Source organism: Globicephala melas, chromosome 8 (assembly GCF_963455315.2).
Source record: "Globicephala melas chromosome 8, mGloMel1.2, whole genome shotgun sequence".
In the NCBI taxonomy this organism is placed as follows: Eukaryota; Metazoa; Chordata; class Mammalia; order Artiodactyla; family Delphinidae; genus Globicephala; species Globicephala melas.
Genome location: NC_083321.1, coordinates 89,525,565 through 89,588,897, shown reverse-complemented (window position 1 = coordinate 89,588,897; position 63,333 = coordinate 89,525,565). Strand labels below are relative to the sequence as shown.

The 63,333-nt window shown below is 46.1% G+C and overlaps 1 protein-coding gene across 3 annotated transcripts; it reads left to right on the top strand.

Annotated features, from left to right (window-relative positions):
- Positions 1-19,278: 19,278 nt before the first annotated feature.
- Positions 19,279-32,790, top strand: TMPRSS5 (transmembrane serine protease 5). 3 transcript variants are annotated; one of them, XM_060304488.1, is made up of 14 exons: positions 19,279-19,420; positions 21,696-21,819; positions 22,205-22,303; positions 22,794-22,916; positions 24,031-24,166; positions 24,496-24,609; positions 26,117-26,160; positions 26,842-27,004; positions 27,958-28,136; positions 29,736-29,834; positions 30,299-30,441; positions 30,708-30,860; positions 31,694-31,815; positions 32,133-32,790. In XM_060304488.1, the coding sequence occupies exons 1-14, from the start codon at positions 19,418-19,420 to the stop codon at positions 32,209-32,211; spliced, it is 1,581 nt and encodes a 526-aa protein (XP_060160471.1). In that variant the 5' UTR covers positions 19,279-19,417; the 3' UTR covers positions 32,212-32,790. The 3 variants fall into 3 exon arrangements, with proteins under 3 accessions (XP_060160471.1, XP_060160470.1, XP_060160469.1); XM_060304487.1 differs by lacking the exon at positions 26,842-27,004 and having other exon boundaries at positions 31,774-31,815; XM_060304486.1 differs by lacking the exon at positions 26,842-27,004.
- Positions 32,791-63,333: the final 30,543 nt, after the last annotated feature.

Genomic DNA, 63,333 nt, shown 5'->3' with positions numbered 1-63,333 from the left:
TTGTGGCGTGAGCTGGAGTGTCCTTGTAAGGAGCCCATGAGATCTCTAACATTGGAAATGTTTGATTTTGGTCCCAGGAGAGCTTCTTCCCTTGGCTGTGCGTGGATATTTGTATTTTTGTACATGTATAAAAGCCTGTTTGCTTAGAATTTATACCACCTGGAGATACAGTTCTTGTTATCAGGACTCTTCAGCACTAACTGAAGGCCTGACAGTGTCCCTAAAACACTGCCAAATTCTGCAAGGCTTCTGAAACAGGAAAGAGCCAACCATCCCAGTGCACTTGGAATTTAGCATATTTGATTTACATTCTAATTCTCTGGAAGTTGGTCTTCAGCTGTGACAGGATAACTTTTATTTTTTTATTATTTTTTAAATTTAATTTTATTTATTTTTTTATACAGCAGGTTCTTATTAGTCATCAATTTTATACACATCAGTGTATACATGTCAATCCCAATCACCCAATTCATCACACACACACCCACCCCCCGCCGCTTTCCCCGCTTGGTGTCCACACGTTTGTTCTCTACATCTGTGTCTCTATTTCTGCCCTGCAAACTGGTTAATGTGTACCACTTTTCTACGTTCCACATATATGCATTAATATACGATATTTGTTTTTCTCTTTCTGACTTACTTCACTCTGTATGACAGACTCTAGATCCAACCACGTCTCAACAAATGACCCATTTTCTTTCCTTTTTATGGCTGGGTAATATTCCACTGTATATGTGTACCACATCTCCTTTATCCATTCGTCTCTCGACGGGCATTTAGGTTGTTTCCATGACCTGGCTATTGCAAATAGTGCTGCAATGAACATTGGGGTGCATGTGTCTTTTTGAATTATGATTTTCTCTGGGTATATGCCCAGTAGTGGAATTGCTGGGTCGTATGGTAGTTCTATTTTTAGTTTTTTAAGGAACCTCCATACTGTTCTCCATAGTGGCTGTATCAATTTACATTCCCACCAACAGTGCAAGAGGGTTCCCTTTTCTCCACACCCTCTCCAGCATTTGTTGTTTGTAGATTTTCTGATGATGCCCATTCTAACTGGTGTGAGGTGATACCTCATTGTAGTTTTGATTTGCATTTCTCTAATAATTAGTGATGTTGAGAAGCTTTTCATGTGCTTCTTGGTCATCTGTATGTCTTCTTTGGAGAAACATCTATTGAGGTGTTCTGCCCATGTTTTGATTAGGTTGTTTGTTTTTTTAATATTGAGCTGCATGAGTTGCTTATATATTTTGGATATTAATCCTTTGTCTGTTAATTCGTTTGCAAATATTTTCTCCCATTCTGAGGGCTGTCTTTTTGTCTTGTTTATGGTTTCCTTTGCTGTGCAAAAGCTTTGAAGTTTCATTAAGTCCCATTTGTTTATTTTTGTTTTTATTTTCATTACTCTCGGAGGTGGATCAAAAAAGATCTTTCTGTGATTTATGTCAAAGAGTGATCTTCCTATGTTTTCCTCTAATGGTTTTTTAGTGTCTGGTCTTACATTTAGGTCTCGAATCCATTTTGAGTTTATTTTTGTGTATTGTGCTAGGGAGTGTTCTAATTTCATTCTTTTACATGTAGCTGTCCAGTTTTCCCAGCACCACTTATTGAAGAGACTGTCTTTTCTCCATTGTATATGCTTGCCTCCTTTGTCATTGATTAGTTGACCATAGGTGTGTGGGTTTATCTCTGGGCTTTCTATCTTGTTCCATTGATCTATGTTTCTGTTTTTGTGCCAGTACCATATTGTCTTGACTACTGTAGCTTTGTAGTATAGTCTGAAGTCAGGGAGTCTGATTCCTCCAGCTCCATTTTCTTTCCTCAAGACTGCTTTGGCTATTCGGGGTCTTTTGTGTCTCCATACAAATTTTAAGATTTTTGGTTCTAGCTCCACAAAAAATGCCATTGGTAATTTGATAGGGATTGCATTGAATCTGTAGATTGCTTTGGGTAGTATAGTCATTTTCACAATATTGATTCTTCCAATCCAAGTACATGGTATATCTCTCCATCTGTTGGTATCATCTTTAATTTCTTTCATCAGTGTCATAGTTTTCTGCATACAGGTCTTTTGTCTCCCTAGGTAGGTTTATTCCTAGGTATTTTATTCATTTTGTTGCAATGGTAAATGGGAGTGTTTCCATAATTTATCTTTCAGATTTTTCATCATTAGTGTATAGGAATGCAAGAGATTTCTGTGCATTAATTTTGTATCCTGCAACTTTACCGAATTCATTGATTAGCTCTAGTAGTTTTCTGGTAGCATCTTTAGGATTCTCTATGTAGAGTATCATGTCATCTGCAAACAGTGACAGTTTTACTTTTTCTTTTCCAATTTGTATTCCTTGTATTTCTTTTTCTTCTCTGATTGCTGTGGCTAAAACTTCCAGAACTATGTTGAATAATAGTGGTGAGAGTGGACATCCTGTCTTCTTCCTGATCTTAGAGGAAATGCTTTCACTTTTTCACCATTGAGAATGATGTTTTCTGTGGGTTTGTTGTATATGGCCTTTATTATTTTGAGGTAGGTTCCCTCTATGCCCACTTTCTGGAGAGTTTTTTCATAAATGGGTGTTGAATTTTGTCAAAAGCTTTCTCTGTATCTATTGAGATGATCATATGGTTTTTATTCTTCAATTTGTTAATATGGTGTATCACATTGATTGATTTGTGTATATTGAAGAATCCTTGCATCCCTGGGATAAATCCCACTTGATCATGGTGTATGATCCTTTTAATGTGTTGTTGGATTCTGTTTGCTAGTATTTTGTTGAGGATTTTTGCATTTATATTCATCAGTGATACTGGTCTGTAATTTTCTTTTTTTGTAGTATCTTTGTCTTATTTTGGTATCAGGGTGATGGTGGCCTCATAAATAAGTTTGGGAGTGTTCCTTCCTCCACAATTTTTTGGAAGAGTTTGAGAAGGATGGGTGTTAGCTCTTCTCTAAATGTTTGATAGAATTCACCTGTGAAGCCATCTGGTCCTGGACTTTTGTTTGTTGGAAGATTTTTAATCACAGTTTCAATTTCATTCCTTGTGATTGGTCTGTTCATATTTTCTATTTCTTCCTGGTTCAGTATTGGAAGGTTATACCTTTCTAAGAATTTGTCCATTTCTTCCAGCTTGTCCATTTTATTGGCATAGAGTTTTTTGTAGTAGTCTCTTAGGATGCTTTGTATTTCTGCGGTGTCTGTTGTAACTTCTCCTTTTTCACTTCTAATTTTATTGATTTGTGTCCTCTCCCTCTTTTTCTTGATGAGTCTGGCTAATGGTTTGTCAATTTTGTTTATTTTCTCAAAGAACCAGCTTTTAGTTTTTATTAATCTTTGCTATTGTTTTCTTTGTTTCTATTTCATTTATTTCTGCTCTGATCTTTATGATTTCTTTTCTTCTGCTAACTTTGGGTTTTGTTTGTTTTTCTTTCTCTAGTTCCTTCAGGTGTAAGGTTGGATTGGTTATTTGAGATTTTTCTTGTTTCTTGAGGTAGGCTTGTATAGCTATAAACGTCCCTCTTAGAACTGCTTTTGCTGCATCCCATAGGTTTTGGATCATCATGTTTTCATTGTCATTTTTCTCTAGGTATTTTTTGATTTCCTCTTTGATTTCTTCAGTGATCTCTTGGTTATTTAGTAACGTATTGTTTAGCCTCGATGTGTTTGTGTTTTTACGTTTTTTTCCCTGCAATTGATTTCTAATTTCCTAGCATTGTGGTCAGAAAAGATGCTTGATATGATTTCAATTTTCTTGACTTTACTGAGGCTTGATTTGTGACCCAAGATGTGATCTATCCTGGAGAATGTTCCATGCGCACTTGAGAAGAAAGTGTAATCTGCTATTTTTGCATGGAATGTCCTATAAATATCAATTAAATCTATCTGGTCTATTGTGTCATTTAAAGCTTCTGTTTCCTTATTTATTTTCATTTTGGATGATCTGTTCATTGGTGTAAGTGAGGTGTTAAATTCCCCACTATTATTGTGTTACTGTCGATTTCCTCTTTTATAGCTGTTAGCAGTTGCCTTATGTATTGAGGTGCTCCTATGTTGAGTGCATATATATTTATAATTGTTATATTTTCTTCTTGGATTGATCCCCTGATCATTATGTACTGTCCTTCCTTGTCTCCTGTAACATTCTTTATTTTAAAGTCTATTTTATCTGATATGAGTATTGCTACTCCAGCTTTCTTTTGATTTCCCTTTGCATGGAATATCTTTCCATCCCCTCACTTTCAGTCTGAATGTGTCCCTAGGTCTGAAGTGGGTCTCTTGTAGACAGCATATATATGGGTCTTGTTTTTGTATACATTCAGCAAGCCTGTGTCTTTTGGGTGGAGCATTTAATCCATTTACATTTAAGGTAATTATCAATATGTATGTTCCTATGACTATTTTCTTAATTGTTTTGGGTTTGTTTTTGTTGGTCCTTTTCTTCTCTTGTGTTTCCCACTTAGAGAAGTTTCTTTAGCATTTGTTGTAGAGCTGGTTTGGTGGTGCTGAATTCTCTTAGCTTTTGCTTGTCTGTAAAGCTTTTGATTTCTCCATCAAATCTGAATGAGATCCTTGGCGGGTAGAGTAATCTTGGTTGTAGGTTCTTCCCTTTCATCACTTTAAGTATATCATGCCACTCCTTCTGGCTTGTAGAGTTTCTGCTGAGCAATCAGCTGTTAACCTTATGGGAGTTCCCTTGTATGTTATTTGTTGTTTTTCCCTTGCTGCTTTTAATAATTTTTCTTTGTCTTTAATTTTTGCCAATTTGATTACTATGTGTCTTGGCATGTTTCTCCTTGGGTTTATCCTGTATGGGACTCTCTGTGCTTCCTGGACTTGGGTGGCTATTTCCTTTCCCATGTTAGGGAAGTTTTTGACTATAATCTCTTCAAATATTTTCTCTGGTCCTTTCTCTCTCTTCTCCTTCTGGGACCCCTATAATGCGAATGTTGTTGTGTTTAATGTTGTCCCAGAGGTCTCTTAGGCTGTCTACATTTCTTTTCATTCTTTTTTCTTTATTCTGTTCAGCAGGAGTGAATTCCACCATTCTGTCTTCCAGGTCACTTATCCGTTCTTTTGCCTCAGTTATTCTGCTATTGATTCCTTCTAGTGTAATTTTCATTTCAGTTATTGTATTGTTTATCTCTGTTTGTTTGTTCTTTAATTCTTCTAGGTCTTTGTTAAACATTTCTTGCATCTTCTCGATCTTTGCCTCCATTCTTTTTCCGAGGTCCTGGATCATCTTCACTATCATTATTCTGAATTCTTTTTCTGGAAGGTTGCCTATCTCCACTTCATTTAGTTGTTTTTTGAGGGTTTATCTTGTCCCTTCATCTGGTACATAGCCCTCTGCCTTTTCATCTTGTCTATCTTTCTGTGAATGTGGTTTTTATTCCACAGGCTGCAGGATTGTAGTTCTTCTTGTTTCTGCTGTCTGCCCTCTCCAGGATAACTTTTAAATAGAATGGGCAGTTAACCAAAACAGCCAATCTCCCAAGAAATCTGGACAAATAGGGCTTTACTAATATATGACCTTATTGTTACTGGAAGTTGTTTTCCATTTGATTTTGTTATGATGATTATTATTTTGGGGTGGAGGTGGAAGGGTTTAAGTAACAAGCTTTTTATTTTTTCTAAAACCAGGCAACCGAAAAGGCAAATCAAAATGCATTCTTTTTCTCAAAATCTATTGGCTGTCTGCAGGAGTGAGCTCAAGAGTGAAGTGGTGAGAGGCAGGCCCTGGGGGCTGCTGAATGAACTCTCCTCTGGCCCAAGTCTGGCAGGAGAAGAGAAGGAGAGGGACTTCTGAGCATAAATCTGAAGTCTCCAGTCAGAGAGTGAGGGAGAAAGAGCAAGTGTGTGATAAATATAGTGGGGCAGAAAAAACAGAGAAGGGAAGCATTCATCATAATGTTCACAGAATCCCATAGAGGGTGTGGTGATATCAGGCTCTTGTCCACTTTGTAGTTATTTTATACAAGTGACTCACGTCCATTATCATCTTTGTTGTTAGCTGGTCAGAATTTATGCTGGTGACTGCACCTAGTTGCTGAGGGGCCATGTGCGACCTAGATCTGTAGAGGCCAAAGACTACATTTTCACATTTAATCCTAAGAACACTCCTTTGAGAAAGATACTACTGTCCTGATTTTACAGATGAGGAATCAAGGCACAGAGAGGTTAAGTGTCATGCCCAAGGACACACAGTGGGTAATACAAAGTCAGGGTTCCAACACGAGTTTGTTTGATTCCAGAGCTGATGCTCTTTTCATTGTTCTCATGCAACTTCCTTCTCACCCAGTGGTCTTTCTGGCTCTCATATGTCCCCAGATATATTAGTTGGTGAGGGCTGCTATAACAAAGCACCAGAAATTTGGTGGCTTAAATAACAGAAATGTATCATCTCATAGTTCTGGAGGCAAGAAATCTAAAATCAAGGTGTTGGCAGCATTGCTACCTTCTGAGGGCTTTGAGGGAAAGATCTGTTCCAGGTCTCTCTCCTTGGCCATCTTCTCTCCATGTCTCTCATATTGTCTTCCCTCTGTCCAAGATTCCCCCACTTTTACGGACACCAGTCATATTGGATCAGGGCCCATCCTAATGACCTTATTTTAACTTGGTTACCTGTATAAAGACACTGTCTCCAAATAAGGTCACGGTCTGAGGCACTGGGGTTAGGATTTCAACATTTGAAGTATTTTTATTTGCGGGGGTGGGGGGTGTACAATTCAACCCATAACATCAGATAAATCACCTCCAGGTCACACTATAGCTGCTGCATTTTAGATGCTTTGTTTACAGTGAGGTGACTTTTCCCATCACTCTTTATTGTCTGTGACCATTCTATTTAATCTGTTAACCAACAGCCATGAACATCGTCACCTTCCAAGTGGGCCTGCTCACTGGAGTGAGCTTGAGGTCAATAAAGCATTCAGCAGGCTCTAATTTAATTAGCCAAGTTAGTGGGACAGCTGCTTCATAACTCTGGCTCATGAACTGGCAGAGATCAGAGATGAGACTGGCAGAGCTCGTTGTTGATCCCAGGCATCCCTGATGCAGCTCCAAGCCCTAAGAACTTAGCTCCTGTTCTGGCAGGAAAAGAGAGGGAAGATGAACTGGCATTTGGAATTTCCTACCCTGGATGTATCTTTTAAAAGTATACGGGAACCACAGTCGAAGTCAAGGTCCTGCATTTTCATCTGCCTCTTTCCTCATCTTGCCACATAGCAAGTCCGTTCTCTTCCATAATTTAAAAGGTTTCTGAAAATCCCCTTCAACTGGATTTGTCAGGTGCTTCCACCCTGCCTGTCCAAGCTGGCCAAGTTCTTCAAGCCTCTTCCTGTCTCCCCCACCTAAACCCCAGCCCTAGACCTGCTTCTTACTCCAAGGGCACTGATGTTGTCAGTCTCTCTGTGGTCTTTCCAGGTCTGTGGGAGGCAGCCCTGGAGATGGGGGAGAGAGCTCTGGATCTAAAGTCATAAGATTCTGGCTTACCTGTTGCCCCGTCACTTGGCCCACCAGCGTGACCTTGAAATGGTCAGAATGGCCATAATCAAAAAAATCTACAAACAATAAATGCTGGAGAGGGTGTGGAGAAAAGGGAACCCTCTTGCACTGTTGGTGGGAATGTAAATTGATGCATATACTATGGAGAACAGTATGGAGGTTCCTTAAAAAACTAAAAATAGAATTACCATATGACCCAGCAATCCCACTACTGGGCATATACCCTGAGAAAATCATAATTCAAAAAGAGTCATGTACCACAATGTTCACTGCAGCACTATTTACAATAGCCAGGACATGGAAGCAACATAAGTGTCCATCGACAGATGAATGTCTAAAGAAGATCTGTCACATATATACAATGGAATATTACTCAGCCATAAAAAGGAACGAAATTGGGTCATTTGTAGAGACGTGGATGGACCTAGAGACTGTCATACAGAGTGAAGTAAGTCAGAAAAAGAAAAACAAATATCGTATATTAACGCATATATGAGGAATCTAGAAAAATGGTATAGATGATCTTATTAGCAAAGCAGAAATAGAGACACAGACATAGAGAACAAAGATATGGATACCAAGGGGGAACGTAGGGGAGATGAATTGGGAGATTGGGATTGACATATATACATTATTGACACTATGTATAAAATAGATAACTAATGAGGACATACTGTATAGTGCAGGGAACTCTACTCGATGCTCTGCGTTGACCTAAACGGGAAGGAAAACCAAAGAAGGGGGGGATATGTGTATACAGATAGCTGATTCACTTTGCTGTATAGTAGAAACTAACACAACGTTGTAAATCAACTATACTCCAATAAAAATTACTTAAAAATATAACAACAAAAAAAAATGGAGATAGAAGTCCCTTCTTAGCTTACCTCCCAGGGTGGTCATGTAAACAAAATAAACTTCAAAGGAGCTGTCTCCACACACGATGATGTAAAAACAAAGAAAAATCTGATTTTGCAGATGTACAATATGACATATTACTGGGGCCATTTTGTTGACTCTGTTCTGCATGTGCGTGTCTGCGTTGGACTGTGAATTCCAAGAGAGCAGAGAACTTTGCTCAGCGCCCCACCCCCATTGCATGCAGTCAGCCATTGATGGGCTTTGGATAATTGATGAAAGCCAGTCTTGGAGAAGAAAAGACCAGTGGGTGCCAAAGTGGGTATCAAAGAAAGTTGCACATGGAGAGAGTGACTTATTTTCTCTGCACGAGATTTTACAGTCATGTCAGTCATTAAACATTGACTTAAAGTGTTAGTTATTGCTGACCTGGAGCAGATGTTTAGGAAAGTACTTTTAATCAACCACATAATTGATATTTTTTGCTACTCCTTTGTGTCTTAATTAAAGCAGATGAAAAATGTCCTTTGTGTCCAATAGTGACAGCACTGACTCACCATGTGGGGAATTCTCCTCACAGTCCATATTCAGCTGAGCATTTAGGTTTAGTTTAGGTCTTCAGATATAAATTTGAACAGCTCCCAAAGTAAATGACTTTTAAACAAAGTGAAAAAGAAGTCTTTGCTAAACAAAATGAGCAATTTGGGGGTGTCACTTTTATTTATAGTGTGTAAATTACAAACTTGGTATTTTATTTCTGAGCTTGAGAAATCGTTCAGAAACAATGGATGGTTCTTTGTAGACTTCGAAATCATTTCCTAGAATATGGGTTGGGTCATTTTTTTTTGTCTGAAGATTTGAACAAGGGTGGCTTTGTTTCTCTTTCCTCCTAGGAATGCAGGATCCCACATGGGGAGAGAGAGCTGCTTTCCTGTCCTTCCCACTCTTCAGGACTGCCTTAGTGGCTGATGAGGGAGAGTGCAGAGCAGGGACAGAATGGGACTGTGATGTGTTGGTTACTGGGCCTGGTGCTAGGAATAACTCTATTTATACAAAAAAGAAGCCATTCATTTTGGATTTGGGGGATGAGAGGAGAAGCTTTGTGATAGGTTAGCAGTTGAGCTATATCTTAAAGCACCAGCAGTTTTCCAATTATGAAAACATGAGGGAAGCACAGCCCAAGCAGAGACATGGGGGTGGGAGTGGAGGTCTGCTTAAGGAGTATTCTAGGATTTTGATTGTAGTTGGAATATAGGGTCCAGGGAAGGAAGGATGCAATGAAACATGAGGCCCGAAAGATTAGTTTGAGATTAGATCATGAAGTGCATTGAATAGTTAGCCTAAAGAATTTGAATTTGATCCTGCAGGCAATGGGGAGTCAGTGAAGGCTTATGCAAGGAGCAGAGTGGTCTGGTCTGACCTTTGTTTAGGAAGGAAACCTGGTAGCCACTTGGAGGATGGATTGTGAGGGGGAAAGAAGGGAGGCGGGGAGATTGCTTAGGAGGCGAGGGATCATAGGAGTCTGAACTAAGGCAGTCGGGTAGAACCTTCCTGGCTGGGCAGGACGGTGGAGGGGAGGAAATAAAATTGGCAACTACACATGTTGATTGGTTGATTGCCGCAACAAGTCTTTACTGAGTACTTACCATGTGCTAGAGACGTGTGCGGCTGTGAGGACAAAGATGAGGAGGACAGGGTCCCTGATGTTGAGGACTTGCCACTGAGTAACCCTCACATGTCACATGTGCGCGTGGTGCATGGGCTGCTAGAGGGGCGATCCAGGGTGGGGACTGTCTGGGGTGTTGGGAAGGTAGAGGGACATCTGACTTGGGTCTTAAAGGATGGTGGCAAGCTGATCATGTCCCTGGGCTGCTTTTTAAAAATGATTGCCATTGCTCTGGGGATAAGGACCGATCTTTACCTTGGCTCTAAAGGCTCTGCCTAATCTGGCCTACCCACCGCTCCAGCCTCTGCTCATCTCTTCTCTTCACTCACCCACTCTGGCTTCTTTCAGTCCCTTGAGGGCACCTCACTCTCTCCTGCCACAGGGAATTTGCCTGTTGCCTTTGCTTGGAGCCCTCTCGCCACCCCCAGATCCCAGCCCAATCGCCCCTTCCTTGGAGAAGTCTTTGCTGAGTCTTCAGACTCAGTCATACGTCTATTACATGCTCTCATTAGCACCTTGTACCTCTCATAGCACTTCTTCAGAGCTGTAACTGTGCACTTTCTGTGGTCCTTTGATTCATGTGGGTCTCCTCCCACTAACCGGCAAACTCCAACCAGGCAGGGATCGTGTCTGGTTTTGCTCAGCATTGCATCTTTGGTGTTTGCACAGTGCCTGGCACATAGTACATTCTCAATAAATATACATTGGCTGACTGATGGACTAAAATAATTAATTAGTAAAAGGGGGAAGGGTATTTCAGGAATAGGGGACCGCATGAACACAGGTGCTGTGGTTTAGTCTAAGAAGGACTAGTGACTGGCTTAAGGGGAGGAAAAAGATGAGGCTAGAAAAGCATGTTGGGTAAACTTGGAAAGAACCCTCAGTGCCATGCTAAGGACACCCTGGGTGCAAGTTAGGTGCTCCCACCACACCCTGTTCTTCCCCATCAGAGACTGCACTCTAATTGTTGGCTTGACAGAGCTAGACTATAAATTCCTTGAGGGCAGGGGCTCTGCCTGACTCATTCATTAATGTAACTCCAGAATCTAGAACAGTGCCTGGCACTTGGTAGGACCAACAAACACTTGCTGAATTAATGAATGAGTAAATGAATGAATGCTTTTATCATGGGAGCTTGGGGAGCCATGGAAGGTTTTTCATCTATTTAGACTTGCTCTAGGAAATGTTACTTTGGCAGCACGGTAGAAAAAAGAAGGGTCCATTTTCATTTAGTTTATCCTTCCATATTGATACTTGAGCATCTGGATTGGCTGAAAAGAAGTAAAGGTACAGACTGATTAGAATGGAATAGACTGGAGGCAGGAGATCAACTGGGTGGCTGTTACAGTCATTCTGGGGAAGATCCTGGAGGCTGGTCATGTAGGGGGCTGTGGGTCTGGGAGAGGGGTAGATTTGAGAGATGACCAGTTTGAATGACTGATGGAAGGTGAGGAGTTGGGAGCAGGCAAAGATGAGCCCAAGATATTCCAGATTTCTACTTGCCAAGAAAAATTCAAACTTCTTGCCAGTGGGGTCTTGCTGGAGAGGGAAGGGGGCAGTGAGGGGAGAAGACTGAGTAGGTGTCACCTCCAGGCCCTTTAGGACCCTTCTGAGGGGCTGCCCTCCACACTTCCTTGGGCATCCCCATTCTAGACTTCAGTCAGAATAACAAGACAGAAGAGAGTGCTCAGAGACAGCATGCTAATGAGTAAGCAGCTGATTACCATATGAGACCACAGAGATTTCTTTTCCTTCTAAATACACTTTTATCCATTTCTTTGTATCCAAAGCAAGCAATATGGCAACAGACACTTGGGGTTTCTTCACTGCTTATCGATATGCAGTAATGGTCTGGAATAAGGTAACTGGATCTAGCGTTTTCCCAATTTTCACTCATTAAAGCTTCCCTCTTATTAGACTTAGGAGTCATTCATTTCTTCATTGAGAAAACCACTCTCCAGAGGGCTGGATGGAAAGGGTATGTGCCTGGGCCTCATTAGGCTGTGGGATGGCAGTAGAGGGTCTGTTGCTTGAACTAACCTCAGTGGGATGACCCAAACTGAACTTGAAGGAGGTGGCGGCTGTTTGAGGGGATCCAGGGGTACTGTGCATACATGCTACAGATAGACTGGATGAAGATGGGGGATGTATTGTTGGTAAACAAAGCCAAAGAAGGGAGTAGGATGGCACTGAGGGGGATGTACAGAGTGTTCCAGAATCTCTAGACTGCATCTTACATCATGCATGCTTTCCACCTGGAGCACTAACATTTCCCTCTCCAGAGGATAAAGAGAGAGTGATTATGGAGGCTGTTTAAGCAAGTCTGAAAACCGTATGGGAGGCAGTCAGAGAAGATCACGGGCAGGCTTAAATCCACAAACAAGGATTGAAGCTGTCATTCACTTGCAGACACGAAGGGGAGATCATGATCACGATGGAACTCCATAGGCACTGGCCAGAGCTGTGGTCCACAGGCGGAATTTCTTCTCTCTAAGCCTGCCTGCTTAGTGAAAAAGTGGCTTGTGGGGCATGTATGGGAGTGCGGAAGACCCTGGACCAGGTGTCAGGAGACTTGGGCTTGGATGGCCTCCAATATGCTGTGGCTTCTTCACCTTTCAGAGCATCAGTTTTCTCCTCTGATAGGAGAGATGGTAGATTCAGTGGTCTCTTTAAAAGAACTTTATAGAGTCATTTTCACAATGTTGATTCTTCCAATCCAAGAACATGGTATATCTCTCCATCTGTTTGTATCATCTTTAATTTCTTTCATCAGTGTCATAATTTTCTGCATACAGGTCTTTTGTCTCCTTAGGTAGGTTTATTCCTAGATATTTTATTCTTTTTGTTGCAATGGTAAATGGGAGTGTTTTCTTAATTTCACTTTCAGATTTTTCATCATTAGTGTATAGGAATGCCAGAGATTTCTGTGCATTAATTTTGTATCCTGCTACTTTACCAGATTCATTGATTAGCTCTAGTAGTTTTCTGATAGCATCTTTAGGATTCTCTATGTAGAGTATCACGTCATCTGCAAACAGTTACAGCTTTACTTCTTCTTTTCCGATTTGGATTCCTTTTATTTCTTTTTCTTCTCTGATTGCTGTGGCTAAAACTTCCAAAACTATGTTGAATAATAGTGGTGAGAGTGGGCAATGCAACCCCTATCAAACTACCACTGGCATTTTTCACAGAACTAGAACAAAAAATTTCACAATTTGTATAGAAACACAAAAGACCCCAAATAGCCAAAGCAATCTTGCGAACGAAAAATGGAGGTGGAGGAATCAGGCACCCTGACTTCAGAGTATACTACAAAGCTACAGTAATCAAGACAGTATAGTACTGGCACAAAAACAGAAAGATAGATCAATGGAACAGGCTAGAAAGCCCAGAGATAAACCCATACACATAGGGTCACCTTATCTTTGATAAAGGAGGCAAGAATATACAGTGGAGAAAAGACAGCCTCTTCAATAAGTGGTGCTGGGAAAACTGGACAGCTACATGTAAAAGTGTGAAATTAGAACACTCCCTAACACCATACACAAAAATAAACTCAAAATGGATTAAAGACCTAAATTAAGGCCAGACACTATAAAACTCTTAGAGGAAAACATAGGCAGAACACTCTATGACATTAATCACAGCAAGATCCTTTTTGACCCACCTCCTAGAGAAATGGAAATAAAACCAAAAATAAACAAATGGGACTTACTGAAACTTAAAAGCTTTTGCACAGCAAAGGAAACCATAAACAAGACCAAAAGACAACCTTCAGAATGGGAGAAAATATTTTCAAATGAAGCAACTGACAAAGGATTAATCTCCAAGATTTACAAGCAGCTCATGCAGCTCAATAACAAAGAAACAGACAACCCAATCCAAAAATGGGCAGAAGACCTAAATAGACATTTCTCCAAAGAAGATATACAGATTGACAAGAAACACATGAAAGAATACTCAGCATCATTAATCATTAGAGAAATGCAGATCAAAACTACAATAAGGTATCACCTCACACCAGTCAGAATGGCCATCATCAAAAAATCTAGAAACAATAAATGCTGTAGAGCGTGTAGAGAAAAGGGAACCCTGTTGCACTGTTGGTGGGAATGTAAATTGATACAGCCACTATGGAGAACAGTATGGAGGTTCCTTAAAAACCTAAAAATAGAACTACCATACGACCCAGCAATCCCACTACTGGGCATATACCTTGAGAAAACCATAATTCAAAAAGTGTCATGTACCAAAATGTTCATTGCAGCTGTATTTACAATAGCCAGGACATGGAAGCAACATAAGTGTCCGTCAACAGATGAATGGATAAAGAAAATGTGGAACATATATACAATGGAATATTACTCAGCCATAAAAAGAAACGAAATTCAGATATTTGTAGTGAGGTGGATGGACCTAGAGTCTGTCATACAGAGTGAAGTAAGTCAGAAAGAGAAAAACAAATACCGTGTAGTAACACATATATATGGAATCTAAGAAAAAAAAAAAAGGTCATGAAGAACCTAGGGGTAAGACGGGAGTAAAGACACAGAACTACTAGAGAAGAGACTTGAGGATATGGGGAGGGGAAAGGATAAGCTGTGACAAAGTGAGAGAGTGGCATGGACATATATACACTACCAAATGTAAAACAGATAGCTAGTGGGAAGCAGCCACATAGCACAGGGAGATCAGCTCGGTGCTTTGTGACCACCTAGAGGGGTGGGATAGGGAGGGTGGGAGGGAGGGAGATGCAAGAGGGAAGAGATATGGGAACATATGTATATGTATAACTGATTCACTTTGTTATAAAGCAGAAACTAACACACCATTGTAAAGCAATTATACTCCAATAAAGATGTTAAAGAAAAAGAGAATTTTATAGGTCTGAGAATTCTGTATAACTTGCACGTGGGTCTTTCCATTTGGGTGGAGGAGAAAGATCACAGTGTTATCTGTCTGGAGGTGTCAGAGCACAGCTGAAGGGCAGTTGCAAATGGCCCTTGTTGTTTTTGAGAGTAGTGGCTGAAGAAGGAGAGAAAGCAAGTGTGTCAAGGCTCAGGAGTCGAGGCTCATCCGTAGACAGTATGGGGAGTCACGGAGTATCAGTGGGGAGGAGGCCAGGGAGCAGGGACAGGACTAATGTGAGACTGCATCTGAATTACCAGGGGAAGAACACAGAGGGGTTCTGCTTCAGCTCATTTCCGATAAGGCACACTAGGGCACATGATTTAAGAAGGCATCACTCTTAAGGTAATTAAGGGCTGACAGTCCATTTGCTAGTGAGTGCCTCCTTAAATTTCAAACCCTAGGCTCCTGCTACCTCACTCTAGAGGTGAATATTCTGTCCAAACCGGGGAAATGGCCAGGGCAACACAGAATGGCTCATCTTGGATGGAAGGAGTATCAGAGAGATAAAGAAGAGAGACTTCTTGGACAGCCAGGCAGAGACAACAGCCAGGAAGAGGCTAACCTCAGTTTAATCTAGAATCACTCTTTTGAAAAATGTCTTATTAAGGTACAATTGTCCAATAAAATTGTAAGATATTTAAAGTGTACCTCATGATTTGCTATCTGTATCTTCCATCTAGTTCATTAATACATCTATCACCTCATATATTTACCTTTTCATTTTTGGTGAGAACATTTAAGTTCTATTGTCTCAGCCAATTTCAGTTATATATTACATCGTTATAAGCTATAGTCATCCATGTTATAACTTACATTAATTATAAGAGGAATAAGATGCTCAGACCTTATTCATCATATAACAGAAATTTTGTACACTTTTACTAAACTCTCCCTATTTCTCCCACCCCCAGACTGGAATCACTTTTCTACTCTGTTTCTGTGAGTTTGACTTTTTATTTAGCTCCTACATGTAAGCGATACCATGCAGTGTTTGTCTTTCTCTGTCTGGCTTATGTCGCTTAGCGTAATGCCCTCAAGTTCCATTCCTGTTGTTGCAAATGTCAGGATTTCCTTCTTTCTCATGGCTGAGTAATATTCCATTGTATATATAGACCACATCTTCAGTATCCATTCATCCATTGATGGACACAGGTTTCTCCACATCTTGGCTACTGTGACTAATGCTGCAATGAACATGGGAGTGCAGACATGTCTTCCATATCCTGTTTCCATTTTCTTTGGGTATATAACCAAAAGCAGGACTGCTGGATCATACGGTAGTTCTATTTTCAATTTTTTGAGAAACCTCCATACCGTTTTCCATAGTGGCTACACCAATTTGCATTTCTACCAACAGTGCAAAAGTGTTCCATTTTCTCCACATCCTCGCCAACACTTGTTATCTCTTGTCTTTTTGTTGCCTGCCATTCTAACAGGTGTGAGGTAATATCTTATTGTGGTTTTGATTTGTATTTCCCTGATGATTAGTGATGTGGAACACATTTTCATCTACCTGTTGGCCATCTATATGTCTTCTTTGGAAAAATGCCTATTCAGATCCTCTTCCCACTTTAAAATTGGGTTTTTTTTTCTTGGCCATTGAGTTGTATGAGTTCTTGTATATTTTGCACATTAACCTCCTATTAAATATATGATTTTTAAATTTTTTTCCCATTCTACATGTTGCTTTTTCATTTTATTGATGGTTTCTTTTGCTGTGCAGAGCCTTCTAATTTTCTGTAGTCCCACTTGTTTATTTTTGCTTTTGTTGCCTTTACTTTTGGTGTCAAATCCAAAAAATCATTGCCAAGACCAGTGTCAAGGAGCTCACTCCCTGTGTTTTCTTCTAGGAGTTTTACAGTATCATGTCTTAAATATAAGTCTATAATAAATTTTGAGTTGATTTTCCTGTATGGTGTAAGATAAAGGTCTGGTTTCATTCTTTTACATGTAGCTGTTCAGTTTTCCCAACACTATTTATTGAAGAGACTACCCTTCCTCATTTTATATTCTTGCCTCCTTTGTCACAAATGAATCGACCATGGGTTTATTGCTGGGCTCTCTATTCCATTCCACTGATCTATGTGTCTGTTTTTATGCCAGTGCTATACTGTTTTGATTACTATAGCTTTGTAATATAGTTTGAAATCCAGTTTCGTTCTTCTTTCTGAAGATTGCTTTGATTATTTGAGAGTCTTTTGTAGTTCTGTACAAATTTTAGGATTGTTTGCTCTATTTCTGTGAAAAATACCATTGGAATTTTGATAGGGATTGTGTTGACTCTGTAGATTGCTTTGGGTAGTATGGACATTTTAACAATGTTAATTCTTCCTATCCATGAGCACAAAATATCTTTCCATTTATTTGTGTCTTCTACAATTTCTTGTATCAATGTCTTATGGTTTTCAGTGTACAGGTCTTTCACCTCCTTGGTTAAATTTATTCCTAGGCATTTTATTCTTTTTGATGCAACTGTAAATGGGATCATTTTCCTAATTTCTCTTTCTGATAGCTATTAGTCTGTGGAAACACAACAGATTTTTGTTTATTGATTTTGTATCCTGAAACTTCACTGAATTCATTTATTTTAACAGCTTTTTGATGGAATCTTTAGAGCTTTCTAGATATAATATCATGTCATCCTCAAATAATGACAGTTTTTACTTCTTCCTTTCCAAGTTGGATGCCTTTAATTTTTTTTTTTGCTTGCCCAGTTTGACTTGACTTGACTTCCAATATTATGTTGAATAAAAGTGGCAATAGTGGGCATCCTTGCCTTGTTCCTTATCTTCAAGGAAAAGTTTATAGCTTTACACCATTGAGTATGATGTTAGCTGTGGTCTGTCATTTTTCTCTAATAAACTCTTCCCATATTGTTATAAGCCTTTGGTTAATTTCCAGAGTTCTAAAAAAGTTAATTCTGACAAATTTTTTGCAGTTTTCTCATTGCTATGGAGGAGACAATTTGGGGGGAACTTTGCCCATTTTCACTGACATCTCTGCACTATATTTGAAATGCCCTTCTATGTGATTGCCTTCTCATTTCTCAAAACTGAGCTCAAATGTCTCCTCCATTGTGAAGGCTTCTCTGGGTCCTCTGAGCAAAGGAGTCAGCTATTCCTTTATTCTCCTATACCTCTGTGTTCAAGCTTCTGTTATTTCACTTTTTACAGAACAAAAAACAAGAAACAACAGTTCTTTATATCTGTTCCTGTCTCTCCTCCCAGCCTGCAAGCTCCTAGCCTGTGACTTATTCATTCCCCATGCCCAGGCTAGTTCATGACACACCGTAAGCATACAGATTTGTAGGCTGAAGAGTATCGTCCTAGGAGACCTCAGCATTTAGCCAAGAGCTTCTCAGCTCCAGCCACCATGTTCTCCTCCTACTTCTATGACTCATAGCTGACCTCTGTCCCTTCATTGTGAGTGAGGTTCAACAGTAATCGTTAATAATAATAGCAGCTAATATTTACTGAATAGAGTCTGTGCTAGATACTAGCTATAAAGCTAAGAATTTTATATTCAATAGCTCATTTAATTCTAGCATGAACCCTATGAGGTAGGTAATATCATAACTTTACAGGTAAGGCTGAGTAAGGCAAGTGGCAGAACTGGGGTTGGATGAAGGCCTGACTCTAAAGCCCCTGTTCTTAACTGTCTCATCTGAGGGATCTATGAGAGGCATTTGGAGGAAGGGGAGCCACACCAGTCTTTCCCTTCCTTGGGACCTCTTCTTCCTCCTTGACTAAAGAGATATGGCTCCCAGGTGTGTCCAGCCCATCCTGGGCTCAGCTGGGCCACCTTGTGCTTTGAAGCAACATAGCACTGAGGTCTCCTATAGGAACTGGTCCCCAGGGCAGTGGGGTGGAGAGGCCCCATTTCCCTGGCATTGGAGTGAGCGGTGCAGCCCTGAGGAGACCGGTCACAAAGATCCCTCATCAACATCCCAGTTTCAACATGGTGATAGCCCCAGACTGCTGGAAAAGCCAACCCACACAGAACTGAGTTATCGTCCAGAGGACTCAAACATTTGAACAAATGCTAATATCAGTCTCTTGAATACAGCCCTGTCAGCAGGAAGTGGGGGGATTGTGCCAGCATGTATGGGGCACACTTTTTGGCACAAGGGATCTTGTTGCTAAGCAACAGTAGCTGGCTTCCCCTCCTCCTCCTAACCTTTTTCTCGGCTTCTAAGCTTCCAGTTAGCTGATGGGAGGGGCTGGGGCTGCCCAGCCCAGGCTAGCCCTTGACTCCCTTTCCTGCGACAAGGGATCTATTCATGGTTTCTGAGCAGAGTTCATTGTCTCTCTGGTGTGTGTGTGTGTGTGTGGGGAGGACGGTGAAGGGAGAAGCCATGTGTGAGCTAGGGAGCCCTCATCTTCTAACCAAGCTGGCCGGGCTATTTAATCAATGCTGATCCAAGAACAGGAGCAGAACGTTACCTAGCAGACCTTGAGGTTTTGCATTGGTGCCACGGACCCATATGGTAAGGCCATACCCTGCTCTGCCCTCTCTTTCTTTCTACTCCCACCCCTGACCCCACCCTTGGAATTCTAGGCTCTTGGAAGGAATCTCCTCTGGCAGCTCTGGTGCAGAGGAGAGGGGGCTCTAGAGGGGACCCATGTGGTCAACCTCCTGGTTTGATTTTCCCCACGTGTGGCTTTTATTTCCCACTCTTGTCCCCCATATGCCTAGCCAGGTACTTTGCCTGTAGGCAGCACTTAGCGAATCATTATTACATGAACTCCTCCTCACAAAAAGGACGAAGAAGTCCTGTACCATTAAAGACCATTTTTGCAGGCTACCACATGGCCTTGGACAGGTGAGTGTTGAAGTGGGGCAGCTCCCAAGGTGAGGCCAGTTTGTTCAGAGGCTGAACTTCAAGCCAGGCTCCGTTGATACTGAGACAGGAAGAAAGGCTGAGCACGCTCTGGAATTCTCTCTAGACCAGGCTGTGTTGACAGGGGAAGGTGGTCTGCAGGGGAGACGGGACTTACTTCAACTTTAAGGGACTCTTTCTACTTTACTGGATTATAAGTTCATTAAAGAAAGGACCCATAGTTTATATGTATTTCTTATTAATATATTATTTATTATACTTAATATTTGTGTTGTACTTTATAAAACCCTTGCAGCCACAAAATCTGTTCTCTTCCTCCCTCCCTCCCTCCCTCCCTCCCCTCCTTCTTTCCTTCCTTTCTTCCTTCCTTCCTTCCTTCCTTCTTTCCTTCCTTCCTTCCTTCCTTCCTTCCTTCCTTCCTTCCTTTTATTCAGTGTGCATTAACTGAATTCCCACTTTGTTCTAGGCCTTGAGCTAGACTCTGGGATGCCTAGACCAGAGAGGAAGGAGAGAGAGAGAAGTAAATGAGCATAATAGAGGGTCACAATAGGTGCTACCTGGGTTGAAGAAAGCTTCCTGGAAAAATGACACTTAAGCTGAATCTTGCAAGGTCATAGGAGACAGTCTGCGGGGAAGGGGACAGCAGGTGCCACGCCTCCGTGGTGAGAGTGTGAGGATGCTGAGGACAGGCATGTGTGTTAGTATCACCCTGAGTTACGCCGTGGAGGAGTTAGTGCTGCCAGGTGAGGATGGAGAGGCGAGGAGGGGCGAGATCACAGAGGATGCTGTGAGCTATGCAAGGGAGATTTGGATTTGCCCTGAAGGCTACAAAGATCATTAGATACTCTAAAGACAGTGTTAACTTGCTAATGTTTGCATTTTAGAAAGATTGCTCTGGCATGGAGAAGGAATGGAGGCAAAGCTAGATGGGGGAGACTCCTCAATGGGCAGCAGGGGTTATCAGTCTTATTTCATAAAGGAGAAAGTTGACATTTGGAGGGCTGATGAGTTACCAAGTTCATATAGTAGGCTGTAGACTTAGCTTTGAACTGCTGGTCGTGTTTTTGCTGAGATCTTACTTTCCATTACTCTTCTTCATGGCACATGAATTTTAGGCAAATGTCTGACCTACCCCACTCTATGCTTTCTTACTCCCATTCCTTTGCCTCCTCAACACCTTTTTCCTGGAACACCCAATGACCATATATGTCAGTTCAAACCCTATTCATCTATGAGGGCCTGTCTCAGAGGCTGCCTCTTCCAGGAAGCCTTTCTTGATCTCCCCAACAAGAAGTAAGCTCTCCTTTGGAATTCCAATGTTAGTTAAACTGAACTCCTCTTCTGTCACTGAACCTGTGCTGCTTTGTTTACATGACTTATCTTCAGGACTCACAGGTAGCTTCTTTGAGGCGGTGGTTGTGGAGGTCCATGTTAATTTACCTTGGACTTACAGTATCCCCACCGTGGACTGTCCACTTGGGCTGAACACTATTTACTGGGTGAATGAATGCATGGTTCGTAGGGGAGGGGCAGTTTTTCCTCCAAAATAGGAGGGCATGAGGAAGGATGGGATCTTAGGATCTGAGGAGGGATGTTCAGGGATTCAGTGGATGTCTTCCATGCCACCATGTCACCACTTCCAAGGGGGTGGTGAAGAGTGCGGGCGTTGGAGTTGGCCCGATCTGGGCTCAGGTCTCTGCTCTGACACTTACTGGCTGTGTGAGAGAAAGGTGGGTGGGGCTAGGGGCTCCAGGAGAGCAGGGAGGCCCTAGGGGCATCTATGGGAACACACATGGAGTCCCCAAGATGAAAAAAGGCTCACAAGTGGCAACGAGGGCCCGGCTGGAGTTAGAGAGTGGGGACTTCTTGTGGTCGGTGGTGATCTCTCTCCTTGGTGAGTGACTGACAGCTATTTCCCCAGAGCCTGCTGCTGGATGGCCAAGCCCCCATGGAGGCTCAGTATGCAGAGGAGAGTCCAGGATCCTGGATCTTCAGAGCAGAGCCAGGAGACCCACTGCGGAGGCCCGAGGCCCAGCAGCAACCCAGTAGGCCAGACTGGGCCATCGGGGAATGACGGGGTGGGGGCAGTGAAGGGACAATCTTCCTACATCCTCCAGATGCTTTTTCCCCAGATCTTCCCAGGTCAGCCTTAAATGACTGATGGGGAGAGGCTATCTCACTATTTATCCCAGACCTGCTTTTGCTGTTTCCCATTTGGGGGCTTGAGTGGGCTCCGAGGCGCCCGTGATCAGACCTCTGCCCCCTACCCGCCCCAGGATCATGGGGCCGGGGGAGGCGGGCAGGTGCAGTGGGGCAGACTACCGCTGCGAGTCGGCGGCTGCCTGGTCCCGGGGTGGTGCCTCGGGGTGAAGTGCGGCTGGCAGGCGGAGGCAGGGTCCCCAGATGCTCCTCTGCCCTCCTCCCCCACAGTCTCTTGGGCAGGGCGCTGGTGCACAGGGCGGCGCGGCTGGGCGGCGTTCGGAGCCCTGGCGTTGCTGGCTGGTGCAAGCATTGGCTCCTGGCTTCTAGGTCAGTGCTGGGACCTTCAGTGGCAGGGGAGGGGCAACGAACAGGATCTGGGGGATGCTGGGAGAGTGGAGCAGATGCTGAGCAGGTGTTCGAGGCAGGTGGGATGAGCGTCTTTTCCATCTAGTCTGAGTAGACAGCACGTAGAAACGGGGTGAAGGGCCAGCAGGAGGGACTCGGGCTCTCCGTAAAGAACATTTCAGCCCTACAGTGAGAAGTGTGCTCGAGTGGATGATCCAGGGACGCCCTTGTCAAACTTCTCCAAGAGATCTTTCCCAGTCAGAGGGAGAGACAGGGACAGAGACAGAGACATTGAGAGCGCAATGGCTCTCTTCTGCACGTTGCGGGGGGCCTGCCTCGGGCAGGGCGGTGAGGAGCCCCCCCGAGGCTGCCTTTGCCTCCCTCTGCTTCAGGTCCCTTGCTCTGCTCCTTGGCCCCCTCCTAGGGGAGTCCCTTCCTTCCCCCAGCCTCTCCTTGTCTTTGTCCTCTGAAGCGCTGTATCTGTGGCCGGCTGCCCCTCAGCCTGTTCCCGGGACCCTGCAGGATGAGGATATGAGCTTAAACTGCTCGGAGGCCAGCGGTGAGGAAGCCCTGCTCCCCTCGCTTCCCAGAGCAGGTGGGCCGCGCCCCAAGGTCGCAGGACTCCTACCTGGGCCCCGGGCCCCTGCACAGCTGTGGGATCCTCCCTTCTGGCTTGGGTCAAGAGGACCAAACTGAAGGGCCACGAGTTCGCTGCCACCCACCTGTGTTTCCCGTACTGTGAGGGTGGAGCCACGGCCCAGCCTTGTAGAGCTGATCCCTGATGTAGGGCTTTCAGCACTCCTGGGGGACGGTCTTGATCTCTAGCGGGGGCACGGGCAAGAGCCCAGGCTGCCAGGAGAGATGGCGACTCGCCCTTTGGGCAGCGTGAGGCTGCAGTGTGGGGAAGAGAAGCCAGACGTGGGGGGCGGGGGCCAGCGCGGGGCCGGCAAGGGTCTGGGTCCAGGGCAAAGAACACACAGAGGGCTGGGAACGTCTCGCCGCGTTGTCTCCGCATCCCGCACCCAAACCTTGTCCCCTCGCCTCCAGGTAAGAGTTGAGGGTCAGCAGATACGGTGCTGCTAAGGCTGCGGGTAGAATCAGTTACAGAGGTTAGTTAGGGTCAGGTTGGAGCCTGCTTTTGCTAGCTGTGTGTGCCTTTGGTTCCATTACTGCTTTGAGCTTCCGTTTCCTTCTCCATGAAGTGGAGATGAAAATAGTTACCGCCTGAAGTTGGAAGCATAATAAGAGCATAAAATAAAAGGGCTTAGCACAGAGCGTGGAAAAAGCAGATGCTCAACGAACAGGAACCATCCCTAGTATTGTCATGAGATTTGAAATCAGAAGACCTGGATCCATCGCTTGCAGATCCTGTGACCTAGGATGGGTCGCTTAACCTCCGTGCCTTACTTCCCTCTGCAGAATGTGGAGGATGGGAATTCTCACCCCACAGGGTTGCTGTGACACTTAGTGATGGAGCACGTTTAAAAGCACTTGGTTAAAACACAAACCTAAAAGGCTGCGCAAAGAGGGGTTATTTTGCTCTCGGAACCGGCTGGCTCCCTGGGGAACAGGGAGCTCGATATGGGGTGACCCAGATGCTATCGTGAAGGCCTCTTTAGGTCCCGTGGTGGCCAGGTCCGGCTCTCCCTGCCCATGCCGCCCCTCCATCCCGCAGCAGGTGGGATGTGGCTTTCATGCTGTGGTTTCAGTGTCTTTCAGAATAAACACCGAGGACTTCTTGCTGGAAGTGCAGGTGAGGGCCGGGCCAGACTGGCTCCTGGTCTGCCATGAGGGCTGGAGCTCTGCCCTGGGGGTACGGATCTGCCGGAGCCTTGGGCATCTCAGGTAGCTGGGGCCAGAAGTGGGGCCTGGGGAGGGTGGAGAGCTGGTGGGTGGGGGATGAGCATTGAAGACCTCTATCTGTCTGTCACCATCGAAGTACTCAGGAGGTCATTTTGGTCATCTCCTGGCCTCTGGGCATGATGGTGCCCCAGTCTGTTTCTCTCCTTTGAACATCCTTGATTTTTAACAAATATAAATCCCAGAAGAGGTCATTGTCAAAGTCTTGTTCACTGGTATAGTATCACATTCCGGTTATACTTAACCCCCATCTCTCGCACTGATCGTCAGTTTAAAGCTGATTTCCTCCCGTTTTATCCCCTTCTCCTGCCAAGACTCACAGACCACAAGGCAGTGAACCTGTCTGACATCAGGCTCAACAGCTCCAGGCAGTTTGCTCAGCTCTCTCCTAGACTGGGAGGCCTCCCGGAGGAGGTGTGGCAGCCCAGGTAGGGCTTCTCAGGGGGCTGAGTGATGCCCCTCACTTCCCGGTGAACAATGCAGCAAAAATATTCCTATCATGAGAGCCTGGTGGCGAGGACACTGGAGGTGTAAGACAGGACAACAAAGAGGACTATTTCCCAATTAGAAATTGCTGACTCAGCTCACAGGAGCCCCGCCCACCAAAGTTTCACATACATCATCTTATTTGCCCCTCGCAAGAACGGCAGGATTGGGTGTTATTGTCAGAGGATTTGAAATGGTACTGCTATTCCCATTTTACAGGTGGGGAAACTGAGACTCAATGAAGTAAAGGTCCTTGTGCAAGGTCACAGAACTGATAAGCGGCCAAACCAAGTCTTGAAACGAGGTTCCTGTCTCTAAACTAGTCCCTCTCCCCACTGCCGCACTTTATTTGGATAATTCTGCTATCTCAGGAGAGAGATGGCTAACTGTCTGGACCCTAGAGACCCTCCAGAGAAGAGAGGGCTCTGGGATGGCCCCTTCCCCAAATCCTGGGGGTGGGTGCAAGCGGAGCGGGTTTTCACCCTGCCTCGGTGTCCTCCAGCTTTCCAGCAGCCTCCTCCTGTCCCTGCTCTTAAGCCTTCTCACCCCTTCACCACTGTTCCCGTCTGAATCTCAGAACCCTCCTGTCCAGCTGCTGTCCCCTGTGGGCCGATCAGGGGAACGTGGGGTCCCTGTCTTAGATACCTTGATGGGCAAAGGGAAGTAGGGGTGGGACTGACTCTGCCAGGAGAGCCGGGGGGCCGTGAATTTTGGAAACTAGTAGAATCCAGGCATTAGGATGCTGGGGGCAAGAGAGAAGTCAAGAAAGAGGGCTTTACTCCAAAAGGAGTTGATTTTTTTCCTTTTTAACAGTGTGTTTTTAAATGTATTTATTTATATTAGGCCGCACTATTGGCTTGTGGGATCTTAGCTCCCCAACCAGGGGCTGAACCTGGGCCCTCAGCAGTGAAAGCATCTAGTCCTAACCCCTGGACCGCCAGGGAACTCCCAGGAGTTGAGGTTTATGCTAAGTAAGAGGAGGGGAAAGAGGAGAGCAGGCATATGAGTACACAGGGCCGGGCGAAGGGCTTGGGAGAGAGTGGAGTCATCTGAGGCCGCAGCACGGGGCGAAGAACTGAGTCCATTCACTCACTCTCTTACCCACTCATCCGCTGAGTACACATTACTCATGGGCCTTAGTGGGAACAGCCGGATTTTCACATTCACGAACGCTCCATTTGTAACTTTGGGTCCTGCCCAAATCCAACTGGAGGACCACGAAGTCCTGTGTGCCCGGGACGACTGGGCAGAGCACAGCTGCTGTCCCAGAGACCTGCTACAAGCAGGGGCCTGGGGGCTTGGGTGGGGTCAGGAAGCAGGTGGCTGTGGCTACAGAGAGGCCCCCACTGCTTCCCCCAACAACGACCCCCTCCCCCAGGTCCTCGGGTGGGTGTGCAGCCTGGGGTGGGCCCCGCCCAGCTTCCTGCTGGCACTGCCTCTGTTTTGCAGGGGCAGCTGTACTTCTGGTCAAATTGTTTCCCTCAGATGCTCTGGTGAGTCCTGTCCTGGGTCCGGGAAGGAGGCGGTGGGAGGAGGGCATCTCCCCCGTGCCCTCAGGGTGGGACATCCCCACTGGGAAGCTCAGCTGGGTCTGGGGTAGGGGTCCTTGCCCACCTGCCTGCAGGGCCCCTTCTTGCAGACAGAGTTCTGCCCAAACAGAGCCCCATCTACACCTCTGTCCCATTCGCCACCAGCCACTGGTTTGGGTGGATGACCTCCTTGCCTCACTCCCCGCCCTGGCCTCCGACGTTCCCTGGCCTCTGGGGAAAGGGGAAACAGCAGCTTCTGGAGACTAAGGATGGTGGGGAAGAGGGGCCAAGTGAGAGACAGTTTGCAGAGTGCCTTTCACCCGCCTTCCCGGTTGTCTAGCCATCTCTTCATCTGTCCTTGCACGCGTCTGTCCACATGCCACCATTTGACCCCTCCTGTGGGACAGGCGTTTTCTTAGATCCTGGGGCTCCATAGATGGTGCAGGCATCACCCCTGCTCTCAGCGAGCGCACCGCCTGGTGGGGCAGGTGGATGTAAGCAACCTTTCCAGCTTCCCGCCCCATGCTTAGGGCCAGGAATGATAAATGGGAGCCGTCCACGCTGCACCACAGGCCTCGACAGTCAGCACAGTGCTGACACCCACCCCGCGTTCTTTCCATCTCACCCGTGCTTGTCTGTTTGCAGAGTGTGGGACCAGGCCCCTGGCTTCCCAGATAGTGGGCGGGCAGGCGGTGGCTCCCGGGCGCTGGCCCTGGCAGGCCAGCGTGGCCCTGGGTGCCCGGCACACATGCGGGGGCTCCGTGCTGGCCCCGCACTGGGTGGTGACCGCGGCGCACTGTGTGCACAGGCAAGGCTGGGGGCTGCCGGGGGGGAGGGTTCCCCCTGGCATTTTCTCTTTGGCCGTTGGTGTGTCCTGTATACAATGTCCAACTGTCCACCTCCCACGTCTGCTGAGAGTGGGCCCGGGCGGTGTTTGTGAAATTCTCCCTGTTCAGTGCCAAGAACAGCTCTGCCTAAATAGCAGTCATAATACAATTGTTGGTTCTTTAGTTTTGTTCAGTCTTTACGTTTTTAAAATGCTTTCGCACTCACAGCCCTCCATGCTTCTTAACGTTTATCACCACTGTAATTAAATCAATTTCCATGTAATTATTTGTTTAATGTCTTTCTTCCCCTCTACACTGGAAGCTCCATGGGGGCAGGGAAGACTCTTGTTTACCACTGAATCCCTTTGTTGATTTTTCCCTTGCCTTGTCCCCGTGGCCTGGAATATAGTAGGTGCTTAATAAATGCTGGTTGGAAGGAATGAATGAGCTCTTCGGCCCTCTTCTCGTGATGGCGGGCAAGGCAGGTGATGTAATCCTCATCTTATAGTGAGGAAACCGAGGCTGGGAGAGCCGAAGTGCCTCCCCAGCCATCACACTTGGGAAGTGGGGAGACAGCACTGAGGAAAGCTTTGCTGACTGGGCTTAGAGCTATGATAATCACACAAGGCCCTTCCATGTTTGCTGTAAAACTTGAAGGGGGTTATGCCGGAGAGTGCAGGGGTGGTGGCCAATGATCATAGTGTCTCACTTCTCTCTCCATCGGTGCCTGAGCATTTATTAAGCACCTACTGCATGCCCAGTGTCTTGCCAGCTGCTGGGGGATTCTAAGAGGCCTGGGTTCTGGGAGCTTGCAGCCTGGTGATGGGGCCCCCACTAACAGCCGTGCTTGTTGGCTCCCTCCCCCCACCAACTCATTTATGTCAACGTCTCCGGCCCCTTCCTCCCCCAGGCTCAGCTCAGCTCCCTTGTGCAGTTTCAGGCTGTCCCGCCGGTCCAGCTGGCGGGTCCATGCGGGGCTGGTCAGCCACAGCACGGTCAGGCCGCACCAGGGGGCTGTGGTGGAGCGGATCATCGCCCACCCTCTGTACAGTGCCCAGAGCCACGACTACGACGTGGCCCTCCTGCAGCTCCGGACCCCGCTCCACTTCTCAGGTGAGGCTGTGGTGAGAGGGGTGGCACAGGGAGTGCGAGAGCCCCGTGGGTTCCTAAGACCCCCTTGTGCTGTGAAGCCAACGTTCACTTCATTTGGTGACCGTCGTGGACTCTGGCATCACCTGGACCTGGGGTGGCGCCAACGCTTCTACACACTCTTTTGGGGACAAAGGTTCTGGCCCTTTTCCCATCTGGGCTGCAGGCGGGATTTGCCTCGAGGTCCCAAGAAGAGCTTCTCAGTGGCTCCATCTCCCAACAGGCTGCTGGTGCCAGGTCCCAGCTGGGCTATAGTGAATAATAGTTAACTATGTATTGACAGTTAATAGGATAACAGTTAATAACTAGCACCATGTTACGGTTAATAAGATTTACCTTACCAAATATTCTTTCACCCCATCCTCAGAACAAACCTGACGGGGAGCTGAGGCTGGTGTATGTAGATAAGGATGTTGACCTTTAGAGAGCGAATTGACTCTCTTCAAGTTCACGAGGCAAACAATTCCCGGGGCAGAGCATCTCCTCCACAGCATCTGCCCTTGAAGGGCAGCTCTTCCACACGCACATGCCAAGTGCACTCACCTACAGACACACATGCTCACACATACACACACACACGTGTGCATGCCCTCACACGCTCACACACTCATGCAAGGCTCACATAAGTATGCACACCTACTCCTGTGCACACCTACTCTCACACCACACACACACACACACACACACACACTCAGCACTCCTTCCTCCCATTGCTACCTGGAGCCTTGGGTTTCCCCAGCAACAGTGGTTGCTCTATGCCGTTCACAAATTCTACCGTATATGGGTGCTCTCTGCACCGTTGTTCAACAGTTAATGCTTCTAAATTGACATGAATATATTTAAAGGGAAATGTTAGGGTACTACCGAATTGGAGAATCCATATGACTTATATTAAATAGATAATAACCACAAAAATGCACAGAGTGAAAACAAAACAGTGCTCAGGTCCCAGCTAGGCGCTGTGCTCTGCGGAACTGCCGCGTCAGGCCGCTCTCTCTGTGCTTGGAAGGAGTGGGCAGGCGTGAAGAGAGGCACAGAGTAGCACCAGACAGACGCTTTCTCCTTGGTGCAGAAGAGGGGCTGAAAGAGAACCGAAGAGGAAATACTTTCTCCCAGCGAAGTGGCATTTATCTAACGGCAGGTCTATGCATTACGTAAAATCAGGTTCAGGCTCTGCCCACAGGACAGGTCGCACACTTTTGGAAACCATGTCCCAAGAGGGTCCACACACCCTGGGGAAAATCCAAAATGGGTCCTCATTAGGAGAAGTTAGGTACAAACACCCAGAAGGAGTTTCCATCCCCCCTCAGCCCTAGGTGGGGATGCACCATGTGTATACCGCCCGGCCTAGGGCACCAGGCACACTGCAGTTTCCACACTGTCCTCTGCGTGAATGGTGGCTCCCGGGGGGGCAGTACCTGACCCGCAAGGCTGTATGGGAGTCCGGAGCCAGGACTGTTTGAGAAGGGGGCGTGGAGGACGCGCCCGCCCTGGTCCTTTTCCCAGGCTCGCGGGCAGGGAGGCCGAGCCGGAGTGGGACCCGGGACCCCTGCCTCTCCACAGACACCGTGGGCGCCGTGTGCCTGCCGGCTGAAGAGCAGGATTTTCCAAGGGGCTCGCAGTGCTGGGTATCTGGCTGGGGCCACACTGACCCCAGCCACAGTGAGTCAGCTCCCAGGGCCCGGGGTGCACAGGGGTGTGGGTGTCGGGGAGGCATCCTTTCCCAAGGTGAGGCACCTCCTCCTTCCCTGGCCACAGGGCAGCAGCAGCCCCCTTCTCCTCTGGCATCACCCTTGGCCACACCCAGGGGCCCCAGTCTCCCCTGCCTGGGTCTTTCTGGGAGAACAACCTGGTGTTTTCCCCTAAACCCAGGCCCCTTCCTCCCCCTCCCCTTCTCCCAGGAGGGCCACGGCCTCAGCATCAGGGTGTATGTGTGGGGTCAACTCCTCTTTGCTCCCAGCCCCCAAGTCTGACGGACCCCTGCCTCCTCGCCCAGAGTCCACAGCTCCCATCCTGGGCTCCCCTCTTTGGGCCTCCGCACCTCCGGGGCCTCTAAGGCCCTCTTGCTGCCCTGCTTTCCCGGGCCTTGCTCTGCGCCCCTCCATCTCCGCATCTGCCTCCCGCAGCCCACAGGTCGGACACGCTCCGGGACACGGTGGTGCCCCTGCTCAGCACCCAGCTCTGCAACAGCTCTTGCGTGTACAGCGGGGCCCTCACGCCCCGCATGCTGTGTGCCGGCTACCTGGACCAGAGGGCCGACGCGTGCCAGGTGCGGGCGGGCGGGGGCCCGGTGTGGGGTGGGCGGGGCCTGCGGCCGGGCGCCCGGCTGACACCCTCTCCGCGAGCGGGGCGCCCAGGCAAGTGGGCAGCGCGCTGCGGGTTGAAGGGGGGCGCGAGGCAAGACGGGATCGTCCTGGAAGCAGGACCGCCTGTGTTCCCAGACCCGGGGTCGGCGGTTGGGGAGTGGTCTGCCGCCACTCCACCAGGAAGGACTAACTGCCTGTTACTCTGTGTCCCGGTGCCTGGATGCCGCAGGGGGACAGCGGGGGTCCCCTGGTGTGCCTGGACAAGGGCACGTGGCGCCTGGTGGGGGTGGTCAGCTGGGGCCGCGGCTGCGCAGAGCCCAACCACCCCGGCGTCTACGCCAAGGTTGCCGAATTCCTGGACTGGATCCAGGACACGGCGCAGGTGAGTCGGGGGGCAGGTGGGGCAGACCTGTTTGTGAAGGACCAGTAACCCTTGGAAACCGTGACCCTCATCCCTCGGGCCTGGGCCCTGCTGGGAGCTGGGGAATATTCCCAGACTGGGAGAAGGAAGAAGTGATGCTTATAACGTTGAATCCATTCTACCAATTTAAGCATTCACTAAGGAAGAGTTAACCTGAATTTGTAGCCCAGATCTTCCATTTCCTGTGTGGCCTGTGGCAAATTCCTAACTTTGGTAAACCTCAGTGTCCTGGTAGTAACCATCGTGGCTACCGTATATGCCGTCATATGTGACGATGACATGAGTTAAGGCCTGCCCAGCGCTAGGCTTAGAGTGAGTGATCCAGGTGTTATTACGTACTTACTTATGACCATTACTCATCCCTGGTCGTGCCTGCTCTCCCTGCCCTAGGGAGAGAGCTCAGCATTTAGCAGTTTGAGTTCAGCAACTGTGTGATCCTGGGCTGGCCACTCCACTTCATCCGTTCAGGGGAAGAGCCAAGTGAGAGAATGTGTATAAAAGCACGTGATCTGTATAAAGTACTTTACAAATGCAGGGTGTGATCGTGGGAAGCATCCTTCTGCAAGGTTGGGCTCAGGGCAGGTGGTAGATAATAAACTGTAGAGTTTACAGGTGACCTAGGCATCCACCTTCTCATTCAAACCTTACAAAAAACCTAGAGAAGCAGATGTTTTAGCCCCATTGGATAGAAGTGGAAATGAAGGTTCTGAGTGGTTAAGTGATTTATTAAAATGCTAGTTACGCGGCTAACCGAGGGTGGAGCCACTCTGTAGATCAGCTCCTTTCTCTTTCAGCCCAGGACTCCCTCCCCTGTTCCTGTTGTTTCCTCAGTCTCATTGCATACCAGCCTCATGTTTCCTGGGGTCTCTGGCAGGTCCACTAGATGGAGGAGAAGCAGCAGCCCCAGATGCAGAAGGTGTGGATCTCTTATCACTGCACAAGAGACAGTCACCACCCACCGGCCAGCCCCCAGGCCACAGGGCCTCTCCCCTCCAGCCCTGATTTCCAGCCCCTCTATCTCACCAGAGAGCCTCAATGACAGGAGAGAAGCTGGGGTTGTGTTGGGAAGGTCGGGGAGCCGGGAGGTGGGGAGGGAGCAGCTGGAGAGGAAGAGGGTGCTGGCGGCAGTCGGGAGCCTGCCCTTCTGCCCCCACCCCCACCCCAGCCCCTGTGCGCATCTTTTGGGAGGATGCTCAGGGATGCCCTGGGTCTGCCTTCTCCCTGTGCTCTCAGGTGGGGGAAGTGCCTCCCTACAGACCCAGGCTGGGAAGCTCCTGGGCAGATGGGGTCAAGGCTGGACCAGCCCAGGTGAAGCCCATGGAGTCAGGATCCGCCCCACTCTTCTGTCGATCTCACCTACTTCCTGCTCTCACTTGGCTCTGACTGGCCCTGCTGGGGCGGGGGCACTGTAAGAACCCTCTGCTTGGTGTTGGAACAGGGTGTAGGTTTTAAATGACAGTTCTGTGAACTGGTCCAGGTCTTCTGGTATTAAAGTGAAATGATGTATGGCCTTGGTCCCGTCCTCCCCCCACCCCCTTCTCTCTCTTTCTCTCACACCCACATTAAGGGGTAGTAGAATTACAATTTTCCTCCCATACATGTATGTTTCTTAAAGCTCTGGAACTGACTCCTGCTCATATAATTCTGTACACTTGTTAAATCTACATGTCATGATTGACAACAGAAAGCCCCAGCCTTCCAGGTGCTCTGATGCTGCAAGTCTGAGTGCCACTGAGTCAGTGCTCCCTCCGGGAGGGTCTGGCTTCCCCACGAGACCCATCTCTCCTCAGCTCTTGTTTCAGGACTGGGCCTTCTGGCTCGGGAGACGTCTTTCTGAGTTTCTGCCCAGTTAGCATTTTCCTGGTTAAGCTTCTCCCCCACTCTCTCCTCTCCAGCGATTAAAATGCAATTGGTATCTTATTTCTAAAAGCTGTAATGAATTTTTTATGGTGCTTACCCAAGGAAATGCAATTAGCGTTTAGCAATAACACAACTTTTTCGGGAGTTTATCAGCATTTTTTTGAGGGGTAGTACAAATGAATATTCATTCCTGGAGGGTCTGCTTCCTTTGCAAAGAAGTGCATTAGAAAAAAAAGGGCCACAATTTAATGTCGTTTAAAAACAGCTGGGGAAGTGGCTGCTGGGAGTCTGCTGCCCAACTGCAGAAGCAACGTGGGTGAGGCCCTGGCAGGTGGTGGGTAGTCTGACCCTGTGTTCTGAGAGCCCCGAGACCTCCAGCCTCCATCCCGAGATCAGCATTTACTACCTGACTCTGGTGGGTCCCCACTTCAAGAGGCGGTTTCAGGGCTGCCTATCTCCCTGGGCAGGGAAGAGTTACCAGCAAATCCATCAGCGATGATCTTTTTTGTGTTTCTGTTGTTGCCCATAGGCGTTTGCTTATTTAAAGGGAGCTTTTTATTTACCACAGTCATTATGATCTGTTAATAACCAGTAACACTTGGATACTATTTTATGGTTTATCAATCCTGCTCACACGTGGTATCCCATTTAGATCTCACACCATCTATGTGGTGAAGATATTATTATCATGCCCATTTCACAGGTGAGAAAATTCATTCAGAAAGCTGAAGTGACTTCCCCAGGACCAGCCCGCTAATAAGCGCCAAAGCCAGGATGGGAGCTTCGAGTCTTTTCACGCCAAATCCACATCATTGTTTTGCACACGGATGAACGAGATGGTCCAATATTGCACAGAAGTATAGAATGGGAAGGTTGGTTTAGTCACCTGCCCACAGTAAGGCATTGCCATCCCTCTTTTTTATAGGTGAGGTAACCAAAACCTGGGAAGAGGCTCCTGCCAGAGACCCTTCCTGGGCAACGTTCTTACAGATTTCCAGTTCTGCATGGTCTGACTTAAAATGTTACAAATGAGTATTTTCCACAGGAGGACGATAAAGAGAATCTTAATTAGAGAATTTGCTAATAACGATTCCCTGTTTACCTATGGAAGGTCCTGGTATCTTTCACCAGGCCACGAGTCAGATCTACAGACTCAGAGGCTCTCACCTGCCCTTCCTGTATTGGCAGCTACCAATCCAGCCCTTAGGAAAGTGAGGAAAAGTGGGTTCCCTGGGCCGGCTGCTGGAGGGCAGGGCTGGAGATGGGAGCAAAGAAGGGTGACAAGATGCAGGTCCGGAAGGATTTTAATGAGGACCAGCTGGGTGCCCAGCTGTGTGACGCTCTGCAGGGAATTCAGAGGCAGAGAAGCGGCTGCCTTATTGGAGCCATGAGACGTATTTGCAATAAATTATTAGCGGCCAGCCAGGCACGAGGCTGAGTGGTGCGGCAGTAATTGCTAAGGGAGCTCCAAGGGCCTCTTGTTGACTAAGTCAGGGCATTTCTGTGTGCAGGAGACCTGTCTCTCTTCCCAGGGATTCAGCATCCCACCTGCCTGGGCAGAGCTTGCCAGCCTCCTGAGACTTCCCAGGAAGGTGGCTCCTGGCTGCCAGGCCCAGGGTAGAGCCCTTCTCTTATCTACTCCTTCTCTGTGCTTTGGGGGTCTGGAGGGTACAGCGGGGTGCAGGCTCTCTCTCCTTGTTAGACTTTCCGTGGAGTCCTGCTTCTCCTAGGAGAGTTGCTGTGAACGAGGGGGCAGCCCTGTCATTCCTCGGAAACATTTCTCGGGCTGTTTCCTGCATTTTATTTTTGGAAGTGTTGGGTTCACCCACAATAGGACGAAACTGGAAATGCTGTAAATGCTAGAGGGCGGTACAGTAGCTGTCAGGAGATGGTTTTCCTGAGTCTCCCCACTGCTTTTCTCTCTTCTTCCTTCTCTGCCCTCTCCTGGCCATGTACTTAGGACCCTCCTGGTTGCTCAGAAGAGAACCCACCTACACCTGCTCCCACTCTTGCGCCTCCCTCGTCATCCTGGGTCTGGATCCCTCCCCACCTCCCTACTAGACACACCAGAATGTATCTTTGTGTTTGCGTCACTGGGGCTCTGCTTCCTGCTAAACTCATTGCAGCCCAGAATGCTTAATGGCCCTTTAAACCGTGTCTTAAATACCTCCACCTCCAGGAAGGCTCCTTATCGTAGGTAGGGAGCAGCTTCCTACTGAGAGGTGAAGCTGGTCTTTCTTACACATTCTGAGGCCAGGAAAGGGAGAGGCAGAGCCTGCAGGCACCCTCTGCAGATTTCCTGTGCCCCGGAGCCCCAGGGCCGAGCAGTGCAGGGAAATCTGCTGGTGGGTTTTCTCCTGGGCTTGGTGCTGGGCTGGACCACGCTGGGGACTCAACAGAATGGAGAGAGGAGTCCTGGCTCCAGAAGGCGTGATCTGTCACTAATGTGACAGGAAGGCGGGGGCCTTCACAGGCCTGGGCTTATCTTCTGTGCATCCTCCCTTCCAAGGAATCTCTGGCTGTGGCATCTGATGGTGGACAGTCCCGTCTAGGTCTTTAACCACTGGAGAGTGTGCTGCCCTAAGCTAGTGACTCAGCCTTCTTGGAGTTTGGTCTCCCATCTATCAAATAAGGGGTCTGGGTGAGGGCGTCTCCGTGGGATCTGCCTTATCAGGCCGCCTTTAACACAAACCTCTGCTGCCTCTGGAGACATCTCTCTGCAACCCCCAACATCCAGTCGGGACACCCATGGAGAAGAGCTTGTTCCCTGGGACAGATCTAAAGGAACAAGCTTGCTCTGCTGTGTCAGGCCCTCTCCAGGACAGCACTCTGACTGCCCTCTGGGTCCTGGGAGGATGAGGCAACAGGCAGAAGATTTTAAAGCCATCTTTCCCCATGTCCCATGTACACTGGTGAAGGGTTCAAGGACAGGTTTTCTCAGGGGCTCCCCAGCTCACTTCCCAGCACCCCAGGCTTTGGGTGGGGCCCCATGGGTGCCAGCTCCCTAGAGACAGTGAGGGAATTTCCTCCCTGCCCTGAAGTCCGCAGACACTTTTCTTCTGCCTACTTTCCCTTGACAGCTCCTGAGCTGCCCACAGGACCCCCTGCTCTCCAGCCTTTCCTCCTGCACGTGGCCCAGTAGTGAAGAAAGTTTTCTGCCCGCAGAACCATTACCAGGCAGCTTGGGTCCAAGCTGTCCTCTGTCCCGAGCCATATGTCAGGCTCACAGAGGGTGGAGCCTTTCCCATGGCCCCTCAGTTAGGGGAACCCCACCTTCCCAGATTGCCCAGGACTGTCCCAGTTGTAACACCAAAAGTCCCGTGTCCCCAGAAACCCTGCAGTCCTGGGCAAACAAGACAGTGGGTCATGCTAAGTCCATCGCCTCTCTTCTGTATAAAAGGCAAAATCCAGCTCCCCTTGGCCCCCTCCAGTCCCCCTTTGGTCTGATTGAGCTTAAAAGCAGCTTTCCCTGGTGGCCCAGAGTTGCAGGAGGAGAGGCTCCCAGGAATTCTCAAGATCTGGACTCTTTTGCAGAGATGCTGCCTTGGTCCAGAGGCTGTTGGAGCGAGAGTCCCTCCTTCCACAGGGGCCGCAGCTGACCTGGCTCCCCATCCTTCCCCTCGGTGGCTCCTCAGACGGCACCCAGGGCAGCCGCAACTCATCTTGCCAAATGTTTTGAGCAAGCTTCTCCTGGAAGCCAGGAATACTGACCGCCCAGTTTCCCCAGGTCTCACTGATTTCCGCTCCCCAGAGCGTGGTACAGGGCTCAGCATGTGACAGGTGCTCGCTGAGCTCCCTCAGGAGGAGGGGATGGCGGCGGGGGGCGGGGGGAGCTGCCATCCGCATCAGAGCTGGGTCGGTCTCTTCTCCTGGCCTCTGCCTCCTGGAGGGGATCAGAGAGGAGCAAAGAAGAGGCTGCCAGACTGCTGGAGTCCGTGGGGATTTGGTGGGGTTTGTTTTTCCTCGGCACTGTCTGCAGACGCGAGGGCATGAATAAAAGAGTGAGGAAGATTTACTGTTCCCACAGCTTGGCAGTAGCCCTGTATTTGTACAGTGGATCCGGGGGAGGAGAGGCGGGAGCAGGTGGGGATGCTGCTGGGGCTCGGAGAAAGTCAGACCCTTGTCAGTCTTTTTGCAAAGGCTGTGGGGTGCAAGTGAAGGTGAGGCTGGGAGGGGTCTGCTTAGGCCAACTCTCCAACTACCAGGGGCCAGAGTGCCCCTCCCCCCACTCTCCAGCCTTCCCCCTGCAGGAACCAACGGCAGGCAGCTTGGGTCCTTGAATCTCTAACCCCAGGGGCACATACGTGCTGGGCCTGACAGGCAGTGCTGCCAGTGGGGACCCCGAAAGAAAGGGCCCCAGGGTGGGCTCGGCTGTCACTCGTGGCCCTGGTAATGGACACAGTCAGCAAATGACTTTTACCACAGCCTAGCCTGGCCTGGGGCTGGGATCCAGAACCTTTTAGCTGAAAGTAGCTGTGGACAGGATCCAGTGTCGCCTCTGCACGTGTGTCCAAGGCTACACCACCCAGCTCTCTCTTGATGACATCGTACTTCTCTTGGGGCCACCAAAAATGGGCCACTTTTTGTACAAAGTCAGTTTTAATGGGTCTGGTGGTGGGAGAGAGAAGAGAGGAATGTCTGAGAGACGGGGGGTGGCCCCTGGGAGGGGATGTCATCCGTACTGTGTGTGTATGGATGCCTGTGTGCCTGTGCGTTTCTGTGTCTGTGTGTGTCTGGGTATACGTCTGTGTATTTGTATGTGTCTGTGTGTGTATCTGGGTGTATTTTTGTGTGAGTGCCTGTGTATTTGTGTGTGTGTGTGTGTGTGTGTGTGTGTGTGTTTTGTGGGAAACCTGAGGGGAGAGGAGGGAGGAGGAGAAATGTGAGGAGTCTGGGGAAGGCTCTGCAGAATTTGTCCCCTAACCCTCAAGACTCTGGCCAGTTTCCACATACAGGGCCCCTACCACCTTTACTGCCCCCTCCATGGTCAATGTCAGGGGAGTTCTCACGCAGACTACCATGCTTCTTTCTCACCAAAAAGTCCTCATCCTTCAGGGTGACCATGCTAACCCCACACCCCTCAACACGCTAACCTGGCAGACCTAGTCATAAATTACCAGAAAGAATCAACCACAGTGGTCATACAGCAGAAATACAGACTTGTAGTAGTGTGTGTGTGAGTGCATGTGTGGGGGGGGGAGGGAGGGGTGCGGTCATTTCCCCACAGGGGCTTCTGAATCTTTTTGTTTTTTTAATAAATTCATTTATTTTATTTATTTATTTTTGGCTGCATTGGGTCTTCGTTGCTACGCGCGGGCTTTCTCTAGTTGAGGTGAGTGGGGCCTACTCTTCATTGCAGTGCACGGGCTTCTCATTGCGGTGGCCTCTCTTGCTGCGGAGCACGGACTCTAGGCACGCGGGCTCAGTAGTTGTGGCTCGCGGGCTTAGCTGCTCCGTGGCATGTGGGATCTTCCCAGACCAGGGATCGAACCCATGTGCCCTGCATGGCAGGCGGATTCTTAACCACTGCGCCACCAGGGAAATCCAAGGGGCTTCTGAATCTTGTCACCCTCTCCAGACTGCTTCCCTCGGGCCCACTTTACCATTTGTGTGGGTAGAAGGCCAAACACCATATAGCTAAATAGTTAAAAGTGACATCAAACTAAAAAATTGTTAAATTAAAAATGTTCTCTCCTAGAAATTCCCTGGCGGTGCAGTGGTTAGGACTCCGTGCTGTCACTGCCGAGGGCCCAGGTTCAACCCCTGGTCGGGAAACTAAGATCCCACAAGCCATGGGATACGGCCAAAATAAAAAAAGGAAAGAAAGTTCTCTCCTCTTGCCATGACAAATATACTTTCTTAAGGATGTGAAAGGCCAGATGTGAATTTAGAATCCTTGCGTCTTTGGATTCTGTCCCGGAGCATGGTGGCGTCGGGAGAGCTGGTCCTACCCAGGGTCTTGTGGGAGCCACGTGAGGCACTAATCCTGCTTTGAGGGGGGCGCCCACCAGTGGGGTCTGCCGTCAGGGACAGAGGCCTGTGCAATCTCAGGGCCACTTGAATCCCAGGGTCTAGAAGGGGGCACATGGGCTCTGGGTGGGCATATTAGCTCAGTCCTGTGAGCTTCTCCCCTCAGGGAGAGTCTGGTCAAAAAGGGCCAGGACAGGATGAGGCAAGTGAGGCATGGCTCTCAGCATCCCATAGGGCCAGCTGGCTCCTGCATCACCCTGGTCTTGGCCCTACAGGACACAGTCCTATAAAGTAAGCATCACAGAGCAGGGAGGGCTTCTCTTGTCTGGTCTCCATGGGAGTTGAAATTTATTCTGGTCCATCAAGTGAGACAGAGGTAAGATGCCAGAAGGAGATGGTCTCTTCTGAGCACCCTCTCTCCTCTGAAGGACTGGCCACATTTCAGGGAGCCCCACTTCCATCAGCCCTGCCCCCGTGATGGTCCCTGGGCTCATACCCAGTGGAAAAATGCCCAGAGTGATTCTTTATGATTCCCATTCACGAGGTCTCTCAGAAATTAATTCAGATAGGTGGGCGGAGTCAAGATGGCTACTAGGACGCGGAATTCGCGTCTCCTCACAACTAGGGCATCTACCAGGCACCAGTGGGGGACCACGCACACCTAAGGGTATGGGAGGAACTCCCAGTGACCAGGTAGAACGTGGGGCATGGGGGGAGTGAAGGGGGGAGAAGTGGAGGCGGGCCGGGACTGGCGCCCCTGAGGGGCGGCTGGGGGAGGGGAAGGGATCCCACGCCCGAAGGGGGAAATTGGGGAACCCCTGGGAGGGCAGAGGATCAAAAGGGAGCGTGGCCAGGTTTCCCCTGCCCACTTGGGCCTCTAGGAGAACCTGCTGAGGTTCTGGGTCTGATCCTCTGCCCACCGAGGCCCCCTCCAGCTATGTGGGTCCTGAGGGAGGGGGAGGGAGGGAAGGGGGAGCAAAAGTAAAGGCAGGACCTCTGGGACCGGCACCCCTGAGGGGCGGCTGGGGGAGGGGAGGAGTTCCTACACCCAGCGGGACCCACCCATGGTTAGGGGTCCAGCGTCAACAGGGGGGAGGGGCGCGAAGGAACGGAAGGGAATGCTGCCAGTGCTTTCCCCGTCCACTTAGGCATCAGGAAGCCTGTTGGGCCCCTGGGCCTGATCCTCTGTCCTCGGAGCCTCCCTCCTGTCGTGCAGAGCCCAAGCCCCGCCCCTACACCCCCACCCGGGGCCCCACCTCTACACTCGGACACCCCTTCTGAGACCCCCTCCAACGCGCTGGGCATAAACCCCACACACACACCCTCACCCAGGGCCCTACCTCCAAATTCCAGAACGCCACACTCCAGACGCCCTCCTTTCCACGAGCCGCCTCTCCCCTTCCCCTGCAGGTCCTAATCAGAGACACTGCCACACGCTTGAACGTCACCCCCCACCCACCTAGGTCCCGCCCGACCCTAAACCCCACCCCTGCCTAAGTTGCACCCCCCGCCTAAACTCTGCCCCCATCGCCAAGGGTTTTTGATTTTTCTTTTTTCCTCTTTTAGATTGGGGTTCTGTTTTACCTTGTTGATTCATTGTTGTGGATTCTTTTATATTTTTATTTTTCCTAATAAATCTTTTATTTTATTCTTTATACTTTATTACTGTTCTCTCCTTTTGGCTTGTTCTCCCCCCTCCCCTTTTTTCTTTTTTCTATTGTGGTTTTTTTTTTACCTTGTCTCAGTTGTTTCAATTATAGTTTTATTTTTCCTAATATCTTTTTTATCTTTCTAATTTTATTTTGTTTTTTATTCTTTGATATTGTACTCCTCCTTTTTTTTCTTTCTTTCTTCCTTTTCTTTATTTTACTTTTACCGTGCCACGAAGCTTGCTGGATCTTGGTTCCCAGGCTGGAGGTCCAGCCAAGCTCCTGTGGTGGGAGCTCTGAGTCCAAACCACTGGACTAACAGAGAACCTCAGACCCCAGGGAATGTCAGTTGGAGTGAGGCCTCCCAGAGGTCCTCATCTCAGCACCAAGACCCAGCTGTATCCAACTGCCTGCAAACTCCAGTGCTGGACGCCTCAGGCCAAACAACCAGTAAGACAGCACCACCCACCAAAAAAAAAAAAAAAAAAATGAAACGACAAACAAATATGTTACAGATGAAGGAGCAAGGTAAGACGAAATATGTAACAGATGAAGGAGCAATGAAGACGAAATAAGCAACCTACCTGAAAAAGAATTCAGAGTAATGATAGTAAAGATGATCCAAAATCTCAGAAACAGAATGGAGAAAATACAAGAAACATTTAACAAGGATCTAGAAGAAATAAAGAGCAAACAAACAGTGATGAACAACCCAATTACTGAAATTAAAAATACTCTAGAAGGAATCAATAACAGAATGAGTCAGAAGAACGGATAAGTGAGCTGGAAGATAAAATGGTGGAAATAACTGCCAGGGAGCAGAATAAAGAAAAAAGAATGAAAAGAATGGAGGACAGTCTCAGAGACCTCTGGGACAACATTAAATGCATCAACATTTGAATTAGAGGGGTCTCAGAAGAAGGAGAGAAAAAGAAAGTGTTTAAGAAAGTATTTGAAGAGATTATAGTCAAAAGCTTCCCTAACATGGGAAAGGAAATAGTTAATCAAGTCCAGGAAACACAGAGAGTCCCATACAGGATAAATCCAAAGAGAAACATGCTGAGACACATATTAATGAAACTATCAAGAATTAAATACAGAGAAAAAATATTAAAAGCAACAAGGCAAAAGCAACAAATAACATACAATGGAATCCCCATAAGGTTAACAGCTGATTTTTCAGCAGAAACTCTGCAAGCCAGAAGGGAGTGGCAGGTCATATTTAAAGTGATGAAGGGAAAAACCTACAGCCAAGATTATTCTACCCAGCAAGGGTCTCATTCAGATTCGACAGAGAAATTAAAACCTTTACAGATAAGCAAGTGTTAAGAAAATTCAGCACAACCAAACCAGCTTTACAACAAATGCTAAAGGAACTTCTCTAGGCAGGAAACACAAGAGTAGGAAAAGACCTACAAAAACAAACACAAAACCATTAAGAAAATGGTAATAGGAACATACATATCGATAATTACCTTAAATGTAAAAGGATTAAATGCTCCAACCAAAAGACATAGATTGGCTGAATGGATACAAAAACAAGACCCATATATATGCTTTCTACAAGAAGCCCACTTCGGACCTAGGGACACATACAGACTGAAAGTGAGGGGATAGAAAAAGATATTTCATGCAAATGGAAATCAAAAGAAAGCTGGAGCAGCAATTCTCATATCAGACAAAATAGACTGTGAAATAAAGACTATTACAAGAGACAAAGAAGGACACTACATAATGATCAAGGGATCAATCCAAGAAGAAGATATAACAATTGTAAATATTTATGCACCCAACATAGGAACACCTCAATACATAAGGCAAATGCTAACAGCCATAAAAGGGGAAGTCAACAGTAACACAATCATAGTAGGAGACTTTAACACCCCACTTTCACCAATGGACAGATCATCCAAAATGAAAATAAATAAGGAAACACAAGCTTTAAATGATACATTAAACAAGATTGACTTAACTGATAATTATAGGACATCCCATCCAAAAACAACAGAATACACTTTCTTCTCAAGTGCCCATGGAACATTCTCCAGGATAGATCATATCTTGTGTCACAAATCAAGCCTCGGTAAATTTAAGAAAACTGAAATTGTATCAAGTGTCTTCTCTGACCACAATGCTATAAGACTAGATATCAATTACAGGAAAAAAAACTGTAAAAAATACAAACACATGGAAGCTAAACAATATGCTATTAAATAACCAAAGATCACTGAAGAAATCAAAGAGGAAATCAAAAAATACCTAGAAACAAATGACAATGAAAACACGATGACCCAAAACCTATGGGATGTGGCAAAAGCAGTTCTAAGAGGGAAGTGTATAGCAATACAATCCTATCTCAAGAAACAAGAAAAATCTCAAATAAACAACCTACCCTTAAACCTAAAGCAATTAGAGAAAGAAGAACAAAAAACCCCCCAAAGTTAGCAGAAGGAAAGAAATCATAAAGATCAGATCAGAAATAAATGAAAAAGAAATGAAGGAAACAAGAGCAAAGATCAATAAAATGAAAACCTGGTTCTTTGAGAAGATAAACAAAATTGATAAACCATTAGCCAGACTCATCAAGAAAAAATGGGAGAAGACTCAAATTAATAAAATTAGAAATGAAAAAGGAGAATAACAACTGACACTGCAGAAATACAAAGGATCATGAGATATTACTACAAAAAACTATATGCCAATAAAATGGAAAACGTGGAAGAAATGGACAAATGCTTAGATGAGCACAACCTTCTGAGACTGAAGCAGGAAGAAATAGAAAATATAAACAGACCAATCACAAGCACTGAAATTGAAACTGTGATTAAAAATCTTCCAACAAACAAAAGCCCAGGACCAGATCGCTTCACAGGTGAATTCTATCAAACATTTAGAGAAGAGTTAACACCTATCCTTCTCAGACTCTTCCAAAATACAGCAGATGGAGGAACACTCCCAACCTCATTCTACGAGGCCACCATTACCCTGATACCAAAATCAGACAAAGAGGTCACACAAAAAGAAAACTATAAGCCAATATCTCTGATGAACATAGATGCAAAAATCCTCAACAAAATACTAGCAAACAGAATCCAACAGCACATTAAAAGGACCATACACCATGATCAAGTGGGGTTTATCCCGGGAATGCAAGGATTCTTCAATATATACACAAATCAGTCAGTGGGATACACCATATTAACAAATATGATAATCTCAAGAGATGCAGAAAAAGCTTTTGACAAAATTCAACACCCATTTATGATAAAAACTCTCCAGTAAGTAGGCATAGAGGGAACCTACCTCAACATAATAAAAGCCATATATGACAAACCCACAGCGAACATCGTTCTCAATGGTGAAAAACTGAAACCATTTTCTCTAAGATCCAGAACAAGACAAGGTTCTCCACTCTCGCCACTGTTATTCAACATAGTTTTGGAAGTTTTAGCCACAGCAGTCAGAGAAGAAAAAGAAATAAAAGGAATCCAAATTGGAAAAGAAGAAATAAAACTGTCACTGTTTGCAGATGACATGATACTATACATAGAGAATCCTAAAGATCCTAAAAGAAAACTACTAGAGCTAATCAATGAATTTGGTAAAGTTGCAGGATACAAAATTAATGCACAGAAATCTCTTGCATTTCTATACACTAATGATGCAATATCTGAAAGAGAAATTAAGGAAACACTCCCATTTACCATTGCAACAAAAAGAATAAAATACCTAGGAATAAACCTACCTAGGGAGACAAAAGACCTGTATGCAGAAAACTATAAGACACTGATGAAAGAAATTAAAGATCATACAAACAGATGGAGAGAGATACCATGTTCTTGGATTGGAAGAATCAAAATTGTGAAAATGACTCTACTACCCAATGCAATCTACAGATTCAATGCAATCTGTATCAAACTACCAATGGCATTTTTCACAAAATGAAAAATTTCAAATTTGTATGGAAACACAAAAGACCCCGAATAGCTAAACCAATCTTGAGAAAGAAAAACAGAGCTAGAGGATTCAGGGTCCCTGAGTTCAGACTATACTACAAAGCTACAGTAATCAAGACAGTATGGTACTGGCACAAAAACAGAAAGATAGATCAATGGAACAGGATAGAAAGCCCAGAGATAAACCCACACACATAGGGTCGCCTTATCTTTGATAAAGGAGGCAAGAGTATACAGTGGAGAAAAGACAGCCTCTTCAATAAGTGGTGCTGGGAAAACTGGATGGCTACATGTAAAAGAATGAAATTAGAACACTTCCTAATGCCATACACAAAATTAACTGAAAATGGATTAAAGACCTCAATGTAAGGCCAGATACTATAAAACTCTTAGAGGAAAATATAGGCAGAACACTCTATGACATAAATCACAGTAAGATCCTTTTTGACCCACCTCCTAGAGAAATGGAAATAAAACAAAAATAAACAAATGGGACTTAATGAAACATAAAAGCTTTTGCACAGCAAAGGAAACCATAAACAAGACAAAAAGACAACCCTCAGAATGGGAGAAAATATTTTCAAATGAAGCAACTGAGAAAGGATTAATCTCCAAAATATACAAGCAGCTCATGCAGCTCAATATCAAAAAAACAAACAACCCAATCCAAAAATGGGTAGAAGACCTAAATAGACATTTCTCCAAAGAAGATACACAGATTGCCAACAAACACATGAAAAGATGCTCAACATCACTAATCATTAGAGATTTGCAAATCAAAACTACAATGAGGTAGCACCTCACACCAGACAGAATGGCCATCATCAAAAAATCTACAAACAATAAATGCTGTAGAGCGTGTGGAGAAAAAGGAACCCTCTTGTACTGTTGGTGGGAATGTAAATTGATACAGCCACTATGAAGAACAGTATGGAGGTTCCTTAAAAAAATAAAAATAGAACTACCATTTGACTCAGAAACCCCACTACTGGGCATATACCCTGAGAAAACCACAATGCAAAAAGAGTCATGTACCACAGTGTTCATTGCAGCACTATTTACAATAGCCAGGACATGGAAGCAACCTAAGTATCCATCAACAGTTGAATGGATAAAGAAGATGTGGCACATATATACAATGGAATATTACTCAGCCGTAAAAAGAAATGAAATTGAGATATTTGTAGTGAGGTGAATGGACCTAGAGACTGTCATACAGAGTGAAGTAAGTCAGAAAGAGAAAAACAAATACTGTATGCTAATACATATATATGGAATCTAAAATTTAAAAAATGGTCCTGGTGAACTTGGCGGCAGGGCAGAAATAATGACACAGACAGAGAGAATGGTCTTGAGGACACGGGGAGGGAGAAGGGTAAGCTGGGATGAAGTGAGAGAGGGACATAGACATATATACACTACCAAAAGTAAAACAGATAGGTAGTGGGAAGCAGCTGCATAGCACAGGGAGATCAACTCGGTGCTTTATGACCACCTAGAGGGGTGGGATAGGGAAGGTGGGAGGGAGATGCAAGAGGGAGGAGATATGTGGATATATGTATGCATATAGCTGATTCACTTTGTTATACATCAGAAACTAACACAACACTGTTAAGCAATTATACTCCAATAAAGATGTTAAAAAAAAGAAATTAATTCAGATAAACATGGAGAAAAATGCTAGTGTAGAAATAGATTGTACCTCCAAAGCCTCTCACAGAATTCAGTAAAAACTAAGGAGAGTCAAAGCTAATTAGGGAAAAGGATGTATAGGTTTGTGTATAATAGATGTATATTGTGTCTTCCCCCACCCCTGCCCCGTCCCCACTTCCCTGCTCCCAATGCATGTGTTGAAGTCCTGACCCTCAATGCGACTGTATTTGGAGTAGGGCCTTTAGGGAGGTAATTTAGGTTCAATGAGGTCTTAAGGGTGCAGCCCTAATCCCATAGGAATGCTGTCCTTATAAGAAGAGGAACAGACACCAGAGCTCTCTCTCCTTCCTCATTCACATGGAGAAGAGGCCATGTAAGGACACGGTGAGAAGGTGGCCATCTGGCAGCGGGGAGGGTAGTTCTCACCAGAAACCCATTGTGATGGCACCTTGATCTTGGACTTCCAGGCTCCAGAACTGTGAGAAATAGATTTGTTCTTTAAGCCACCCAGTCTGTGGTTTTCTGTTACAGCACCCCTAGCATTTTAATAGAAAACTAAACCACTGTAAAATACACTCATAAAACAGTAGAATCAACACAAGAGCAGCCCAGGGTGTTCCAGTCTCATATGGAGCCTGTGGCCCAGTTATTCTTTTTACCACGTGTGGGACGCATTTAGAGGAGGCTGGGTGGGAGGAGAGAAGAGTGCTGGCCCCAGAGCCCTGAAGTCTGGGTCCTAATCTGTCTTCTATCGCTTGTTAACCGAGCCCAGCTGTCACTGGACTTTGCTGAGTTTCTATTTTCTCCTCTATGTAATGGGACTAATAATATATGTCCTGTGCAACTCACAGAGCAGATGGGAATACCAGTAAAATTAAGTAATGAGAAGGCTTTTCAGATTGCATAGAGCTAGGCAAATGTGAAAGGTTATTGTTTCCAACCTGTAGGGGCAAATCTGCCAGATGTCATATCTATTCAGTCAAACCCCATTTATTGAATGTCTTCTTGGTACCACGACCCTTCTAAGGCTTCAGCACCCAGAACTGAATAAAATAGCACTACCTTCGAAGGGTTTATGATCTAGTTGGAGACAGACACTAAGAATGGGTTATATTTATTATTTGCTAAACAGCACAAATATGGAATATTTTGAAAGAGTTTGCTACAAATACTTTACTACCATTTACAGATAGATGCTTGCTGCCAAGAAAGAATTGATGTGGTAAATGTAGAAATTTCCCACCTACTCTATTAACATGTAAGGTTTTAAGAAAGCCAATGGAGGCAACAATGTTTTGATCATAATTGCAGAAGTGTGGTTTCCATATCAATGTATTTGTGAGAATGAAAAGCCCAAGACAAAATGCTGACTCAAATTCGCAATATGGCTAGCCTTGATTGAATCATGTTTTTTAATAGAAAAGATGAACTCCCTTCCCTTCCCGAAGCGCCCCTCCCCCAGGACTGCCAGTGCCTGGCCAAAGTGTTCGTGCTCCTGTACACGTACACACAAACACAATGGTGGGTAAACGGGGGCCCTCAGAGGGGTCAGATCAGGCTCTTCTTGGAACCCTGGGTCCAAACCTTGGCCCATCACTTTATGTCCTTGGGTCTTGGTTTCCTCATCTATATAATAGGAGTAATACTACCTCATAAGGTTTATTGTCTTGAGACTGAAATGATATCAAAGGTATTATTATCTTGAAAGAGTAACAGAGTAGTCGTTCGGGTAGTCCAGAACATAGCTCATTCCGGAAGGGCTTTTCCCATGCTTGTAGGAGGTGGGCCAGCAAGGCATGAGAGGCTGCCTTTAGTTCTGTGCCTGCCTTGTCAGTACCGTCACCATGGAGGACCCAGTCCTGCCGGATCTCCCGTGCTGGCCTTGGACCATCCCCTCCTCTCTCCTACCTCTCCTCCCTTCTCACCTCTTCCCTTTCCTCTTCTCTCCCTCTTCCCTGCCTCTCTTTCCTTCACTGTTACTGAATACCTGTTGTGTGCGGATGTAAAGATAAATATCTCACTCTTTCAGTAGAAGCTCACAGTCACGTGGGAACTTGGACCAACCATTTCAGCACAGGGCCAGGAATAAGGTGCTGCAGGAGCACGGATAAGGCATGGAGCTGGGTAAGGAGATTCCACTTGAGTTGGACCTTGACTGATGAGTGTCAACTGTGTTGGGGCAGGGGTGGGGCAGATGTGGCTGCGAGGGGAAGAAAGAACGAGGGTGTTCTGGGTCAAGGGAACAGTGTGAAATATCTGACGTTTCTGGGAAATGCCAAGTAGTTCTGTGCAAGTGGTTCTATGATTATGGACCGGGAGCAGGTCTGATGCCAGTGAACAACATGTGGGCATGAACCAAGGAGTCCTCACTTTATTCTATGGGAAATGGGGAGGAGTCACTGAAAGCGTTCAAGGCGGAGAGAGTCACAGTCAGATCTTATGAGAACCTGTGCATATATAATGGAGAGGCTCCTCTGGGAGAGGCACGCGTGTGGGCGCAGGCACCCGTCATAACCGATAGAGTCAGATTTCTAACTTATTTTAAAAATAAAATCTTTGTTTGGAACCCTTAAATAGATGAGACAGAAACAATGTTTTGTTAGTATACTTTTAGCTTACAGTTCCAAACTGGTGATACCTACTTACTATGAAACCAATGTGAGCAATAATGTCGTTTGGACGAGCATAGGAATTTGAAGTCAGGGGCCGTGCATCAAACTGCAGAGTTATATCAGTTTCTGGACCCAGTTCACGTCCAGGTTTTGGTTTGGTTGCAAAGCACCAGGAAATCTTGACTTATACAGCTAAGTAATTGCTAATAGCGATGGGTTTTTCATGGCTGGACTTTTAGTCTCAGGACACTCTTTAATCAAAAGGGGAAAACTTCATTCAGAAGCCTGCATAAAAATGTGTTAATCTCGTATTCTAAGTTAATGTGCTAAGGGTCTCCAATGTACCCAAAATGGTAAAACATGTTTTCGTTATGATTTAGTTTGTTGAAATATCTTAACTTTGGCTACCATAACAAAATACTATAGACTAGCTGGCTTAAACGACATAAATTTATTTTCTCACAGTTCTGGATGGAAAGTCCCAAGACTGAGGTCTAGAGGGTTTGGTTTCTCATGAGTCCTCTCTTCCTGGCTTGTAGACAATGCGCTTCTCACTATGTCCTCACCTAATGGAGAGAGAGTTCTGGTTTCTCTTCCTATAAGGACACCAATTCTATCATGGGGGCCCTACCCTTGTTACCTCATCTGAACCTAATTACCTCCCAAATACCAACACATTGGAGGTTAGGGCTTCAACATGTGAATTTGGGGGGAACACAAACATTTAGTCCAGAACAGTCATATAGCACCAAGAAATCCTGATTTTCACACTTAAGCAGTTGTAAATAGCAGTAGGTTTTTCACAGCTTGACTTTTAGTCTCAGGACAGTCTCTAATTAAGGGAAAACTTAACTCAGAGGCCTGTGTAGCAATGAGATATTTTGGCATCCTAAGTAAATGGGCTGGTGTTCTCCATGTACCCAGCTTGGGCATATCACATTTTCATTGTGCTTTAGATGGTTTTAATGTATTTTAAATGAAATTTAAATCAAATATTTGAGAAATCCCGAGCCACATATGGAAATTGAAGATACACGAGATTATTCCTACCCTGAGATTAAAGGGTATTATGTGGCTTGTGTGTGTTGGTCATTCCCTGGGGGACAGAAGTTGGCCCTCACCATGGCCGAAGTTGGACAGTTAGAGTTGCACTAATACCTACTTCTTCATTGTGGCTGTTGAGAGGCACTTCTCTCAAAACTGGCAGGATGTGTGTGCGTGTGTGTGTGTGTGTGTGTGTGTGTGTGTGTGTGTGTGTGTGGTGGCTACACAGGGTTAGTCTTTCCCATGAACAGCATGTGGCATTTGTGTAATCTTGGTACCTGTCTCATCTATGATCTTTGGGCTTTAGGAGAATCCCAGCAAACTGTGAGGCTATTGAGAGACCTCACATTCATCTGGGAAATTCTACCTGCATACACTTATGGAGATTCCATGGACTACAAAAGCCCACCAACAAGAAGCTGGTAACAGCTCCATTTACTGAGTACCTACTATATGCTGGGCACTGTTTTATGCACTTTGTATGCACCAACCTATGGGATGATTGCTCTTATTATCTCCATTTTACAGATGATGATATTGAGGTACCAGGAGGTTAAGCATCTTCTTGCCCAAAGTCACACAGCTAGTAAGTGGCAGAGCTGGGATTTGAACTCACGGTCTGGCTCTAGAGCCTGTATGCCTAATCACCATGTTCTCTGGTGCCTGTTGAAGATAAGAATTCACATTAGACCTCTGAGGTCAAATATCTTATCACTGGGAATGAGCATTGCATTTGTTCATAATTTTTCCCGATAATGCCCTCAGTGCTAGTCATAGAAGGTAGGTCCTTATGATGATATTCAGGATGGGGTTTCAGTAGTAACTGTGCCACATGCAATACAGTTGGGGAGGGCGACTTACATATGTGTGAACTTTTTGGAAATGTGCTCTTCGGAGCTGTGCTTGAGCCCTCCCTGGTCTGGATTCATGATACTATCATGAAGTATCAGGTATCATGAAGTCAGTAAACTGTCCTAGTGGGTCTATGAGCCAGGAAGCCTCTGTTTCTCTTTTAATTGCAGGATCCAAGATACCAAGCGGGTGGGACAGACCCGGTGCAGAAAGCTGGTGGGATCCTGAGGCTGTGGGTGTGATGTGGTCCTGGCTCCTGAATCCACCTCAGACCTACTATTTTTCTGGCCTTGGACCTTCCAAGTAAAGAGAAAGAGCCCATTAAGCTTCCACCGAAGGTAGGGGGTTGCAAAGCGTAAGAGGAGACTGGAATGAAAGGGAATAGGAAAAGCAGCTGAATTGATAGGAAACAGCAGAGTGTGTGTGTGTGGTGGGGGGCAGCCATTGCAAACCCAGTCTATTAAGGGAAGGTCCCAAGAGGCCGGGCGGGCTGTTCTCGAGAACAAACACTAAGCGAACAGACTGAGTAAATGAAGTCAGTCAGAGCTGCACAGGTTGACAGGACCAGCACCCTCTAGAATCAGGTCATGGGGTGGCAGCTGACCCGTCTGTCAAGGTTTCAAAGCAGTCACCACACCTTGAAGTTGGAAAGAGTTTATTTCAGGACTAACGAAAGGAATCTCCTGCTGGGAGCAATTTTATGGGGCTTGTTATCTCTGGTGTTCACGCCAGAGGGGGAGAATAGCATCAAGGAAGGATTTAATGAGTTCTTGGGGAGCGGGAGGGAAAGGGCTATTAAGGGGGGTCAGCGAGGTGCAGGGAAACTGCCTGTGTTCATGGGATCGTCACGGTGAAGCTCAGCAGCCCGCCCCTCCCCTGGCCCCCTGGTGCCATTGCGCACCCAAGTGGACACAAGTCACTGATGCCTATTGACCCTCGAGGGCTTCTCAGCTTCCGGCGTGCAGTACCCATTCCTGGGCTTAGTCTGAGCATCGTGCTCAGAGATTGCATACCGCTGACGCATAGCCCAGAAACCTCAAGGGGTCAGCTTCCCAGGTCATGCCAAGCTCAGGCTTCTGCAAGAGCAAGGAACTGGTTCCAACCTAATCATGGCTCTGAGAATGAGTGTGTGGCTCCTTTTCTTGTGGCCAAACCACTGGCTCAGAACAGGTAGGGAACCAGTGCTTTTGGAGACACCTCATTTGTATCAGGTACTTGAGCCAGGCATGTTAACTATGGTGGTTCACTGAATCTTTACAAAAACCCTGCCGGGGGCAGCCTGTTCTTTTTTGTGTAAGTGGGGAAACCAAGGCTCATAGAGGCTAAGTAACACACCCCAGATCACACAACTGGTGAGGGTTAGAGACAGCGTTCAGCTACACATTTTTGGGGGGTTCCCAAAGCCCCAAATGCAATGTGTTCTTTGCATTACCCCTGCCTACTGAGGAGAAGGAAAGAAGCTCACCTCTTTTCCTGAACCCCGGGAGCAGGTGGTGCAGTGCCTCCCAGCAGCGCCAGGGCCAGGGCCAGAATGTTCCCCTCAGGACTCAGATGCTGTCAGTCCTTGCCCTGACCTTGGACAAGTTATTTGACTGTTTTGAGCCTCAGTTTCCAACATGGGTAACATGGGAATAATACACTCCCTTTCCCCTTCGCCAGGCTGTGAATATCAGAGAAAAGCAAATGTGCGGAAGCCCTTTGTCACCGTCAGGGACATGTTTACACATGGAGCTTCTTGGTGACAGAATTATCAGTATTAAACTGCCCAGTGCATTCACTCCCCTCTTCCAGAACATGCGTCCCTGGGGATCTCGGGGAGAACGTTGATCTTCAAAATGGGCTTGAAAGATGCGATGAAGATCTCACTATTCAACCAAGAGAAAAGTCGTTTATAATTCCTTTCAGGGTCTGGTCTGGTCCTGGTGGGGGAGAGTGGGGAAAAATCCATCTAAGAGGCAAAACTTTCTTTTGTGCCAGCACAAGAAAGAAAGTAATTTTTGGATTCAGGGCCTGGGCAGCCTGCCGAGTCCAGGGAACAACGGAAGGTGCCTGGGCTCAAGGCGAGGGCAGGCCCCGGGATGAGGACCGCAGCTCTAGCCAGAATCCTAGACATTGGATAGGGGAGGGAGGATGGTGTTGGTAATTATGCAGAAGGAGATGATGGGTCCATGTGGACCCCTGGGAAGGCCCTGTGGGGCTCCACTCAGTGGGGCTTGGCTCAGGGCTGCAGTGAAGGAGGCCATGGGCTTTGGAGCCCTCCTGAATCCCCAGATGTTCCATGTATTTCCTAGTGGTGGGGTCCCACTGAAACTGCCTCTCTCTTTTTTTTAAAAAAAATTATTTAATTAATTAATTTATTTATTTTTGGCTGCATTGGGTCTTCGTTGCTGCATGCGGGCTTTCTCTAGTTGCGGCAAGCGGGGGCTACCCTTCATTGCGGTGCGTGGGCTTCTCACTGCGGTGGCTTCTCTTGTTGAGGAGCATGGGCTCTAGGTGCACGGGCTTCAGTAGTTGTGGCACACAGGCTTAGTAGTTGTGGCTCGCGGGCTCTAGAGCGCAGGCCCAGTAGTTGTGGCGCACGGGCTTAGTTGCTCCGCGGCACGTGGGATCTTCCCGGACCAGGGCTCGAACCCGTGTCCCCTGCATTGGCAGGTGGATTCTTAACCACTGTGTCACCAGGGAAGCCCTGCCCCGCTCTTAAAACACTTTGTGCTCTAAAGAGCCTTCATCCCTCCCAGAACACCCCTTTCCTGACACCTGTCCCTCAGCCTATTCTTTCTGGCCTGTTGGGGACAGAACACAATCCGATTCCCGCCCTTGGTCCTCCGGACCCATAACAGCTTTTCCTGTGCTGCTTTTCTTCATCTTCTGCAAGCATCCACTGAACAGCTGCTCTGTGCCAGGCACACAGGACAGGGATAAATAAACTGACACTTGTATTAATCATACCTTTTCATTTTCTGATGCTTTGACCTCTGGACCTCGCTGACCCTGGGGGGGTTGCCCCTCCCAGAGCTGGCCGGTTCCTAGAGAGTGTAAAGAACACGCCTGTAAGTGCACCTTTCACATGCAACCCAGCTACTCCAGAGCCCAAGCCCCAAACAGCTCCATTACTGGGCTCTTACACCCTGGACCACTAACCACCCAGGTCTGGGCACCAGACAACAAAGGGCGGTCCCTACACGCAGCCCAGCCAATGGAATCATCCTCCGTCCTCCATCCTCCAGTGTCCAAGCCAGAAACCTGGGGTTATCCTGACTCTTCCCTCCCTTCCTCCTCCAATCATCAGAGTCCTCCGAATCCCTCCTTGATGGTCCTTGAGCTGGAGCCTTCTTCTTTCTCACAGCTCCTTAGCTCGGGCTCTCTTCATCTCCCCTTATGCTTTTGGCTTCAGCACCCTCACTGGTCTCCCTGATTTACCTGGCCCTCACTCTACACCACCACCAGATTGATTTTCCTAAAACCTACATTGGATTGAGCCATTCCTCTGTCTCAAGTCTGTCCATAGCTCTCTCCAGTGTCCTCAGGGTAATGTCAGAACTCCTGAACCAAGTACACAGACTCCTGCAAAATCTGGTCCTCCTACTTCTCTGGTGCCGTTTCCCTCACTCCGTCTCTTGAACTTCACCTGCTGCACTTTGTGTGCTCTCAGAGTTGCCTCCCCACACCTGCCCTGACGGTGTCACACTCTCCTCCCTTTGCCAGGCCACCTCCTACCGATCCTTCAAACTCGTCAATGATTACTTCCTCCGTGAAGCTTTCCCTGACTCCTACTTCTCCCTCGCCTGGGACACCTTCATCTTTGGTGTCCTGGCACCTCTGCTCACACGATTCTGACACTGCATGGGCGTCACGGTGGTCGCCTCTGAGGGGAGGTTGTTGGCCTCCCCTCCCGTCCTGAGTGCTCTCTGAAGGCAAGGACTTTGCCTTGTTGGACTCTCTCTTCCCAGCTAGCTGTGGAAAGGACCAAGTTGGTTCCTGGTAAGTGTTTGTTGGATGAGCATGGAAGGTCTGGAGGACATGTAGGGAAGGGACCAGGGCTGTGCCTTGCACTGGTGTCTTCGTTTCATCGCCTTCAGCTGAGAGCTGAGTGTGTCCAGTCAGCTTCCTAGGAAATGGAGACCCTTGCCTGTGCTCCTGCGATGGCGATGTGGGTTTTCACCATTAAGTGCCTGCTGGAAATGACCTTTCTCTATGCCTAAGAGCACATCTCATGTTCTGACATGAAGCCATTCTCCAACTGGGGAGAGAGGGAGGAAGGAAAGCCCAAGAGAGGAGTGAGAGGAGAAGGTGCCCACTCTTGGGGCCAGTCCCCTGGCTGACCTGTTAGAGACTAGTAAGCTGCAGGTGCCCTTCCTTTAGAGGAATTGCCCTTTAGAGACTTGTGGGGAATCAAATGGCTTGGGACGGCTTTGGATCGGAGTAAAGAGTACTCTGAGCCTTGCACCTAAGGTGCCCCTCCTGAGGCCCGGGAGAGTTGCTAAGGGGATGAGGAAGTCCCCAGTGGATGGTATTACCTACTAAACAGAAACTCTGAGATGCTGGAGTCACACTGGAACCCTGTGAGCTGTGACACACTGGGTTGTCTGGTCTGCAATCCCCCTGTGGGCAGCAGACCAGGATAGACAGATAGGACAGGAAGAAGGACAGGGTCTGTTCAAAAAGTTGCATGTGTGTGTATTGGAAGGAAATGGGGAAGTAGGAGGAGAGAAGCAGGGAGGGGCAGCAACCATGTCCATGTGGAAGCCAGACTCGGGGGGATGGGGGTGGTGGGGCTGTACACACACTCTTGCTCCTTGGGGGACTCGTCACTCCCCAGACATTGTCACCTGTGATGACCCCCTGGCAGGGGTGAGGCGTGATGCTGACAGGGCAGTAGAGTGGTGGTTGAAAGCAGGGCCGCTGAGGTCACACTGACCTGGAATCTCAGCTCCGACACTCGCTGTGAACTTGGGCAGACTACTTATCCTTCCTGAATCCCATATGTAACAATGGGGATAATACCTCCATTAAAGACTCGTTGTGAGAATAAACTAAGATGATGTATGCAAAGAATTCAGCACATTGCAGGCACATCCACACTCAGGGTCTGTCCCCACTGCTTGGATCGTTCTTCCCCCAGATGGCCACAGGGTCCCCTCCTCAGGTCTTCGCCGTTCTAAAAAGAGCAAACCCTCTCTAGCCCTGGGGATACCTGATTCCTTTTTCTGCTTTATTTTTACCCATAGTACTTATCACCATCTAACATAGTATATATTTTCATAGGCTCCATGAAGGTAGGAGTTTTTGTCTGTTTTATTTGCTGCTGTATCGCCAATGTCCGGCACATGTAATAGACATTTATGGAATGATTGCCTCATGAAGGATATCATTAAACTGTAATTACAGTAAGTCCCTTATATGCAAAGGAGTTCTGTTCTGAGAGTGAATTCGTAAGTCCAACTTGTTCGTTAAGTCCAGCAAAGTTAGCCTAGTTACCCAAATAACACACTATATAGTACTGTCCTGTAATAGGTTTATAGTACTTTCCACACAAATAATACATAAAAAACAAACACAAAAAATAAAGAAAACATTTTTAATCTTACAGTATAGTACCTTGAAAAGTACAGTAGTACAGTACAACAGCTGGCATCCAGGGGCTGGCATCGAGTGAAGAGGCAAGAAGAGTTACTGACTGCAGGAGGGAGGAGGGGTGGGAGATGGTAGAGCTGAAGGATCGTCAGCAATAGGAGACGGAGGGCAAGCTGCAATTTCACTCACCTCCGATGTTGATGCAACGCACGTTCGCGTCTTTGAAAGTTCGCAACTTGAAGGTTTGTGTGTAGGGGACTTCCTGTATATATATTAATTACTGGACATTTTTGCTATGTCATGGCCTGCAGAATAACCAGGTCTCATGGACCGCCTTGCCAAGGATCTAGGTCCCAAAGTCAAAGGGGATCTTCCTTCTCTTAAGCACCAGAGACGAGGGAAGGAAGATGGAATTCATACAGAAACTTTAATCATCAGTGGTTCTCTACCCTGGTTGCATGTTAGAATCACCTTGGCAATTACCTTAAAAATACCAATGCTGGACCTGATGCCGAAAACTTGGCTTCTGCGCACTAGTGCCAAATCAAATCTCAGAGACAGAGTTTTGGGTGAAGTAGAAAATAACAGCTTTATTTCTTTGCCTGGCAAAGGCGGACTAGTGGGCTCCTGACCCCAAAAACTGTATGTCCCAACCCAAGGGGATCTGATGAGGAGTTTTATACAATGGTTCAAGGGTGGGGTTGCTGATAAGGATAAGAGTGTGTGCAGGGTCTGCACTCCTTTAATCTGGTCTCAGGTGTCTCCTAATCTTGATGAGCTCCTCTGGTTCCTTTAATCTGGCCTCAGGTGGTTTCCTGGCTGCTCCTCCCTTGTCTCTGCATCCCCTCCCTTCCCTGATTAGCAATTGTTCGAATCTGCCCTTTGGAACTCAGGGAAGGTCATGGAGGCTGGAGTCTGTTCCCTACAAAAAACAGGGAACAGAAAGGCTTCCATGCCCAGGAGCCCCACAGGGTCCTGCTTGGTTTCAGGCCTGCTTCCGGAAATTCTGATTTAATTGCTCCGGGATGGGGTTCAGATTTCAAATTTATTGGTAAGCTTCCCTATTGATTCTGATGTTGGTGGTCAATAAACTACATGATCAAAGCTGCTGAAGGCTGGAGAGTGAGCTGGTCTTGCACAGAGGCTGACCATTGAGGTTGGAAGAGGGGTGGAACCATCTCAGGATAGGCCAAGGCTGCGGGAGGGTCGAGCATCCCAGCTCCTGATTAAGGGGATAAGAGACATAGCCTGGGGGAGGAGGACTTGCGTCCTGCATCTATAATCTTGAATTTATGTTGAAATCAGCAGAGTACACCTGCAATCAGGTGGAACGCTAAGGTGGGAATTTACAATAAAGTGACGATGAGCCTGGATCTAGGATATTCTGTATCCCTGGATCCCTCTACTCACTGAGGTGGCCTGAGGTCACTGCCCTTACCCCACGCAATGCTTCCTTCTCTGTCTCCTTCCTCCACATTTCCACACTTAGCCAGTGATAGAGATGCACAGACTCCTGTGACCTGGAGTGAGGCTTCTTCAGTCCCAGTCACACTCCAGTGGGCTCCACAGAGGGCGAATGTTATCACCTTCCCAAGCTCTGTGCATGTGTATCTCCTTCATTCTGCCTGGACTTCTGTCCATTAGATCCAAGCAGAAGCCTGCACGTACAGACCCGTGGTTCTTTAGCATGCACCAGAATCACCTGGAGGGATTATTAAAATGCAGACTGCTGGACACGCCCCCCAACCCCTCCTCCCTGCCAGGGTTTCTGATTTTGTAGGATTAGGGTGGGCCTTGAGAATTTGCGTTTCTAATGAGTTCCCAGGTGGCACTGGTGCTGCTGGTCTGGGCAGCACACTTTGAGAATTTCTGCTTTAAAAAACAAGGTCCTTTCAGTCTGGATTTTCTGGATGTTAACCCCATATAGGGTGTCAATAAAAAATTAATCAGGGAACTTCCCTGGTGGTGCAGTGGTTAAGAATCTGCCTGCCAATACAGGGGACATGGGTACGATCCCTGGTCTGGGAAGATCCCACATGCCGAAGAGCAACTAAGGCTGTGTGCCACAACTATTGAACCCACGTGCCACAACTACTGAAGCCCATGCGCCTAGAGCCCATGCTCTGCAGCAAGAGAAGCCACTGCAAAGGAGAAGGCCACACACCAGAACAAAGAGTAGCCCCACTTTCTGCGACCAAAGAAAGCCTGCGTGCAGTAACGATAACCCAAGGCAGCCAAAAAAAAAAAAAGAAAGAAAGAAAGAAAAATTAATCAGTCTATCTAAGAAAGAGATGGAAAATTTTATTCGAGCCTAATTGAAGATTACAACCCAGGAAAAGCATCTCAGAAAGCTCTGAGAACAATTCCATCCATTAGAAGTCAAAGCACAGTTATGTAGGTTTTTTGAGAGAGACCTTTGAGACAAAGGTCTCTCTCTCTCTCTCTCTCTCTCTATATATATATATATATATATATATTTTTAACATCTTTATTGGAGTATAATTGCTTTACAATGGTGTGTTAGTTTCTACTTTATAACAAAGTGAATCAGCTATACATATACATATGTCCCCATATCTCCTCCCTCTTGCGTCTCCCTCCCACCCTCCCTATCCACCCCTCTAGGCGGTCACAAAGCACCGAGCTGATTTCCCTGTGCCACGTGGCTGCTTCCCACTAGCTATCTATTTTACATTTGGTAGTGTGTTTATGTCCATGCCTCTCTCTCACTTCGTCCCAGCTTACCCTTCCTCCTCCCCATGTCCTCAAGTCCATTCTCTATGTCTGTGTCTTTAAAGGTCTGTATATTAAATGATGTATTATTGACAGTTTACACAATTCAGACCTGCAAGTACAAAGTGGTGGGTCATCATGACCCCTTACAAAAGCAAGAAGGAATGTTTTCTTTTAAGGAGTCGTCTTGTTGGTACTGGGAGAATGTTGCTCTTTATGGTTCAGCAGGTATTTCTGCCAATGGGAGAGGTTTGGTCGATGCATAATGCAGATGCACAGTGCACAGCAGAGGGGAGAGAGGAGGCCAAAGGGCTGAGAAAATTTTTTTATGTTTAAATTTTTCTTGTCTTGCCATAAAATGTGAATTTTATTTCACAAGGGAGAGTCAAACCCTGACACACTCCTGGAAACCCAGGATATAAAGCTGTGTACCTTGTCCTCTCTTCACAGAAACTACATGAGAAAACTCTTGTTAGCCTCCATCAGCATCTCCTCTAAGCACTGCAAAATACAATCCTTTCCTTTCTACTTTTTTTCTTCTGTTTCTCAGCCCTTTCCTCTTTTCTGGCCCTCATTTTTCATCTTTTAAAACATTCTAAGCTATTCTATCACTCGGCTGTTTCGTTGCACATGCTGAACTCTGTGCCTGGAATTCCCTTTCTTTTTCTCCTGGCTGATTTATTTACCTCTTTGGGTTTGAAGGAACAGGCAGTCACTCAAATTACTTTATTTTACAGGGATTTTATTTTAAAGACCCCGACGAGAGGCTGAACAGGTTTCAAAAGGAGCAAAAACAGTTGTGTGGTTCTGATTTCAGACTGGCTGAAGTGACAGCAGCAGCAGAAAGTTGTGTGTCTTTCTTCTAATGTTTGGCCACTAAGTGACTCTGTGACTCTCTGTACTGTACTCCTTGCTCTACTCTCTACCAAGTAACTTATGCTTCCCCAATAGTCTATTTTTTCATCCTCTCTATAGCTTCTGCTTCCTTTCCCTCATGTTATTCATAGTTTGTGCTTCCTCATAACTTTGGCTTGCCATGGCTCAAGTTCTACCTCACTGATGTTCTTTCAGATTAGGGTGGATGGATTTATAAAGGCTGTTTCAATGGATTTATAATTTGTATGACAGTAAAAGTACAGGAAGTGGTCAAGGAATAGAGCTATATTGGAGCAGTTTTTGTAATCTATTGAAATTTAGTTAGTATTTATCCAACATAGATTGTTTTAAGTTAGGATGTTAATTGTAATCACCAAGGCAAGCACTAGGAAAATAACTCAAAAAACAGAATAAAAGAAACAAAGGCATCAAAGTGGCCTACTAGGAAATATCTTTTTAGTGCAAAGAAGACAGTAATGGAGGAATAGAGGAATAGAAAACAAACAGCAAAATGCAGATGTAAACCCTACCTTAGCAGTAATTACATTAAGTGTAAATGGACTAGACACTACAATCAAAAGGCAGAGATTGGCAAAATGATGAAGACAGAGAATGGCAAGAGAAGAGGATGCCCACTCTTGCCACTTTTATTCAACATAGTATTGGAATCCCTAACCAGAGCAATTAGGCAAGAAAAATAAATAAACGGAATCCAAATCAGAGAGGACAAAGTAAAACTGTCACTATTTGCAGATGACATGATATTATACATATTGTAGAAAACCCTAAAGACTCCATCAAAAACGTGTTAGAACTAATAAATGAATTCAGTAAAGTTGCATGATACAAAATCAATACACAAAAATCTGTTGCATTTCTATACAATAACAAACTATCAGAAAGAGAAATTTAAAAAGTAATTCCATTTACAACTTCATCAAAAATAATGAAATACCTAAGAATAGTTTAATGAAGGAGGTGAAAGTCCTGTATATTGCACAGGAAAGGAAACAACCAACAAAATGAAAAGGCAACCTACTAGACAGGAGAAAATATTTTCAAATCATATATCTGATAAGGGACTAATGTCCAAACAAAACAAAACCAAAAAAAAAAAACCTTCTACATCTCAGTAGCAAAACTCAAACACTCCAATTAAAAAATACGTAGAAAATCTGAATTGACATTTTTCAAAGAAATCACATACATGAGCAAGTACATGAAAAGATATTCAATATCACTAATTATCAAGGAAATGCAAATCAAAACCACAATGAGATATCACCTCACTCTTGTTAGAATGGCTATTATCAGAAAGACAAGAAATAACAAGTATTGGCAAGGATGTGGAGAAAAGGGAATGCTCATGCACTGTTGGTATAACCACAATGGGAAACAGTATGGAGGTTCCTCAAAAAATTAAAAATAGAAGTACCATATAATCCAACAATTTGACTTCTGGGTATTTATTTGAAGAAAACAAAAACACTAACTTGAAAAGATATATACACCCCTGTGTTCATTGCAGCATTATTTACAATAGCCAAGATGGAAACAACCTAAGTGTCCATCGATTGATGAATGGATACAGAAATTATAACATATAGATATGGATCTATATATAAAATTCAGATATCAGTTATAAAAAAAGAGTGAAATCTTGCCATTTGCAACAACATGGGTGGACCTTGAGGGCATTATGCTAAGTGAAATAAGTCAGACAGAGGAAGACCAATAGGTTGAATGTAAAAGGATGGAAAAAGACATTCTATGCAAAAAGAAATCAAAATAGAGCTGGAGTGACTATATTAATATCAGATAAAATAGACTTTAAGACAAAAATATTTATTAGACAAAGAAAGAAACTTTATATTGAAAAGGTTCAATTCCTCAGGGAGACATAACAATTATAAACATATATGTACCTAACAAGAGACCTCTAAAATACACGAAGTAAAAACTGGCAGAATTGAAGGGAAAATAGACAATTCAACAATAATTGTTGGAGGCTTCAATACCCACTTTCAATAATGTATAGAACAGCTCAACAGAAAATCAATAAGGAAATAGTGAAAACACTATAAATGAACTAGACCTAACAGACATCTATAGAACCCTCCACCAATTATAGACTATACTTTCTTCACAAGTTCATGTGAAACATTCTCCAGGATAGACCATATATTAGTCCACAAAACAAGTTGTAAAAAAAAATAGACAATAATAAGTTTTGGTGAGGATGTAGAAAAACTGGAACTCCTAAATTGCTGATGGGAATGTAAAATGATGCAACCACTTTGGAAAACAGTTTTACAGTTTCTCAAAAGGCTAAAATATAGAGTCAACATATGAGCCAGCAATTCCACTCACAGGTACATAAAGTATATGTCCACATAAGCACCTATACATGAATGTTCATAGCAGCATGATTTGTAGTATCCAAAAAGCAGAAATAATCCAAATGTCCAACAAATGATGAATGGGTAAATAAAATGTGATATAAACACACAATGGAATATTATTTGTCAAAAAAAAGGAATGAGGTACTGATACATCTTATACGATGGGTGAACCATGAAAACATTGTGCTAAGTGAAAGAACCCAGAAACGAAAAACTGCATATTGTGTAATTTTGTTTATAAGAAATGTCCAGAATAGGCAAATTTACAGAGGCAGAAAGGAGATGAATGTTTGCCAGGGTTTGGGAGTGAAAGGATGGGGACAAGATTTCTTTGCGGTGATAAAAAGTCATATAATTAGATAGTTCTCATGGTTGCACATCTCTGTGAATACACTAAAAACGACTGAATTGTGTACTCTAAAAGGATGAATTTTAATGTCATATGAATTACATTTTAATAAAGCTATTGTAAAAATGTATTATAAAATTCATGGACCCATATGAGGTACAGTAATTTATCAGTGAATATTTAGAATAATGGGAAAAGGAGAGGTACTTATGAATTTGTTTATTGTCCAGTCTGGGCACGTGAAGAGTCTTCATAATCAACTCTTCCTCTTCAGGCCCAGGAGCCATCTCTTTGTGTTCTATATTGTAAAATTTGCAGCTCCTGGCTAATTTTATATCTCCTACTGAGAAAAAGGAAACTTTGATATTTTTATGCACAATTCCATGGCTCTTAGGAACTTGTTTTCATTGAAACAATGTAATCGTCTTGCCTCTGGAACTCCCTAATACCACGTAGTTAAGGTTGGTTTGCATCATTACTCATGACCCTGCATCATCTGTCATACCACCTGTGAGTACTGGCTTCTAATGACTCTCTCAAAGATTGTTACTGTGCTTTGTTGATGATGACCACAAATGCAAGTCTTACCCAGAGTCTTCAAGAGATTGTGAACAATACTTTGTATTACGTACGTTAAATTCATCCTTTGAAATTTTATACCATAAACTTTAAACAGCACATTTTACAAGCATACCTTCTTTTGACTTTGCTTGGCAAGTTAGAATATGATTTCTTTCAATATTGACTTCACTCCTATTCCATACAATGCCACCTGCAGGGAGTATAGATGAGGGACCCGTGAGTGGAAGAGGAAGGGCAGTCCTTTGTCTGGGCTGGCTTAAGACCAACCTGGAGAAATATCCATCAGAATCAAGAGAGGACATCACTAGGAAAAGCCTATTGG

Coding starts and splice junctions, on each gene's coding strand:
- TMPRSS5 (XM_060304488.1), top strand. Junction 27,005..27,957: donor GCGGCGCACTGTGTGCACAG/GCAAGGCTGGGG, acceptor TCCCTTGTGCAG/TTTCAGGCTGTCCCGCCGGT. Junction 28,137..29,735: donor GACCCCGCTCCACTTCTCAG/GTGAGGCTGTGG, acceptor GCCTCTCCACAG/ACACCGTGGGCGCCGTGTGC.